This window comes from Sorex fumeus, unplaced genomic scaffold (assembly GCF_029834395.1).
Source record: "Sorex fumeus unplaced genomic scaffold, SorFum_2.1 ptg000047l, whole genome shotgun sequence".
In the NCBI taxonomy this organism is placed as follows: domain Eukaryota; kingdom Metazoa; phylum Chordata; class Mammalia; order Eulipotyphla; family Soricidae; genus Sorex; species Sorex fumeus.
Window position 1 is genome coordinate 38,344,684 of NW_026606104.1, and position 53,936 is coordinate 38,398,619.

Consider the following 53,936-nt stretch of genomic DNA (forward strand, 5'->3'; position numbering starts at 1 on the left):
TAATATTCCATAGTCTAGGTGAATCACACTTTGTTTAGTCACTCAGCTGACAAAAATAGTTTTTTCCCTATTTACCTGTATTCCAAAGAACACTGCTGTATAAATACTTGTATACCTGCTTTGTAAGGCGGAGTTATGACCTGAATATCATAGAAATTTTTTGTTTGCTTATTTGTTTTTGTACTGAGAGTATTCCGCCTGCACGGCAGAGCCTGGCAAGCTATTCATGGCATATTCAATATGCCAAAACCAGTAATCACAATGGGTCTATTCCCCTGACCCTTAAAGAGTCATCAATATGACAGCATTAAGAAGGATGAGAAAGGAGAGGTTGATAAAATCTCAAGGCTGAAGTAGGCTGCCAAAACAAAGAAAGACAAAAATGACTGTCTGTACTTTCAATGCACGTACGCTGGCATTGGATGCATCCATCGAGGACCTGATGGTGCAAGTGCGAAAGATCAAATATGACATCATTGGTCTGACTGAGACGAGAAGGCATTAACCACATCACGCCATTTTTGACACTGGAGAACTGTTCTTCGGAACATGCTACAAAAGAGGTGGCATGCTACATGCTACAAAACACGGTGGTGTCACTGTCCTTGTCAACACGAACTTGGCCATGAGCATTGATTCATTCAAATGCCTAACAACCCGAATAGGACGATTACATTTGAATAGATGTGGCTCACTGCCGGCAGTTTTTATCTTCGTTGTCTATGCACCAACATCCAATTATGATGAAGGAGAAATTGAGAAGTTCTACATGGAGTGCGAGAAGTTCTATAAAGAAGACCACACCTTCTACAAGATCATTGTGGGTGATTTTAATGCCAAGATAGGACCGAAAAGATCAGCCGAAGAACTCCACATCGGGACCCATAGCCTAGAACGGAACGTACAGGGTGAGAGACTGTCTGAGTTTATCCTGTCGGCCAAGACCATCCATGGTAACTCACAGTTCCAGAAGGCCGAATCTAAACGTTGGACTTGGGAGTCTCCTGGTGGACGGTTCCACAACAAAACTGACCACATCATATTCAATCGATGGTTTTGCCTGACCGATGTCACTGATGTCTCAAAATTCCAAACAGGATCGGACCACCATCTCCTTCGTGCAAAATTCTATTTCACAGAGCAGGGAGAAAGGGCTGCAAAGTTTAAGAAGAGAACTCCCAGAACGACCACCAACTGGGAGCTCTTTGGAACTATTGCGGCAACATGGGAAGATGCTGTCGTTGACAACACTGACGAGGAATATGATCGACTGGTTCAGCACCTCCATGATTGTGCGAGAGAGAGAGAGAGAGAGAGAGATAGCCACAAAAAGGCACTTGTTTTTGAAAATTCTTGAGCTCATTCGCCAATGTGGCTTAGTGCAAGCCTCAGGCAACAGCAAGCAAACGTTCAAGTTTGCAAAACAGTGCAGAGAAGCGATAAAGGAAGACTTCAAAGAGAGAAGAGCAGCAGTGCTGGCAGATGCGGCAGAAGCCGGGAAAAGCATTTGCAACGCCCGCCTGTCCTTCACCAACTACAAGACCAAGATGACTGCCCTCCCATGTCCTGATGGATCTATCACATCTTCCAGAAGGGCAACAGAGAAGATTATTCATGACTTCTACTCAGATCTCTTCAATAGCCACGTCCACCTGTCCACATACCAAATTCCGCAAGATGTATATGTCATTCCCAACGCTCTCCCTTCCAAAATCCGACACGCCATTTCATTGGTAAAGATGCGAACAGCACCTGGTCCAGACAAGGTCAGACCCGAACACCTGAAGAACCTGCCGTCAGTACCTATCAGTACACTGGCTCGGCTCTTCACACACTACCTGTCTGAATGCAAGTTTCCATCCCAGTGGAAAACCAGCAGGACTGTACTACTGTACAAGAAAAGAGACATCCACGACATTGGCAACTATCGCCCGATCTGCTTATTGTCTGTCATCTACAAGCTGTTCACTGGAGTCATCCTGAATAGGATTGGCAGAACACGAGATGAAGGACAACCATGCGAGCAAGCCGGGTTCTGCAAAGGATTCAGCACCATTGAGCATATCCACACGATAACCAAGCTCATTGAGGTTTCTTGGGAGTTCAAGATGCCGCTCTGTCTAACGTTCATTGATTTAAAGAAGGCCTTTGATTTTGTTGAGATGGAAGCAGTCATCAAAGCCCTAGCCAAACAGGGCGTTCAAACTCAATACATCAGGATCCTCCATGATTCTTCATGATCCTCCATGGATTCACTACCAGGATCTCACCATTCTACAGGGAAGTGATCATTGATGTCAAGAGAGGGGTTCGGCAGGGCAATACCATTTCACCGAAACTCTTCAGTGCCGCCCTTGAGAACATCATCCGAAGACTAAAATGGGAAGGAATGGGAGTGAAGATAGACAGTCGGCAACTACACCACCTCTGCTTTGCTGATGACATCGTTCTAATAACACCAAACATTAGCCAAGTGGCACAAATCATGGCCGACTTCAACCATGAGTGTGCAAAGGTCGAACTACAGCTGAATCTCATGAAGACAATGTTTATGAGAAACAGTCTCATTCCTGATGTTCCATTCGCTCTCAATGGAATGAATATCTCCGAATGCAACAGTTATGTGTACCTAGGTCGAGAACTCAACATGACAAATGACCTGGCACCTGAGTTGCGCAGGAGGAAGAGAGCAGCTTGGAATGCCTTCAAGAGCGTCAAAGAAATAGCTAAGAGGACGAAGAATCTCCTGCTCCGGGCACATCTCTTGGATTCCACTGTTCTTCCTGCATTAACATACGCCTCAGAGACCTGGGCCCTACGAAAACAGGATGAGAACACTATTCAGGTCTCCAAAAGAGGAATCAAAAGAGCTATGCTTGGAGTATCACACTTCACTCAAATGAGAGAAAGAATCTGGAGTTCTGACCTCCATCAATGATTGAGAATCAGGGATGCTATCTCGTTGCCAAAGTGTCGAAAATCAGATGGGCTGGACACGTAATGAGATATGGAGATGACCGCTGGACTAGAGCCATTACCGAGTGGATTCCACTGGGCGTCAAAAGATCATGTGGCCGCCCACCTACGAGATGGTCAGACTTCTTCGTCAAGACCCTGAACCATTGGTTTGAGGTTCTTCGTGTTCCTAGAACGAGCAGACGCCATTGGGCTACACTAGCACGCGACAGATACGAATGGAGATGTTACTGGTGCCCACTCGAGCATATTGATGAGTAATGGGATGTCAAGAGATCAAATGATTTGTTTTTGTGTGTTGGGCCATACCCAGAGGATCCTTGGGCTAACTCTTGGCTCTGAGCTCAGGAATTACTCCTGGTAAATCTGGGGGAACATATATATATGTATTTATATATATATGTGTGTACATATATATATATTTTTTGCAGGGGGTACTCTTATTTGTTTTGTTTTTTTGGCTTTTGGGCATACTCAGAAGTGCTCAGGGTTTAAACTGGACCTATGTTCAGGAGAGCATGTACAGTCCTGGGGATCAAACTGAGGGGTCAGCCACATGCCAGGCAAACCCCTAAACCCTTATACTATCTTTCTGGCCCAGAATGCAGGTCATTGGTTTTTAATATATCCCAAAGTCGTGTAACCATCACCACTGTCTACTTTCAGAGCATCTCATCATCCCCAAAGGATCCCCTACTCCCCATGCAAGAATCTATCAGAGCGGCCCGAACATTACAGTCCTGCAGTTCCAGGGTTCCAGTCAGCCTGGCCACCCCCCTCCCCCCAATACCACCACCACCACAGTTGAAACAAAGCAAACTGGTGATAGCAGGAAGATGCTTCCTGCCCCTTGAATGTCAAGGCAATTCCCTGGCGCGATACCCAATGTTGCTGCTAAATCTTCAGGACTTGGTGTGTTGTACTGATTCAATTCTACATGCAAGTAAATTTGAAACTGGTTAAAAAATAAAAAAAAAACAGACAGAACACTTATCAGTGGTCACTTCCCAGTCCCCTTTCTGCTGGTCCCTGGAAACCGCTAAACTATTTTCTGCCTCTGTCATTCTGGACATTTTGGACCAATAAATCACATGCTCTTGCCTCCTGTTTCCGGTGTCCCTTATACAGCATGGGTCCGAGCTCTGTCCTCATCAGGGCATGCACCAGGACTTCATTCCCTTTGGGTGCTGGACCACCCTGCATTGTGACTTTCTGCCCCGTTTTATTGGCATATTTGTCAGCTGATGGATGTTGAGGCTGTCTCTGCCCTCAGGCCATCATGAACAGGCTCTGGAGAATGTTCAGGAAGGAGGGTTTGGGACCAGAAAGAGAGAGAGAGTACAGCGGTAGGGCACTTGCCTTGCACGCAGCTGATCTGTATTCAATCCCCAGCATCCCATCCCCTATGGTCCCCCAAGCCTACCAGGAGTGATACCTGAGCGCAGAGCCAGGGATAAGCCCTGGGCACCATTGGGTGTGGCCCAAAAACAAACAAACAAAAAAAGGGGGGTGAGGATGGGGGAATGAGGATTGGTGTGGGCAGAGGCTTTTTCAGGGTTTAGTGGGCAGGGCATTTGCCTTGACTGACCTGGGTTCAATGCCTGGCACCTCATATGGTCTCCTGAGAAATGATGCTTGAACATAGAACCACGGTAAGCCCTGAGCACCACCTGCTGGGTATGACACAAAACTAAAAGCAAATCAAACAAAATCACATTTATTGAGGGCCTGAGAGAAATCACAATGAACTAAAGCACAAGCTTTCTGTGAAGGAGCCCTAAGGTCCCCATCCTGGGGACCATGTGGTTTTCCAAGGACCTTAGGAATAGCCCTGTCTAAAGAAATAACTGCACTGCACTGTAGGACTGTCCTCCTGTTGTTTATCGATTTGCTCGAGCGGGCACCAGTAATGTCTCCATTGTGAGAGTTGTTGTTACTGTTTTTGGCATATCGAATATGCCATGGGGAGCTTGTCAGGCTCAGCCGAGTGGGCGAGATACTCTCGGTAGCTTGCTGGGCTCTCCGACAGGGACAGAGGAATGGAACCCGAGTTGGTCGTGTGCAAGGCAAATGCCCTACCTGCTGTGCTATCACTCCAGACCGAAAAAAATAACTAGATATATTTATAGGGGGGTTCATCCCCAGTGATGCTCAGGTGTTACTCCTGGTTCTGCTCTCAGGAATTACACCTAACAGTGCTTAGGGGACCATACAGGATGCCATAGATGGAACCTGGGTCTACTGCTTGTAAGACAAGTGCCCTTCCCGCTCTACTGTGCTCAGGCCCTGGATAGTAGATTTTATTCTTTTTTTTAATTTTTAATAGAGAGACATCATGAGGCACAGTTGCAGACTTACACATTTTTGTGCTTGGGTTTCAATTATACAATGATCAAATACCCATCCCTCCACTAGTGCCCATTTCCCACCACCACAGATCCCAGTATCCCTCCCACCCCCCATCCCCCCCATCCCACCCTGTCTCTGTGGCAGGGCATTCCCCTCTGTTCTCTCTCTCCTTTTGGGTGTTGTGGTTTGCAAAAGAAACATTGAGTGACAATAATGTTTGGTCTATAGTCTACTATAGGATCCTCCCAACACCTTTATTTGGTGTTCCCCTCTTTATCTGAGCTCCCTTTTTCCCTAGCATGTGTGGTTGGCCTCCAAGTCATGGAGTAAAATTCCCGGTACTAATCTCGGCCATTCTTGGGTGTTAGTTTCCGATAGTAGATTTTAGACCGGACATTTGTTGAGGGCCAGGGAGATAGCTTGAAACACTAAAGCAAATACTGTGCACACAGTGAGATCTGGGTTTAATCCTTATTTTTACATGACCCCCAAGCATGGCTTTGAAGGGGGAGAGCCCCCTTCAAAGAATAAAATTAAAAGTTTCTTAAACCGGAGCCAGAGCGATAGCACAGTGGAGAGGGTGTTTGCCTTTCATGCAGCCAACCTGGGTTCTATCCTCGGGCATCCCATATGGCACCCTGAGCACTGCCAGGAGTCATTCCTGAGTGTAGAGACAGGAGTAACCCCTGAGCATCGCCCGGTGTGATGACCCAAAAAGCAGGAAAAAAAAAAAAAAGAAAGAAACACAGTTTAAAATAAAAAGCTTAAACCTAGGGATTGGATCAGTGGCAAGAAGCATCTGCCATGCACAAGGCTGAAGGTTCGATCCCTGGTGCCTCCCACACATACCAAGAGCAGATCAGGAGCCTCTGCTGTCCGGGACCCCAAGCAGGACCACAAGGACTGAACCACCACAGCTCTGTGTGTGTGTGTGTGTGTGTGTGTGTGTGTGTGTGTGTGTGTGTGTGATCTGAACGGCAGCAAAGGGAAGGAGAGGGGAGACATTTACTGAACAATGTATGAGATGATAAACAAGAAGAAAAGCAAACCTAGAAAAACAATCGAAGGGTGTCGAGCCACAGAGCAGCTTTGCAGGCAGTAGACATGGGTTTGAACCCGGCGCCCCGTATGGTCCCTAAGTCCTTCCAGAGTGATTCCTGAGCACAGAACCAGGAGTAAGACCTGAGCATCAGCGGATGCGACCCGAAAACCAAAAAAGAAAAACAATTGAGAAATTCATCACTAGGTCAGGACAGAGTTAAGACACCCCAGATGGGAACCTGGGTGCCTTTTCGTCTCTCTCTTTCCTTCCCATATTTTTTTCGGTGGGGAGGGGTCAGCAAGCCCCCTACGCACTGTACTATCGCTCGGGCCCCTCACTCCCATCTTCTGCTTCCCCCAACCCCTCCCTGCCCGAATCAGCAACGCTAGCCCGGGTGGGAACCGTCTGTTGCAGAGCACGGTTGCCCCCTGGTGGTAAACAAAAGTAAGTGCTCCGGAAAGTGTTGGCGCGGCGGCTCTGAGAAGCCGCGCAGCAACTTCCAGGCGCCTAAAGAGGGGAATGCCAGAAATGCCGAGGACACTTTGCTAAGTCTCTGAGGCTGGTGTTAGAATTCCTAGTTACCACCGGGCTGTCTCCACCTTTGTTTCCTGCCGCCTCCTACTTTGAGGCAGGCGCCAGGCGGGGAGAGGAGTGCCTGAGCGCCTGGCTCCTTGCAGATGCTCTAGAGCGTTAGATTGTGGTTGGTTGAGCAGCAGGTGCAGACGCACCCCAGGGTGTGTCCCATTCTAACCCAGAGACCAGGGAGAACCTCAGGATCCTGCTGGGCCAGAGTTGGCCCAACGTGTGACCTGCAGGAAGGATCTCTTATTTCCTTTAAATTTTTCTTTTAATTTTTTGGTGTTTGGGACGTACCCAGCACTGCTCAAGGCCTACTCCTGGCTCTGTGCTCAGGGACCACCCCTGGTAGTGCTTTGGGGGCCATGTATGGTGCTGGGGAGCAAACCTGGTTTGGCCTTGTGTGTGGCCTTAACTCCTATGCTGTCTCTCCAGCCCTTCCCTCCCTCCCCACTTCCTCTCTCCCTTCCTTCCTTCCTTCCTTCCTTCCTTCCTTCCTTCCTTCCTTCCTTCTGTCCTTCCTTCCTTCCTTCTGTTCATTTTCTTCCTCTCATTCTCTCTTTCCTTTCTTCTTTGCTTTTTTTTACTTTTTTTTTGGGGGGGGTCACACCTGACTGTTTTTCTTGGAGGGTTTATTCCTAACTTGGTATCAGGGTTGTCGGGATGGTTCTCGGGAGTACCATGCAAAGCAAGAGACCAAACCAGGGACTCCTGTGAGTTAAGTATATATTTTAGCTCTGTAAGTTATCTCTCTAGCCCCAGATTTACTTTTTTTTTTTTTTTTTTTTTTTTTTTTTTTGCTTTTTGGGTCACACCTGGCGATGCACAGGGTTTACTCCTGGCTCTGCACTCAGGAGTTACTCCTGGCGGTGCTCAGGGGACCATATGGGATGCTGGGGATTGAACCTGGGTTGGCCGCGTGCAAGGCAAACACCCTACCCACTGTGCTATCTCTCCAGCCCCAAGATTTACTTTTTTTTAATAGAAAAGTAATACATGCCAGTTATAATAGAATTGAGCAACTCAAAAGAGTATATATATATATATATATATATATATCTAAAAAACCCACTTTAGGGGCTGGAGCAATAGCACAGCGGGTAGGGCGTTTGCCTTGCACGCGGCCGACCCGGGTTTGATTCCCAGCATCCCATATGGTCCCCTGAGCACCGCCAGGGGTAATTCCTGAGTGCAGAGCCAGGAGTAACCCCTGTACATCGCCGGGTGTGACCAAAAAGCAAAAAAAAAAAAACCACTTTATTTAAGGGAGGAAGGTGGGCTGGGCCGGACCCCATAGCACTTGGGCCTGCTCTGGATTCTGTGCTCAGAGATAACTCCTGGTGGTGCTTGAGGGACCATATGTAGTTCTGGGGGTTGAACTGGGAACTGTGGGGGGAAGGGAAGTTGACTGTGTGCTTGGCAAGTACCTTAACCTCTGTACTATCTCTCCAGCCCTAAGTTTTTTTTTAAAGTAGGCAGAAGAAGTGCTTTTGCTGGGGAGGGAGATACCCGGTGGGGATCCTGACACTATGGTGACAACAGGGTGACTGTACAAACAGGGCTTCAGGGCAATGGAAACTATCATGCCTCAAAAGAAAACTGGCTTTTCTCTGACTGCCCCGTCTTCCCCTGATCTAGTCGCTATGATGGTTCTTGGAGAAGAGTCTCTGGCGAGTCAGAGGATGAATGAGGTTCAGCACAGAGACCACCCTGGAGCTGGCTTGCTGTGACATGACCCGTGGGACATTTTCCGGGTGAGCAAAGGATACTTGTTTCTGCACCATGAGGCCTTAACAGCATTATGCTGGCATCTGGGTGTGGCCTCAAACCCAATGCAGATAGATAATATGGGTTTAGAGATAGGGAAAGATAGACAGGTTAAGATCTATCTCTATAGCTAAGCCCAGGTTTCCTTTCACTGCTTTGGGGGGTTTATTTTTTGTTTGTTTTTGAGCCAGAAGCCCTGAGCACCACTAGATGTAGCCCCCAAACCAATAATGTATATATATATATATGCACATGTATATATATACACACACGTGTATATATATACATGTATGTATATGTGTATGTATGTATATACGTATGTATGTATTATATGTATATATAATATATAATATATTATATATATATGGGCTGGAGCGATAGCACAGCGGGTAGGGCGTTTGCCTTGCACGCAGCCAACATGGCCGACCCGAGTTCGATTCCTCCGCCCCTCTCGGAGAGCCCGGCAAGCTACTGAGAGTATCTCGCCCGCACGGCAGAGCCTGGCAAGCTCCCCGTGACATATTCGATATGCCAGACACAGTAACAACAAGTCTCATGATGGAGACGTTACTGGGCCCACTCGAGCAAATCGATGAACAATGGGAGGACAGTGACAGTGACAGTGACATATATATATGGTCACGGTCCTCCCGTTGTTCATCGATTTGCTCGAGCGGGCCCAGTAACGTCTCCATTGGAGACTTTGTTGTTACTGTGTCTGGCATATCAAATACTCTCGGTAGCTTGCCGGGCTCTCCGAGAGGGGCGGAGAAATCGAACTCGGGTCGGCCATATTGGCTGCGTGCAAGGCAAATGCCTTACCCGCTGTGCTATCGCTCCCACTCGACACACACACACACACACACACACACACACACACACACACACATATATATATATACCCATAATTCTTACTCCCAGTACTCAGGGGTCACTCCTGGCAGGGCTTGAAGGACCATATGCAGTGCCAGGGGTAGAACCCAGGTCAGCTGTATAGCATGCCCTATCCTGTACTTTCTCTCTAATTCCCTATTAAATGAATTGGCAGTGGAGCTGCAGAGATAGTACATGCATTGGACTGGGGATTAAATCCCGTATAGTCCCCTGAGCACCACCAGGTGTCACCCTTGAGCAGAGTCAGTCAGGACTAGCCCCTGAGCACTGCTGCGTGTGGCCCTCCCCCAGTTTAATTTGGGGGCTAGAGAGGTAGCTCCATGGGTCAGGCTGTTCTTTGCATGTTGGCAGCTCGGTTTGGTCCTCAGCACCAGCTGGTCCCCCAAGCACTGCCAGGAGCAACCTCCAAGCACAGAACTAGGAGTAGCCCCTGAGCACAGCTGGATGTGGCCCCAAGAGAAATTAAATTAATTTTTATCTTAAGGAAATCTTCCCCCTCTGTTGGAGTGATAGTAGAGTGGGGGTTGGGCGTTCGCCTTTCATGTGGCTGACCTAGCTTTGATCCCTGGCATTCCAGACGTCCCCTGAGCACCACCAGGAGTCAGGAGTGATTCCTCAGTGCAGAGTCAGGAGTTACCCCTGAGAATTACCAGGTGTGACCCAAAAACAAAAACAAAAGAAAGAAAGTAAAAGAAAAGCTGCCCCTGGGGCTGGAGTGATAGTACAGAGGGCAGGGCGTTAGCCTTGCTTGTGACTAACCCGGGTTTGATCCCCAGCACCCCATATGGCCCCCTGGGCCCCACAAGGAGAGACCCTGGGCTCACACATTCTGTCATAGTGCCCACTAGGGTTGCTCCTGGTTGTGCTCAGACATCTAACCTGCATCTCCTGAGTGCACAGCATGTGCTCTAGCCCACTAATCCCTGGATCTTGTATTTCTTTGGGCATCGCAGCCAGTGGTGCATGAGGTCTCAGGCTACTCAGCCTGGCTGACCACTCAGTGCTTGGGCCAACAGTGCTCAGAGCCCACCAGGACGAGCCCTCGTGGCGTCCAGGTATGCAGGGTGCAGGGGATGGAGCCCGGGGTCTGGTACATGCCTCTACCTCCTGCTCCCTCTAAACTTGGATTTTAATTCATTTGCTTTTCACGGTGCTGGAGAATGAATGCAGGGTCTCACTCATGCAGGACAGATGCTCTAAGGCATCTCTGATGCTTAACTTATTTTTGATCCACACCTGGTATGGTTGGGGGCAGCTCCTGCTCTGGGCGCGGGGAATCATTCAGTACCGGGGATTGAATCCAAGCCTCCTGCATACAGAACACATACCCAGGTGTTGAGTGTCCTTTTGGCCCCTTAATTTATATTTTACTGTTTTTGGCATATCGAATATACCATGGATAGCTTGCCAGGCTCTGCCATGCAGGTGGTATACTCTCGGTAGCTTGCCAGGCTCTCTGAGAGGGATGGAGGCTTTTAGGGTGGATTCAAATCGCCTTGCAGGTGTTCCCATATTTGAACTCCATCAAATATGATGCGGTAATCTTGGAATATGGGTATTAAGTGTCTTATGAAGTGGCTGCGTGATCCAGAAAGTGGCCTGGAGCATGGCAGTGGCTGGGTAGTGGAGGTAGTGGAGGTAGTGGAGGTCTGCCAATGAGGTATTTATCTGGTACCGGTAGGGTGGGGCTTCTGGGTGTGATCCCTGGGTCACCAGAGATTGGTGGAATCAGGCAGGGCAGGGTAAGGTGGAGCTTCTGGATTTAATCCCTGGGTCACTGGAGATTGGTGGGAGCAGGCAGAGGATCTGTTTCCCGGTCCTGTTGAGCCTGGAGTCCAGGGTCACAGAGTTCCGCTTACCTGGTTCTGTGGGGCTTCACTCATGCATGAGTCTCGGCCTGAGCATCTGGAAAGTGTCCTGGAGCGTGGCAGTGGTTGGGTAGTGGAGGTAATGCCAAAAACAGTAAATACAATGGGTCTCATTTCCCTGACCCTGAAAGAGCCACCAATACGGCAACGTTAAGAAGGATGAGGAAGGAGAGGCTGATAAAATCTCAAGGCCCAACTAGGCTGCCAAAACAAAGAAGAACAAAAATGACTGTTTGTACTTTCAATGCACGTATGTTGGCATCGGATGCATTCATCGAAGATCTGATGGTGCAAGTGTGAAAGACCAAGTAAGACATCATTGGTCTGACCGAGATGAGAAGACATCAACCACATCACACCACTTTCGCCACTTTCAACACTGGAGAACTTTTCCTCAGAACATGAGACAAAAGAGGCGTCTGTGGTGTTGGTGTCCTTCTCAACATGAACTTGGACATGAGCATTGATTCATTTGAATCAGATGACAACCCGAATCAGATGATTACACTTGAATAGATGTGGCTCACCGCCGGCAGTTTCTATCTTTTTTGTCTACACACCAACATCCAATTATGATGAAGAAGAAATTGAGACATTCTACATGGAGCTGGAGAAGTTCTATAAAGAAGATCACACCTTCTACAAGATCATTGTCGGTGATTTTAATGCCAAGATAGGACCAAGATCAGCCGAAGAACTCCACATTGGGACCCATGGCCTAGAATGGAACGAACAGGGTGACAGACTATCTGAGTTCATCCTGTTGACCAAGACCATCCATGGTAACTCACAGTTCCAGAAGGCCGAATTTAAACGTTGGACTTGGAAGTTTCCCGGTGGATGGTTCCACAACAAAATTGACCACATCATATTCGATTGAAAGTTTTGCCTGACCAATGTTGCTGTTGTCCCAAAATTCCAAACGGGATTGGACCACCATCTCCTTCGTGCAAAATTCTACTTCATGGAGTGAGGAGAAAGGGCTGCAAAGTTTAAGAAGAGAACTCCCAGAACAACCACCAACTGGGAGCTCTTTGACCCTATTGTGACAACATGGGAAGATGCCATCATTGACAGCATTGACGAAGAATACGATCGACTGGTTCAGCACCTCCATGATTGTGCGAGGAACGCCAAGAGAGATAGCCCACAAAAAAGACGCCTGTCTTTGAAAACTCTCGAGCTCATTCGCCAGCATGGCTTGGCGCAAGTCTCAGGCAACTGCAAGCGAATGTCCGAGCTCCCAAAGCAGTGCAGAGAAGCAATAAAGGAAGACCTCAAAGAGAGAAGAGCAGCAGTGCTGGCCCATGCGGCAGAAGCTGGGAAAAGCATTCGCAACGCCCACCTGTCCTTCGCCAACTACAAGACCAAGATGACTGCCCTCTGACGTCCTGATGGATCTATCACATCTTCCAGAAGGGCAATGGAGAATATTATTCATGACTTCTACTCGGATCTCTTCGATAGCCATGTCCACCTGCCCACATACCAAATTTCGCAGGATGGATATGTCGTTCCCAACGTTTTCCCTTCCAAAATCCGATACGCCATTTCATTGGTAAAGCAGCGAACAGCACCTAGTCCAGACAAGGTCAGACCCGAACACCTGAAGAACCTGCCATCAGTACTCATCAATACACTGGCTCGGCTCTTCACTCGCTACCTGTCTGAATGTAAAGTTCCATCCCAATGGAAAACCAGCAGGACTGTACTACTGTACAAGAAGGGAGACATCCATGACATTGGCAATTATCACCTAATCTGCCTGTTGTCTGTCGTCTACAAGCTGTTCACTCGAGTCATCCTGAATAGGATTGGCAGAACACTAGATGAAGGACAACCATGTGAGCAAGCCGGGTTCCGCAAAGGATTCAGCACTATCAACCATATCCACACGATAACCAAGCTCATTGAGGTTTCTCGGGAGTTCAAGATGCTGCTCTGTCTAATGTTCATTGATTTAAAGAAGGCCTTTGATTCTTTTGAGACTGAAGCGGTCATCAAAGCCCTAGCCAAACAGGGTGTTCAAACAATACATCAGGATCCTCCATGAGCTGTATTATGTATTCACTACCAGGATCTCATCATTCTACTAGGAAGTGATCATCCATGTCAAGAGAGGGGTTCAGCAGGGTGTTACCATTTCACTGAAACTTTTCAGTGCCACCCTCGAGAACATCATGCGACGACTGGAAAGGGAAGAAATGGGAGTGAAGATAGACAGTCAGCAACAACACCACCTCCACTTCACTGATGACATCATTCTAATAACACCAAACATTAGTCAAGCGGCACAAATGCTGGCTGACTTTGACTGTGAGTGTGGAAAGGTCAGAATACAGCTGAATCTCACGAAGACAATGTCTATGAGAAACAGTCTCATTCCTGATGTTTCATTCGCTCTCAGTGGAATGAATATCTCTGAATGCAACAGTCATGTGTACCTAGGTCGAGAACTCAACATGACAAATGACCTGGCACCTGAGTTGCGCAGGAGGAAGAGAGCAGCTTGGAATGTCTTCAAGAGCGTCAAAGAAATAGCTAAGAGGACGAAGAATCTCCGACTCCGGGCCCATCTCTTGGATTCCACTGTTCTTCCTGCATTAACATACGCCTCAGAGACCTGGGCCCTATGAAAACAGGATGAGAACACTGTTCGGGTCTCCCAAAGAGAAATCCAAAAAGCTGTGCTTGGAGTATCACGCTTCACTCAAATGAGAGAAAGAATCCGGACTTCCGACCTCCGTCGATGATCGAGAGTCAGAGACGCTATCTTGTTTGCCAAAGCGTTGAAAATCAGATGGGCTAGATACGTAATGAGATTTGGAGATGACCGCTGGACTAGAGTCATTACTGACTGGATTCCATGGGATGTCAAAAGATCATGTGGCCGCCCACCTATGAGATGTTAGACTTCTTTGTCAAGACTGAATGATCGGTTTGAGGTTCTTTGTGTTCCTGGAGCAAGCAGACACCATTGGGCTACACTAGTACACGACAGGGACGAATGGATATGTTACTGGCGCCCGCTTAAGCAAATCAATGAGTAACAGGATGTCAAGTGATCAAGTGATCAATTTATATCTTGGGGAAGCAGGAGTTTGGGGGGGGGGTCTCACCTAGTGGTGCTCAGGGGTACTCCCAAGTCTGTGCTAGAGATGGAACTGGAGCTGGTACGTAAGACCTTAACCCCTTTACTACTCTTCGATAATTTGTATTTTTATGGTGAGGAAGACTCAAGTGTCCTAAATGTCTCAGAGAAGGCTTGACTGAGAGGGTAAGGGGGAATCTATTAGACTGAGGGAACTCATTGAAGGCAGGAAGGAACAGGACCCAGAGTTGGGGGCAGATGGTGGGGCAGGGAGTGGCAGAGAATCCAGGGGAGGGTTCAGAGGTGGGCAGTTTACCCACTGTGAGGGCAGTTTGAGTGGTGCCAGCAGCCCAGGGCTGGCAGGCAGGCTGCTCAGGCTGTTTGTGAAAAGACTATGGAGGGCTGGAGCGATAGTTCAGTGGAGAAGGCACTTGCCTTGCATGTGGCTGGTCCAGGTTAGATCCCCAGCACCACATACGGCCCCCTGAGCCCACTGGGGTGATCCCAGAGTGCAGAGCAGAAGGAACCTCTGAATACTGTTGGGTGGGACGCCCCAGACAAGAAAAACAAAAACGAAAAGGATGTGTATGGGGGGAAGGGGGAGGTGGTAGTGGAGAGTCTTTGATTCCAGGTGGTGGGACAGAAAATTGAATTGGGAGAAAGATTGAAAATTGGGAGAGAAGATTGAAGGAGAAGGTGGGTCCAAAGAGCTGAGTGCTGCTCAGGGTGCTAAGAAAGAACCCTGGGCTGCTTTTTTTTTTTTTTTGAAGTAAAACAGATTTTATTTGGAGGGTTTTGAAGCGGAGGAGAAAGGAAATGGGAGAGTGGAGAGAGAACCCGGGCTTCTCCAAGGGCAGGAGAGTCGCTACACACACCCCAGCATTAGACGGGAAAGCATGAAAGTACTCATCTCAAGAAGGGAGATGCAGGGGACACATGTGCTCAGGCACCACATGTGCTGGGCCACTGGGGCGCAGACAGCACCTGGGCTCCTGCGACATGTGTGCCCCTGGGCTGCTTTATATGGTCGCTGGGCTGCTTCTATTACTGCATCAAGTGCTTACCATCTTAACTGCCAATCTGTAAAATGGGGATAATAACAGCGCCTGGCCCATAAAGTCACAGTGAAGAGTCAGTTAGATCAAGTGTGTTAATTGCTGGCGGCGTCCTAAAATGAGCGGTTTAGGATTCCGCGGCTGGGAGAGCGGCAGGGCTTTGTCGCAGACTAACCAGCAGGGGGCAGCATGTCCACGCCAGGAAGGGTAGGTGCTCAGGTGGTGGAAACGCAAGGCCTTGAGCACCACGGGGTGCGGCTCCAAACGCAAAATACTAATTATTATTACAGTTATGAACTTGAACCTATAAGATTAGTGTCATCTCTCATGTCCGTAATGCCAACTAGAGAACATGATGGACGTAGCCGTGAACTCATTAGCTGGGGCGCAGTGAAGTGACATCTGCGCAGAGGGGGGGACAGAGCCCAAGGAGGAGAGGAGGGGTCGGTGTAGGGAACCCAGCCGGGAGGAGAGAGGGGCCGCAGGGAGAGGACGGCGGGCAGGATCCATCCGGGTTCGATCCTCAGCATCCCCTGCGGTCCCCCAAGCTCCTCCAGGAGTTCTAGCTCCTGTCCCCCACCCACACCCCTCCTCCAACAGAGCCAGGAGTAACCTCTGAGCATCGCCGGGTGTGGCCCCAAAGCATAAACCAAAAAAAAAAAAAAAAAAAAAAGAGCGAGAGAAAAGGACACACATTGTTCAGTTCTGTCCTGTCCACTGGGAGGCAGTAGTGCTCCAGCAGTAACGATGTCTGCAGTAGACCCTTGCGTGCGTGAGTGATGCCCTCGCTGATCGATCAATCAGTATTCATCTCCAGGACTGGGGCAGGGAAATAAGGTAGAACGTACTGTAAATAAGACAATAGGAGAGGGCCCAGAGTGATAGGAGGATATTTGCCTTGCACACAGCTGACTGGGGTTCAATCCCCAGGATCCCATGTGGTCCTCCTGAGCATAACCAGGAGTGATTCCTGAGTGCAGAGCCAGGACTAACCCCTGAGCATCGCCAGGTGTGGCCTAAATCCTCACTAACCCCCACCATATCCCCCGGAAAAAAACCTCCAAACAAACAAATAAAAAGAATAAAAGAAAGCAAGGAAATGAGGTCTGGAGCTATAGTACTCGCTGGTTGTGGCATCCCCAAGAAACAAAACAAAGATTAACAAGTGCCAGCTAGACAAAAGGGGGACAATTTGAGAGCAAAGTAAATAATGAAGTAGTGGATTAAATGATATAGAAAATCATGGGCCCATTTGCTACACCTAGACATAGTTTTATTTTTTGGTTTTTGTTTTGTGCTTTTTGTCTCTTTCTTGTCCGTACCCAGACGATGCTCAGGGGTTACTCCTGGTTCTGCACTCAGGAATCACTCTTGGCGGTGCTCAGGAGATCATATGAGATGCTGGGAATTGAACCCAGGTAGGTCATGTTCAAATTTTGCCTCCGGCCCCGCATCTCCTTGCTTCTTTCTCCTGTTCTTTTTTATTTGGTTGGTTGATTGGTTGGGGGGGGGGGGGTCCATACCACCTGGTGATGCTCAAGAGTTACTCCTGGCTTTGCACCCAAGTCCACCAGGTTTGATCCCCGGTAAGGCAAGTGTTTTACTCATTGTACTATGGCTATGACTCCTGATAAGAAAGGTTCACAGACCTATTTTAAAGAAGTGTTTCACAGAATACTTTGCCGGGTAGGGGGGAGGTGCTCTTAAGTTACAGTCATCAGTGCTTAGGGGACCATTTGGTGCTGAACTTCAATGAACCCGGGGCTTCTGCAAGCAGAGTATGAGCTCCAAAGCACGTCACCTCCCGGCCCCACAAAATATGTCCTAGCACAAATGGAGAAGAGTAACTTTACAATGGCAGAACCTTAGTGAAACAATCAAAGTAAAACTTTTTTGACCAAAAACTTATCAAAATGGGGGTCGGAGAGATAGAACAGGAGGTAAGGTGTGAGTTCAAAAAGTGTGGGGGGAAAAAAAGTGGGTAAAAAAAAAGTGTGGGCATGAGACACATGTGCTCGTGGCCTCACCTGGCCAACCAGAGGCAACAAGAAAATGAAGGAACAGAGGATGAAGGAATGAACAGACCACAGGCTGGTGGGTAATCAGTGATGGTTTATTTTCCTCTCCTACTTAATCTCTTACAAGCTTGTAGCTATACAGAAATCAAGAAGGGTGGGGTACACAGAGGTGGGGTTGAACATTATCATGACAATAAACAGATGCAAAGCCCTTCCTTCAGGGGAAGTTCTAGGAGATTAACTCAGAGACAAAGTCACATCTGGGGGGTTCAGTACTCTAGAGAACTAGGAGATCCGCTCAAGGGCGGGTTCTCCATCTATGGGCATACGGCTTTCTCCTTCTCTTAGCTAGTAATCCATTTAAACAATCATATGGAATACTATTTCCAGTCATTTGTATGAACACAGTAAGAAATATATTAAGCTTAAAGTTTGGCGCTCCCTGGGGACGTCTCACTATTTAATCCAGACTACAGTCCTCAGGCCAAGTTAGTCTTTCTAACCCCAGCAGGATCCTTATCCAGTTACTGCTTTTTGGGTCATGACAGCTTGTTCCATGACGGTGCTCTTAACTTATTATACTTCTTAAGGTGCTCAGCTTGCCCCTTTTCGATGCCAGGGTGGCTTACAGTTTGCCCTGCGTCCATCCAGGTGCCTCACTGGGACCCTCCTTTTGGGGGTGTTAGGAAGTAAAGACAACTGAGGCTTATGTCAGGTAAATATGATGGATTCCCAGGAGTAAATATTCAGTCAATTAACTTCCATGTTACAAAAGCATTGCATAAACTGCCTTCCTGTTCTATGCAAAAGGCCATTGCTAAACCACGCAAAGTGTTTAATCTCCAGGGCGGCTAGGGAGAACCCTGACGGCTCGCCGCCCGCGTTCTGTGGTCTCAGGCCGCTCGCCCAGCCGGGACGGCCCATGTCATGGGGCAGATGAAGGAGGGAACAAGGGCCAAGCCAGTTGGTGATCTGTTGCCGTTCATTCCATTCTCCCCATGCGCCTGTTCCAGTCTCTCTGAGCCCCCCATGCTAGTCTCACACTGCCCCTCATTCCCGTCTCCTCCTGTCTCTCCCACTTATCTCTCTGCTCTCCGTCTTGCTGCCCTGCTCTCTCTCTCCTCTCCTCCAATTCTCTTGTCCCCCACCCCCACTGGGGGTAGATGCTACACCCAGTCAGGTAGCAAAATTAACATAAGAAAAGCCCTTCCTGACTGCCCCTCAGGCTAAAGGGTGGAAACAACACCTAGGGGTGGTCCTCTTAGTCCAATAACTTAATTAACATCTTAATTAACATCTTAGTTCTGCTTCTTAAGATTAGCTATTTTTGTATGGACACAGTAAGAGATAACATTGGGGCTTGTAGGGCTGCTCTCCTGGGAACATCTTGCCACAGACTCAGACTACAGGCCTGATTAATCTGCTCAGGCCAGATTAATCTTTCCTAACCCTAGTAGGGTTTGAATCTCGTTATTACTTTTTGGACCATGACAGAATTTGCCCACGACCATGCTCTTAACTTATGTTTAAGCGTTATGGCACTTTGACCAGGCCCATTTCAATGCCAGAGTAGCACATAGCTCACCGCTTGCCCTGGCTCCATCAAGTCCCTGTAGGGACCCTGCCTTTGGGGTGCTAAAAAGTAAGGGCAAATGAGGCTTAAGTCAAGAGAACAGATGTCCAGTAGGCAAATATCATTCAGAGTCAATTAACTCCCGTATTACAAAAGCATAGCACTAATTGTCTTCTTGTGTCCATACAAAAAGGACATTGCTCTTAATTAACTATGCAGAAGATTTAAGGAGAAGAGAAAAAATAATATTTACAAGTCAACAGAGCACAAAAAAAAAGAATTACAAATAAACACAAAGGAATGGGAGCACTGTGATGAGAGTAATCCAATAAACCTAAACACCTTGTATCAAGGCAGAAAGAACAAACCAATATTATACAGCAAAGGTCATAGAGGAAAAGAAAAACAATATAGGATTAGGAAGAATGCCGGATGGAAGTGGGTGTGCTTTGAGAGCACTGTGGAGGGTGGGAATAACTTAATAACTCATTTGCTCCTAAGCAAAGACAAACCAATGTTATTCAACAGTAAGGCTCTTGCCCTGTACACAGCTGACTCGGTATTTTTTTCTTCTTTTTGGTCACACCCAGCGATGCTCAGGGGTTACTTCCTGGCTCCGCACTCAGGAATTACTCCTGGCGGTGCTTGGGGAACCATATGGGATGCCGAGGATTGAACTCGGGCCAGCCACGTGCAAGGCAAACTCCCTATTGGCTGTACCATCATTCTGGCCCTTGACTCAGGTTTAATCCCTGGCATTGCACATATCCTCTGAGTCCCACCAGGAGTGATTCCTGAACAGAGACAGGAGTTAGCCCTGAGCACTGCCAGGTGTGGCTCAAAAATAAGCAAAAAACATAAAAAAACTAATCAAAGTGATCAACTGCCAAACTTCAGCAATGGGACAAATAAAATTGTGTGTCATCTGATAGGGCACTCCACAAAGGAAAGTTACATATTTCTTTGGTGTTCCTGCCAAAGAAGCATAACTGGAATCTAATTAAAAGGAACAATGAACAAAATATAGAGATACATTCTGTGCAATGACTTGCAATGATCTCCAAAAGTAACAAGGAAGCCCAAGAAACTATTTCAGACCTAAGGCAATTAAAGAGACATAAAATCAAAATGCAAGTCCTGGTCTAAACATGTGATTCCTCTTGCCACTAAGAATAGCACTGGACAATTGTTGAAACTTGAATGAGGTTTGCAGATGAGATGGTAGTGATGTATAATGTGAGCTTGCCAGTTCTGACAGTTCCATTGTTGCTGCAGACAGAGCCACCCCAAATGAGAACTCTCTGTAAATACCCAATCAATTATGCGCCAGCCCCCCTACCCCCACCCCGAGTGATACTTTAATAGGCATCCTACATTGAGCTCTGTTGGCACTTCTGTTGGCTTCCCAGGTAGGAGGCCCAGGTGGTACAGTTCTTGTCACTGCATGGTCTCCTGAGCTCTTCTGGGAATGACTCCCAAAGCACGGAGCTAAGAGTGGTCCCTGGCACCACCAGGTATGACCCAAAAACAAAAAAAGAAAACAAAAACCAACCAATTAAACAAAAAAAATTCTAAATTTTGCATTAACATACCTATGTATTAATTTAAGAAAACATACCCTGAAAAAAACCTAAAATACAGTGAGAGCCAGACAGACAGTACAGGAGGTAACGGTGTTTGCCTTGCATGTGGCCAGTTCCGGTTCAATGCCTGACCAATGTCTATGGTCAGCCAAGCACCGCCAGGAGTGATTCCTGAGCACAGCTGGTCATGACCAAAAAAACCCCAATACTGATAGGTAGATAGAGCGAGGTAGATTTGATATGAATAAGAATCACAATCAATCACAGAAGGAAAGAATGAATGTTTTAGTAGGTGATGTTGTCAAAGCTTGCTAATTATTCTTCATCAGCAATGTGCATCTATGTGAGTGACCCATATGAATGATGGAAGTAGAGAATACTCTTGTGATTTAGCGATAGCACAGCGGGTAGGGCGGTTGCCTTGCACGCCGGTGATCCGGCCAACCCAGGTTTGATTCCTCTGCCCCTCTCGGAGAGCCCAACAAGCTACCAAGAGTATCTCGTCAGCACAGCAAAGCCTGGCAAGTTACCTGTGACATATTCGATATGCCAAGCACAGTAACAACAAGTCTCACAATGGAGGCGTTACTGGGCCCGCTCGAGCAAATCGATGAACAACGAGAGGACAGTGCTATAGTGCTTAGAAATGGGAAAGTCCATCTTTATTTTTTTTTTCCTTTTTTGTTATCACACCTAGTGATGCTCAGGGGTTACTCCTAGCTCTGCACTCAGGAATTACTCCTGGCAGTGCTTGGCAGACCACAAGGGACGCAAGTAATTGAACCGGGGTCGGCTGCGTGGAAGGCAAAAGCCCTCCCCATTGTACTATCACTCTGGGCCTGGTAAAGTCCATCTTAAACTAGACTTGAAACACAGACAGGAGGCTATAAATTCTGGTGAGTTTATCCGTTTGGTTTTTGTTCTGTTTGGTGGTGTTTAAGGCACCTCCCGTCGCTGCTTGGGGGCTACCCCCAGGGGTGCTCTGGGAACCATGCAGTATTGGCGATGGAACCCAGGTCTCCCACATGCAAAATGCGTGCTTAGCCCACTCAAGTCCCTTCATGAACCCCAAAGTGCTGGTTTGATTATATCAAATAGTTCTGTTCAGGAACCAGAAAGATAATACAGAAGGTAAGGCCCTTGCAAGCAGCCAACTCCACTCTGAGCCCTTCTTCCTGAGCACAGAAGAAGGAGTAGCTCTTGAACGCTGCTGACTCTAGTCCAATACCCATCCCCACCCCACCCCACCAAAAAAAAAAAAAAACAGAGTTATTCAGCAAAGAACTCAACAAACAAAATTAACAATGGTCAGTTGGTTTACAGATGGTGTTTACAAAGAGTAAAATGGACTAGGATTAATTTAAAAGCTTTTTTTTAAAAAAAAAGATATATTAGTTTTATTTATTTATTTGGATTTTGGGCCACATATGACAGTGCTCGGGCTGGAGTGATAGCACAGCAGGAGGGCATTTGCCTTACAAGCGGCCAACATGGCCGACCCGAGTTCGAGTCCTCCGCCCCTCTTGGAGAGCCCGGCAAGCTACCGAGATATCTCGCCCGCACGGCAGAGCCTGGCAAGCTCCCCGTGACGTATTCGATATGCCAAACACAGTAACAAGTCTCATGATGGAGACGTTACTGGGCCTGCTCGAACAAATCGATGAACAATGGGAGGACCGTGACCGTGACCGTGATGACAGTGCTCAGGGGTTAGTCCTGGCTCTGCACTCAGGAATCACTCCTAGCAGTGCTCTGGGGGACCATATGGGATGATGGAGCTGAAACCTAACTCTGCTGTGTGCTAGGCAGACGCCCTACCCTCTGTGCTATCTCTCCAGCTCTAATTTAAAAGCTCTAATTTGTATAGTAAAAGAAAATATAAACAGAAGGGGGAAAAAGAATGGACTGAAAGGGAGAAAATATTTTCACATGATACTTCCGGTAAGGGGTTAATATCTGAAGTCTATGAGGTATACGTAAAAATTGCTACAACTTAACAATGAAATGCCAGGTAGAACAGTCCAGTGCAGGAAGCCCTGGGTTCAGTCCTTAGCACCAAATAACAAAGTGGGCAGAGATTTAAATAGACAAATCTCTATCATAGAGGTGACTGGTAGACATATGGGAAAAAAAAGATCATCATCATTGATCAGGGGAAAGCAGAATAAGGTCACAGGAGCTACCACTTCAGGCCTCTGAAACTGACTTACATCAAAAGCAGCAATATGGGAGGAAGAGGAGGAGGAGGAGGAGGACCATATGGGATGCTAGGAATTGAACCTGGGTCGACCGTGTGCAAGGCAAACGCCCTGCCTGCTGTGCTATTGCTCTAGCTCCCTTAAAATTCACAATCACGATCATGATCATCCTGTTGTTCGTCGATTGCCTCGAGCAGGCACTGGGAACGTCTCCTTCGTCCTAGCCCTGAGATTCTAAAAAGTGCCACATTCAAGGCTCTTTCAGGGTTAGGAGAATGAGACCCATCATTGTTACTGGTATTTGGCATATTGGGCATGCCACGGGGAGTTTGCCAGACTCTGCCGTGTGGGCAGGTTACACTCGGTAGCCTGCCAGGTTGTCCAATGCAAGAATGAGATAATAAGATAATAAACTGAAGACCTCCAGAACCAGTCACAACCATGCTGAGCCGAAGACCTTTAAAATGATTTTTAAAAAATGAAAATTGCCATTTGCAGCGAAATGGAGAAGCTTGAGGGAATTATTCAAAACAAAATAAGAAAAATGAGAAGTTTTGGATTATTTCACCTACATGCACAATATAAGGCTATAAAATTGCCAAACAGATAAGAATAAAAAGACAAACTAGTGAACATTTGGATCTCATATGGAAACTTAGGGAGTTGGGGAGGAGGACCTATAGAAGGAAGAGGATGTAAAAATTAAAAAGCTGACAAGATATGAACAGCCAGAGTGTACCTGGGACTCCTGAAAATAAAGGGACCCAACACATGAGGGGAAATGAGCAGAGTATGAGTAGGGAATTCACAGAATGGAAATTCCAGGGCCTAATGACACTGACTAGAGGCTTACACGAAACCATGACTGGAGACTCACAGGTCAAAATCAGCAGTGGCGCGTGGGCCCCATCCCTCAGGCTGGCACACACAGAGCTGAATCATGCAGATCACGAACGAAGATTCGGAGAAACACCCACCCTGGCAAGAGTTGGTGGGAATGTGGTGTAGCAGCAACTCCTGGGAACAATCTGACAATGAGTGAAGCTAACTGTGGATCCAGAGAGCTAGATATGGAGTTTGAGAGGATGGTCTAATGATACCAATTTTTCTATATATATCCTTGTCAAGGCCTGAGGACGGGCAGAAAAGATTTCTGCTCTCTTGACTTTGGGCTTGACTGGAGCGATAGCACAGAGGGTAGGGCATTTACCTTGCATGCGGCCCACCCTGGTTCAATTCCTCCATCCCTCTCGGAGAGCCTGGCAAGCTACCAAGAGTATCTCGCCCGCTCGGCAGAGCCTGGCAAGCTCCCCATGGCATATTCTATATGCCAAAAACAGTAACAACAAGTCTCACAATGGAGACGTTACTGGTGCCCACTTGAGCAAATTGATGAACAACAGAAGGACAGTGCTACAGTGACTTTGGGCTTAGCCACATGACTTGTTTTGACCAATAGTTATCAAAACATTAAGTTTGTCCCCTCAAACATCTGCGACTGTCACTATTGCTACCCTTTTGCCTTTGAACCTCTGGAAGGAAAAATGGCCTGAGAATTGCTTGAATACAAAAGAAAAATATGAAGTTTCTGTAGCACCAACAGAGCTCACTCTGCCTAATGTTAGAACTCCCTGGGATTTTTAAATTATGCAAATATGTTCTTATTAAGTGAATTGGATTTGACTTTCTGTCACAACAGAATCCAGACTAATTTGTGTCTCTTTAGTATTTTTTGGTGGGCAGGTCACACGCAGAGGTGCTCACGTCTTATTCCTGGCAGAGCTCAGGGAACCATATGGGGTGCTAGGCATTGAACCTGGGACGCTGCCTGCAAGGCAAGTGTTCTAATGGCTCTGGCTCTCTTAATTATCTTAACTTCAATTAAACCACTTATCATCTTTAAACATTCAGTGTCTCTCTGTCTTTGACCACATTCAACTTAACTAATATTTTTCCATGTTTATTTTTGTTTGGGGGCACACCCAATAGTGTTCAGGGGCTACACGTGGTTCTGCAATCAGGGATCACTCCTGGTGGTGCTCAGGGGACCATATAGGGTGCCAGGGATCAAACCAGGATTGGCTGTGTGCAAAGCAGATGACTCAACCCTTGTTCTGTCTCTGCACTTTTAAATTTTCTTGAGATGGATGCTTTTATTGTTAAATTTTAAGTCTCTCTCATTTTATTTCTTCTTTCTCTCTTTTTTTTTTCTACTGGGGGCGACCACATCTGGTGGTGCTCAGGGATTACTCCTGGCTCTGCACTTTGGAATCACTCCTGGCAATTCTCAGGGGGAACATTTGGGATGGGATGAGCCATGTGCAAGGCAAGCACACTACCCACTGTATTATCTCTTCCCCGCCCCTCCCCCTCTGTCTCCTTTTCTGATATGTACATTTTAAGGCTTCAGATACTTTCAAAGCACTGCTTTAGCTGTATCTTGCAAGTTTAGGTATGTCACATGGTTTTCGTCATCGCATAGGTGAGAATGTTTTCTGGGGCCAGGGAGATGGCTCAAAGGGCTAGAGCACATGCTTTGCATGCAGGAGCCCCCTGTTTGCTGCCTGGCACCAGGTGATCCCTGACACTGTTGGGAGGAACTCCCAAGACTGGGCTGGAGGCAGTCCTTAACACAGGGTATAACCCAAACCCAAAGATAAATAGATAAATGAAAGTTTTCTGATTTCCATTTTTATCTCTTCTTGGACCAGTGTCATATTTGCTTTCCAGACATTTAGGGATTTTTTAATTTTAATTTTTTTCTGGCTTTTGGTCCTACCTAGCAATGTTCAGGGGTTACTCCTGGCTCTGCACTCAGAAGTTGTTTCTGGCAGTTATAAGGAGACCACATGGGAAGACAGGGTTAGAACCCGGGTCAGCTGCATGCATGGCAAACGCCCTACCCACTATACCATTATATTATCATTCTGACCCCTAATTCTAATTTTTATTGTTGCCTTGGGCTGGAGCGATACCACAGCGGTAGGGCGTTTGCCTTACAAGCGGCCAACATGGCCGACCCGAGTTCGATTCCTCCGCCCCTCTCGGAGAGCCCGGCAAGCTACCGGAGAGTATTCGATATGCCAGACACAGTAACAACAAAGTCTCCAATGGAGACGTTACTGGGCCTGCTCGAGCAAATCGACGATCAACGGGAGGGCCTTTATTGTTGCCTTATAATTTTGTTGTTTTTGTGGATAGAGAATATAACCAGACAATTTCAATCTTTTTTTAATGTGCTGGTTCTTATATCTGTTATATATATATCAAAACAACTCATATATTACATATATATGTGTGTATATATACATATACACATATATATGTACATACACATGTATACATATATACATATGTATATACATATACATATGTATACATGTGTATATACATATACACATATATATGTATGTATATATGTGTGGGTTATTTTGATTAATGTTGCATGTTCACTTGAAAACATGAATTTTGAATTGTTTGGTCAAATTTGTTTAAAAGACATCACTAATTAATATCATAGCTCTTCTTAAATTATATGCCAGAGCCAGAGAATGTGTGTGTGTGTGTGTGTGTGTGTGTGTGTGTGTGTGTGTGTGTGCGCACACACTCCAAGCAGTCATTATGATTTCATAGCACGCACTCAGTTTGGAATCTGTTATAGAGGTTAGGGGGTGGGTTTCAGATGGCCTGAGTTCAGACCTCAGCTCTGCCCCTTTCTAGCTCTATCATTTGGGGCGAGTTGACCTAAGTCTTTGATCTTCAGGTTCCTTGTCTGAGAAATGCTGCTAATAATAGCTTCCCTTTTGTCTACAGTTGTGATGATTAAATGTGGATCAAGTGCTCAGCCCAGGGACTGTCGTCTGGAAGCACCCTCCAGCAGACACGTCGCCTCTTGCCCTGCTCTGAACTTTACTCTGCCTCACCCTTCCCACCTAAGCCTCCTCCTCCAGGGCTCAGGCCCGCCTCTGAGCGATTGTCGCTGCAGGCAGCTGAGCTGAGAGAATTTCGCCCACCCTAGATGAGGTTGGTATTGGCTATGGAACTTGCTTTGACTGGCAATTTGTTTGTAAGTGACACATGTGGATGCCTGACGTGTGCTTCTGTGGTTGAAGGAACTTTACCTAATCTTGCGTGTTTTGCCTACTTGCTGATTGGACCCTCTATTCTAGAAGAGTCCTCTTTCTTTCTTTCTTTCTTTCTTTCTTTCTTTCTTTCTTTTTTTGCTTTTTGGGTCACATCCCCCATTGCTCAGGGGTTACTCCTGGCTCTGCACTCAGGAATTACTCCTGTCTTGGGGGACCATATGGGATGCTGTGGATTGAACTCGGGTTGGCTGCGTGCATGGCAAACACCCTACAAGCTGTACTGTCTCTCGGGCCGGAGTCCCCTTCTTTAAGGTCCTACAGAGAGGCTACTCCTGGTTCTGTGGGTGCTCCTGACAGTGTCGGGGAATGCTGCAGTACTGGAGATTGATTTCTTTTTTTTTTTTTTTTATGTAGGAGTACTGCTATTTCTGCTATTTATTCAGCCACTGATTAGCTGATTGAATTGTGCATGAACTCCATCTTAATTTTTTTTTCATTTTTTATAATTTTATTTACTGAATCACCATGAGAGCAGTTACAAAACTTTCGGGTCTAAGTCTCCATCATACAATGAATCACCCGTACCTTCACCAGTGCCCATTGGAGATTGATTTCTGATTTTGTCTGCTTGTGTGCGAAGTATGTGCGCAACCCTTTGAGTGATCCTTTTATCATTGTTGTTTGTTTGGGGGCCACTCCTAGCTGTTCTCAGGTCTTACTCTTGCCTCTGCACTCAGGGGCTCTGGTGATCACATGGGGTGTTTGTTGGGGATCAAACCTGAGTTGGCCATGTGCAAGGCAAATGCCCTGCCTATCCTACTATCTCTCCTCTCTTGCCCTGCTTTGAGCCTCCACTTACTGAGCAAAAAATCCTGTCTTCCCAGTGTTCATCCATTTGCTCGAGCGGGCCCAGTAACATCTCCATTGTGAGACTTGTTGTTACTGTGTGCCCAGTAACGTCTCCATTGTGAGACTTGTTGTTACTGTGTTTGGTATATCAAATACATCTCGGGAAGCTTGCCAGGCTTTGCCATGCGGATGAGATACTCTCAGAAGCTTGCCAGGCCGGGCTTTCTGAGAGGGGTGGGGAAATCGAACTCGGGTCAGCCTCGTTGGCCACGTGCAAGGCAAACGCCCTACCCGCTGTGCTATCAAAAGTTTTCACAGCTACCCTTGCAGTCTGGGTCTGCCCTGCCTAATGATGCTGCTTCCTGTCAGATCAGCCGTCCTCCCACAGGGGTGTCAGCTGGAAGCCACCTCCCTGCTCAGGTGCAGCTGGGCCAGGAGGGGTCCCGCAGGCTTCTACTTTGGGATCAGCCCTCACTCACCTCATCAGCTCTGGGGGGGATTTCAGAGGCTTCTGGGCCTGAAGAACTAACTCCTGTTTTTCCCGCCTGCCAGAATCTTTCAACAAACCCAATCTCTTCCAGTAAGTTCCCGTCCTGCTTAGACCAGTCAGCGTGGGTTGCTGGTGTGACCTCTGCTCCGTCCTGCTCCGTGCCCCTCTTTCTTGGCTCTCACACGGAGTGCTCCCACTTCCTGCACCCAGCAAGTCCCAGCGGGAACCACAGTCATTTCACCCAATGCGAGTTCATCTATCCTATCTCCCCAACCCAAGCGCAAAGCTCTTTATCTAAAACTCTGGGGTCAGGGAAGGGAATCAGGGACACACCCTACTCCTGCACTGCCCAGAGTGGTCCCTTCAACATTTAGAAAAATAATTATATACACATATATTTTAAAATAACTGCAAAGTGGTAACTTTGCCCTTCCCCAGGCCCCAGCCCGAGGCAGACACTAATCTGTGTCTCTGTGGATTTGCTGTGGTGACCTGGGTAGCCCAAAAGTGAGTCAGACACATGTGGCTTTCTTTGTTTTTGTTTTCTTTGGGGCCTCCTGAGCAGTGCCCTGGGGCCCCGGGATCACTCCAGCAGTACTTGGGCAACAGAATCTGTAGTTCAGTGCTAAGCCCGAGGGTATGTGTGGTAGGGCTCAGGCCCTAGGTTCTGAGGGTTATCTGGACCATCCTAGTGCTCAGGGTTCTCTGATGCTCAGGAATGCTCGGGAGAATGTGTGGTGTTAAGGATTGAACCCAGATCAGGAGCATGCAAGGCATGCGCCCTAACCCCCAGACTATCTCTCTTGTGTTGTATGTAGCTGCTCATGCCTACCTCCTTTTGCCTAGTAAAATGTTGTTGGGGGGCCGGAGAGATAGTACAGTGGGTGGTGAGTAGGGTGTTTACCTTGCACATGGCCAATATCCCATATGGTCCCTCAGGCACTGCCGAGAGTAATTCCTGAGTGCAGAGTCAGAGGTAACCCCTGAGCATTGCTGGGAGTGACCCAAAAAGGCAAATAAATAAACAAATAAAATCTTGTCAGGATTGAGCCACGTTGTAACATGGCAGTGCTTTATTCTCTCACAGCTGATGAGATTCCAATGCTTCGTTTATCCGCTTGTGACCTTGTCACTGCAAAGACAGTCTTGGCAGATGCCATGCCCAGAGCTTTCTAGGGCCTCATGTCATTTGTTGGTGGCCATTGGACCCTTGGGGGGCTTCCTGGCATGCTTGAGATGATGACCTCTGATGGACAAGTCAGGGGTCACTGTGAGGGAGTAGTTTGGTTGTGGGTGGTATAACAATTTTTCCAACTGTTACTACGGGAAGTGGATTTTTCTGCGCTGGGGCCTCTTGAGAACTGTCTGAAGGATTGCATAAACTCAGAAGATTAAGAAGTTTATTATGCAGTTCAAATAGATGGGTCTGGGTCCCTCCCAATTGTTCAGGCCTCTTCTTTACCCAAGCATGACATCCCTTGTCTGGTCCTGCACTGCTTGATTCCGTGTTTGACTTCCTAAACCCCATGGTCCCTTGCCACTTGCTCGCCTCCAGTGTATGATGCTCTGGTCTGATGCATGCTGCTCTCTATTCAGCTTTCCTCGTCTCAAGTCGTGTCCTGGGGCCTTTCTTGTACTCTACCCCAGCTGTCCTGACTTCTCTTGTGTCTGACCACCACCATGGGCTTCTGAGTGAGACTTCTGAGCTCAGGACCTGTCCCTGGGCCTCCGAGCCCTGCATGAATCTAGCACCTATCCCGGGGAACACAGGCCCTACCTGATCCTGCCTGGGCAGGATTTTGAGAGAGAGAGAGAGAGAGAGAGAGAGAGAGAGAGAGAGAGAGAGAGAGAGAGATAAAAGGGTTGGGGAAAGAGTTTATCTGCTGCCACCTCCCACCCCTGGCCATCCCATTATCTGTTTTAATTGGCTCCCCTTTTATGGTGGAAATTTTTTTTTCTTTTTGGGTCATACCCAGCAATGCACAGGGGCTATTCTTGGCTCTGCACTCAGGAACCACTCCTGGCGGTGCTCAGGGGACCATATGGGATGTTGGGAATCAAACCCGGGTTGGCCACATGCAAGGCAAATGCCCTACCCGCTGTACTATCTCTCCAGCCCCTATGGCGGAGATTTAAAGTTGTTTTTTGTTTTGGGGGCTGGTAGTGCTCAGGACTTACTCCTGGGTCTGCACTCAGGGATCAGTCCTGGAGGGCTGAGAGGAACCATATGGGATGCTGGGCCAGTGGACCCTTGGGATGCTTCCTGTCATGCTTGAGGTGATGACCTCTGATGGACAAGTCAGAGGTCACTGTAAGGGAGCAATTTGGCTGTGGGTTGGCTAGCAGTTTCTGCAACTGTTACCGAGGAAAGTGGATTTTCCTGTGCTGGGGCCTTTTGAAAATTGTCTGGAAGATTTGCATACTAAATTCAAAAGGTTTGTTTGCAAAGCAAATGCCCTACTCACTCCAGCCCCAGAGCAAGATTTAAAATGACCGACTAAATTCATTTGGCCTCCACTTTTCCATTCCCACTGAAATACAATGGCCACTGAGCTGGGGAGCATCAGCCAGACACGGGGGTAGGCAGTAAAGGAGATTTTAGTACTGATCCCTTCAGCTCCCTCACTCCCAGGCCCTTATAGATCTAACTTAAGCAGGGCAAGACACCAAACAGAGATCATTGGAGCCTGGACCCAGAGCCAGAGCAGAAGGTTACGAAACCCCGCTGTAAGACTGCTACCTGGAACCCACAGTGGCTGAGACCCTAACCCAAGTTCCCTCATCCCCTCCTGGTTAGAGAAATAAACAAGGTCTCATCCCTGTCATGTGACTCTTCTCATGCCAACAGTCCAGAGTCTGTCCATTGTGTGGAGCTTTGCTGGTAACAAGTAGAAGACGTTTGGGCCATTTCCATTTTTTGAAGATTGTGAATAATGTTTCTGTAAGCATAGAGATTTCTGTTTGATCATTTGTTTTCTGAAATATGTACTAGGCAGTGGGATTGCTGAGCCATGTGCTAATTCTATGTTTAATTGTTAGAGAAACTGACTATTTTCCACAGTAGTCTATCATTTCACATATCTGCTATACACTTGATCACTTGACTTCCCATTAATCGTCGATTCGCTTGAGCAGGCACCAGTAACGTCTCCATTTGTCCCTGTCGTGTACTAGTGTAGCCCAATGGCATCTGTTCGCTCTAGGAACACGAAGAGCCTCAGACCGATTGTTCATGATCTTGATGGAAGAAGTCTGACAATCTGGTAGGTGGGCGGCCATGCGGTCTTTTGACATCCTGAGGAATCCAGTCAGTAACAGCTCTAGTCTAGCGGTCATCTCTAAGTCTCATTACGTGACCAGCCCATCTGATTTTTGACACCTTGGCAAACGAGACAGCGTCCCTGATTCTTGTTCGTCGATGGAGGTCAGAACTCTGGATTCTTTCTCTCTTTTGAGTGAAACGTGATATTCCAAGCATAGCTCTTTCAATTCTTCTTTGGGAGACCCGAATAGTGTTCTCATCCTGTTTGCGTAGGACCCAGGTCTCTGAGGCGTATGTTAATGCAGGAAGAACAGTGGAATCAAAGAGATGTGCCCAGAGCCGGAGGTTCCTCGTCCTCTTAGCTATTTCCTTGACACTCTTGAAGGCGTTCCAAGCCGCTCTCTTCCTCCTGCGCAGCTCGGGTGCCAGGTCATTTGTCATGTTGACTTCTCAACATGAGAAGGTACACATAACTGTTGCATTCGGAGATGGTCGTTCCATTGAAATGGGGCATCAGGAACGAGGCTGTTTCTCATAAACATTGTCTTCGTAAGATTCAACTGGAGTCCGACCTTTCCACACTCACAGTCGAAGTCAGCCAGCATTTGTGCCGCTTGGTTAATGTTTGGTGTTATTAAAACACTGTCATCAGCAAAGCGGAGGTGGTATAGTTGCCGACCATCTATCTTCACTCCCATTCCTTCCCATTCCAGTTGTTGCATGATGTTCTCGAGGGTAGCACTGAAGAGTTTCGTGAAATGGTATCACCCTGCCAAACCCCTCTCTTGACATTAAATGATTACTTCTTTGTAGAATGGTGAGATCCTGGTAGTGAATCCATACTACAGCTCACGGAGGATCTTGAGTTTGAATGCCCTGATTGGCTAGGGCTTCAGTGACCGTTTCCATCTCAACAGAATCAAAGGCCTTCTTTAAATCAATGAACATTAGACAGAGCGGTATCTTGAACTCCCGAGAAACCTCAATGAGCTTGGTTATCGTGTGGATATGGTCGATGGTGCTGAATCCTTTGTGGAACCCTGCTTGCTCTCATGGTTGTCCTTCATCTAGTGTTCTGCCAATCCTATTCAGGATGACTCGAGTGAACAGCTTGTAGACGACAGACAGCAGGCAGATCGGGCGATAGTTGCCAATGTCATGGATGTCTCCCTTCTTGTACAGTAGTACAGTCCTGCTGGTTTTCCATTGGGACGGAACCTTGCATTCAGACAGGGTTGACAACCTGCTACACAAAAGGTGAGTTTTCCTGACTTTTCACCTCTTATACTCCTTATTGTCTTTGTGCCACACCAGGCTGTGTGCAGGACTACTCCCAGTTCCGTGCTTGGGGATCCTCCTGGCAATGCCCGATGGTCCATGTGGTACTGTGTAAAATCTTAACACGCCGAAGGTTTTGTGTTAGCAGGCTCTCTGGATGGCTCTATCTCACCACCACGTTCGGTGCTCTTGAGCCACTGTGTGTGGCCTGGATCCAGACGGCTGTTGGCCAAGGGCAGACAAAGGAAGAAACGAGGGTCAGGCTGGTCGGTATCAATTGTAGTTTATTCCAATCCTCTTCACGCCTGTCTCTCCTCTGCCTCCTTCTCTCCTGGACCCCAATCTGGAACCTTTCTCCTTCTGGCTCTGACTCTGGATCTCTGGGGCCCGAGCTCTCTCACTTCTGACTCTCCTCTCTCTGAGCTTACATTCTTAGTTTATATAGCAATCCCCTACAGTGGTGACACAAAGGTGGGTTGAACATTAACAAATCAACAAAGAGAGGTAAAACCACTCTTCCAGGAGATTAACTCAAGGATAAAATCTCATCTAAAGAGATTGCTCCAGATTGCCACTCAATGCCTCTTTTGCAAACCACAACACCCAAAAGGAGAGAGAGAGAACAAAAGGGAATGCCCTGCCACAGAGGCAGGGTGGGATGGGGGGGATGGGGGGTGGGAGGGATACTGGGATCCGTGGTAGTGGGAAATGGGCACTGGTGGAGGGATGGGTATTTGATCATTGTATAATTGAAACCCAAGCACAAAAATTTGTAAGTCTACAACTGTACCTCACAGTGTTTCACTAATAAAAATTTAAAAAAAATTTTTAAAAAGAGATTGCTCCAGATTACTGGGAGATTTGCTCAAGGGTAGGATCCCAACGAGGGTGTGTTCTTTCCTCAGCTAGTAATCTACTTAAATATTTTTTTTTTTACTTAAATATTTGTAGTAAATCTACTTCTAATATTTCTAGCAATGTCATTCTGTGTGAGCACAGTAAGAGGTATAAACATCTCACTATACATTCCGCAGTCCTCAGGCCAGGTTAGTCTTCCTAACCCCAGCAGGGTCCTAGTCTCGTCGTTACTTACTTTTGGATCAAGACAACATTTGCCCATGATCATGCCCTCAACTTATAGTTGAGTATCGTGGCTCTTTGGCCTGACCCATTTGATGTCAGGGTAGCTCACAGCTTGCCCTGGGTCCATTCAGTCCCTTGTTGGGACCCTGCTTTTGGGGTGCTAGGAACTAAGGGCAACTGAATCAAGAACTCAGATGCCCAGGAGTAAATATTATTTAAAGTCAATCAACTCCCAAGTTCATGATCACAATCACGATCATCCTGTTGTTCGTTGATTGCCTCGAGCAGGCCCCAGTAATGTCTCCCTCGTCCTAGCCCTGAGATTTTAAAAAGTGCCATATTCAAGGCTCTTTCAGGGTTAGGAGAATGAGACCCATCATTGTTACTGGTATTTGGCATATTGGGCATGCCACGGGGAGTTTGCCAGACTCTGCCGTGCCTGCGTTACAAAGCATAATATTAACTGTCGCAATAGCACAGCGGTAAGGCATTTGCCTTGCACGCAGCCAACATGGCCGACCCGAGTTTGATTCCTCTGCCCATCTCGGAGAGCCCGGCAAGCTACCGAGAGTATCTCACCTGCACAGCAGAGCCTGGCAAGCTACCTGTGATGTATTCGATATGCCAAACACAGTAACAACAAAGTCTCCAATGGAGACGTTACTGGGCCCGCTCGAGCAAATCGATGATCAACGGGAGGGCCTTTACTTTACTTTTTACTTTACCTGTGTCCATATAGAAAAGACATTGCTTACAAGTTCAGTGTCCTTAGAAGGATCTGATCTTACAAGCTAACAGAATCTGATTAGGGAGAAAAGGTGATTAACTGGCTGGGGAGGAGAGCACAGAGAAGTGTTTACAGATAAACAGAGGAATGGGAGTGACTCAGGAGCACTGGGATGAGTGTGACCTAAGCTACCTGAGGAAGAACAAAACAGTGTTATCCTAAGTAGTGGGGAGCATCCTTGGGGCTCCCTTGCACTGCCCTTTTGACATTTCTCTCCAGCTCTGTAATTCTCCCTTTTCTGGGACAGGAAAGGGTAGTGGAGCACCCCCAGCAATGCTCAGGGCTGGAGTGGAGCACTTCCAACTGTGCTCAAGGTCAGTTCTGGTGGTGCTCATGATACAGTGCCTGATCAGGACCGTGGCTGATGGTCCCCATCTGGGTGTCAGGTTCATGTGTCCAGCACAGGGAAGAATTCAAATATGAGTTCAAGAATTCAGAAACAAAGAGTAGAGAAAATTGATTAAAGAAAACTAAATAGTCTTCAGAGTGCAGGCATACTCCTGAGAGGGTAGACCAGTTCTACACACATTTCTAGTATATATGATTATGGAAAAGGGGCAAATTAACTAGGGATGGGATATGAATTTTTAAATCATGAATTTTTAGGGAAGAAGGAGAACTCTAAGTAGAGAGTTCCTGGAATCAAGTGCCACCCTGATCCTGACCACACCTGGTCTCTTCTAGGCATTGTCATGGCTGTTGTAAGCTGTCTGGTACAGATGGGGCTGATTTTTCTTTTTTTTTTTTTTTTTTTTTTTTTTTTTGGCTTTCTGGGTCACACCTGGCAATGCACAGGGGTTACTCCTGGCTCTGTACTCAGGAGTTAGTCCTGGTGGTGCTCAGGGGACCATATGGGATGCTGGGAATCGAACCCGGGTCAGCTGCGTGCAAGGCAAACACCCTACCGGCTGTGCTATTTCTCCAGCCCCGATTTTTATTTTCTAAGGTAGGCTTAGGGTTTACTCCTAGTTTTACACCTAAGGGATCACACCTGGTAGGGCTTAGGAGACAATACGGGATGCCAGAGATTGAACCCAATTTGCCTTTGTGCAAAGCAAGCGCTCTTTTTAATTATTATTACTATTTTTATTATTATTATTATTATTATCATCATCATTATTATACCTGCCATGGCCCTGGGAATGATTTTTCTTACTCAAATGTATCATAATAACTAGGGGCTGGAGTGATAGCACAGTGGGTAGGGCGTTTGCCTTGTATGCAACTGACCTGGGTTTGATTCCCAGCATCCCATATGGTCCCCCAAGCACTGCCAGTAGTAATTCCTGAGTGCAGAGCCAGGAGTAACCCTTGTGCATTGCCGAGTGTGACCCAAAAAGCAACTAATAATAATAATAATAAATAAAATGTATCACAATAAGCTGAAATCTTCCACAGCGGTAGGGCGTTCGCCTTACAAGCGGCCAACATGGCCAACCCGAGTTCGATTCCTCCGCCCCTCTCGGAGAGCCCGGCAAGCTTTCGAGAGTATTCGATATGCCAAACACAGTAACAACAAAGTCTCCAATGGAGACGTTACTGGGCCCGCTTGAGCAAATTGACGATCAACGGGAGGGCCTTCCCATTAGTCACTTGGCCCTGAATCCTGTATTCTCTTGGCTTCAACCAACATACCAGAGTCTTGGTCTTCATTGTCCTGACCCTTAAGGATAGTCAACATCTACAATATTTAACTCTTTTGCCAAAATATCACGAGCTTTATACACAGAGTAAGTATCATTGCAAAGAAATAGTGAGTGAGAGAAATCTCCTTTTATCAGGTGATTAATTTTTTCTTCTCAATGTTTTTTAAATGAATCATCATGAGACACACAGTTACAAAGTTGTTCACGATTGAGTTTCAGTCATACAATTTTCCAACACCTATTCCTTCATCAGTGCTCTTTTCCTGCCACTAATTGTCCCCAGTTTTCCTCTGAACCCCCAGCCTCCCTCTATGGCAGGCAGGTACTTTCCTCCAACCTCTCCCCCCCACCACCACCCTTTTCCTCCTTTTAGGCACTGTGGCTTGCAGCACTGTTACTGAAGGAAGGATTATCACGCATGTCACTTTACTTTCTTTCAGCAGTTGGTTCTTGTCCAGAGTGATCATTTCCAACTATCATTGTCATAGTGGTCCCTTCTCTCTCCTAACTGCACCACACCCACCTTGTGGCAAACTTCCCACCATGGACCAGTCTTCCTGAACCTCATTTCTACTGTCTTTGGCTATTATTCTTATATTATTCATTTAATGTATATTGCAAATAGTGTGATCATTCTATGTCTGTCACTCTCCCTCTGACTCATTTTGCTCAGCATGATACTCTCCATGTCTATCCATGTATAAATAAATTTTATGACTCCATTTTTCCTAACAGCTGCATAATATTCCATTGTGTAGATATACCATAGTTTCTTTATTTGGTCATCTGTTCTTGGGCAGTTGGGCCATTTCCAGATTCTGGCTATTGTGAATAGTACTACAATAAATGTAGGAATGCAGAACAGATGTCTTTTCTGCATTGTGTTTCTGCATTGTTTTCCTAGGTATATTCCCAGGAGTGGTATTGCTAGGTCATATGAAAGTTCAATTTCTAGTATTTCGAGGGATATCCATATTGTTTTCCCAAAAGACTGGGTGAGTCAGCATTCCTATCAGCGATGAGTGGGTGTCCCTTTCTCCCTGCATCTGTATCAGCACTGGTTGTTCTTGTTCTTTTTGGTTTGTGCCAGGCTTTGTGGTCTAAGATGATATCTCATTGTTTTGATTTGCATCTCCCTGATGATTAGTGATGTAGAGCAGTTTTTTTCATGTGCCTTTTGGCCATGCCATTTGTATTTCTTCGAGGAAGTTTCTGTTCATCTTTCTCCTCATTATTTCATGGAATTGGATTTTGATTTTTTTTCTTGTAAAATTCTACCAGTGCCTTACATATCTTTGGTATTACCCCCCTATCAGATGAGTGTTGGGTAAATAATTTTTCCCATTCCATGGGCTCTCCTTGAATCCTGGTCATTGTTTCCTTTGAAGTGCAGAAGCTTCTTAGCTCAATGTAATCCCATTTGTTTATCTTTGCTTCTACTTTCTTGGTCATTGGTGTTTCATCCTTGAAGATGCCTTTAACTTTAATGTCATGGAGAGTTCTGCCTACATTTTCCTCTGCATACTTTATGGATTCAGGTCTTATATCAAGATCTTAATCCATTTTGATTTGACATTTGTGCATGGCATTACAAAGAAGTCTGTGTTCTTTTTTTTTTTTTTTTTGCATGTAGCTGACCAGTTTTCCCAGCATCACTTGTTGAAGAGGTTTTTCTTGTTCCACTTCATATTTTTTGCTCCTTTATCGAAGATGAACTAATCACATACCTGAGGGTATCTCAGGATATTCAACTATATTACATTGATCTAAGGGCCTATCTTTATTCCAATAACTCCTGAGCATTGCCAGGTATGGTCCAAATTTTTTTTTTTTAAAGAGGACATTGGCCTGTAATTCTCTTCTTTGGTGGTGTTTCTGTGTGCTTTTGGTATCATATATGCTTCATAGAAACTGGTTGGGAGTGCTGTTTCATCAACTTCTTGGAAGAACCTGAGAAGGATTGGTCATCATTAAAGGTTTGAAAGACTCACCTGGTCTTTGGTTTTGGGGAAGATTTTTGATTATCATTTCAATTTTCTTGATAGTGATATATCTGTTCAGGTTTCCAAATCATCTTGTATCAGCCTTGGAAGATTATAGGAGCCCAAGAATTTATACATTTTTCTTAGATTCTCTCATTTTGTGATATAAAGATTCTTGGGACTGAATTGATGGTACAATGGCTGGGCATTTGCCTTGCACAAGACTGACCCAGGTTTGAGCACCGTCATCCCATATGGTCCCTTGAGAACCACCAGGAGTGATTCCTGAGTGTAGAGCCAGGACCAAGCCCTGAGCATTGCCAGATGTGACCCAAACCCTCCCCCCTCAATAAAAAAAAAAGATTCTCTGATGATCCTTCGAATTTCTGTGGTGTCTTTTGTGGCACCTCCCCTCTCATTTCTGATTTGGTTTATCAGGGTTCTCTTTCTCTCCATCTTTCTTTGTGAGTCTTGCTAGTGGTTTGTTGATCTTTATTTTTTCAAAGAAACAGCTTTTAATTTTGTTGATCTTTTGGATTGCTTTTAAGATTCCAGTTCATTAACTCCTGCTCTAAGCTTTATTATTTCCTTCTTCCTTCCTGCTTTGGTTATTTTCCAATTTCTCAAGCTGTGTAGTCAAGTTATTTATATGGGCCCTTTCTTCCTTCCTGATGAATGCTTGCAGAGCTATAAACTGTACTCTAAGCACCACTTTTGCTGTGTCCTGCAAGTTCTGGTAGCTCATGTCCTCATTCTCTTTGTTCCCAGGAATCTCAGACGTTCTTCCCACTGGTTGTTCATTAGTGAACTGTTTCATTTCCAGGTGTTTGATTTAATTCTTCGTTTCTGATTAACTTCTATTTTCAGGGCATCATGGTATAAAAAGATAGTCGATACAATTTCCATCCTCTTGGTTTTATGGAGGTATATGTTTTGTGGCCCCACATGTGGTCTGTCTTGGGGAATGTTCATCGTGTATTGGAGAAGAATGTGTATTCAGTTTGGGGGGGATGAAAAGTCATATATTCTATCCTCCTCTCTTCCGTTTCTTTATTTAAAGCCAAAATTTCCTTGCTGAGTTTTAATCTGGTTTATCAAGAGGTGTTTGTCTGGTTTGTCAAGAGGTAACAGTGCAGTGTTGAAGTCTCCAACTACTATTGTGTTGCTATCAATAGCCTCCTTGAAATCTATTAGTAGTTGTTTTAAATCTTTTGCTGGTCTCTCATTGGATACATGTATGTTTAGGAGTGTGACTTCTTCCCGATGTATATATCCCTTATTATTAAGAAATGACCCTCTCTGTCTCTTATAACCTTTTTGAGCATAAAGTCTATATTGTCTGATATTAGTATGGCCATCCTGGTAGTTGTTTGCTAGAAGAATTGTCTTCCAACCTTTGACTTTGAGTCTGTGTTCTGACTATTCAGATGTGTTTCTTGCAGGTAGCAGAATATTGGATTCAATTTTTTAATCCATTTTGCCATGTTTGTGTCTTAATTGGTGCATTTAGACCATTGACACTGAGAGAGATTATTGTTACGGAGTGTTGTGACATCTTTTATAGAAGTTTGATGCATTTGAGGGGTTTGTCTTATCTTAAAGTAGCCCCTTCAGTTCTTCCTTGAAAGTTGTTTTCAAGTCTGTGAAGTTCCTGAGCTGCTGTCTATCTGTGAAGTTGTGTATTCTTCTTTCAAATCTGAAAGAGAGTCTGACTGCATAAAGTACTCTTGGTGAGGCATTCATTTCATTGAGCTTGTTTTACTATATCCCACCATTGTCTTTGGGCCCACGGGGTCTCATTTGATAGGTCCTCTGTAAACTTAAGGGATGGTCCTATTTATGTCATTTCCTTCTTTGATCTTGCTGCTTTCAGTATTGTATCTCTGTGGTTTTCATCATTCTGACCAGGATATGTCTTGGAGTCTTTTTATTTGGGTCTCTTTTAGCTGGTACCTTTTTGGCTTTCTGGCTTTGGATACATGCATTCTTCGGCTCTGGGAACTTTTCAGTCATGATGTCTCTCACTGTTACTTCTTTGTGGGTGTTGCTTTCCCGTCCTTCTGGGACTCTGATGATTCTTATGCTCTTGAATTCATCCCAAAGCTATCTTGTCTGCTATTTATGTAGAGGGTTTGTTGTTGTTTTGTTTGTTATCATCTTCTGCTGTTGCCTGGAAATTTTCTGCATCTCATCGCGTAGTTCACTGGTTTTGTCCTAAGCTGATGTTATTCTACTGCTGTGACCTTCCACTGAGTTTTTCATTTCACATTCCAATTTTTTAAATTCTGACATTTCTGCTTTTAGTTTTCTCATAGTCTCTTGCATTTTATTGGCTGTCTTTTCCATTGTTTCTTTGAGCTCATTAAACATCCTCAATATTTCCTCTATGAAATCTTTCAGAGAGATTATATAGGTAGATATTCCTGGCTGAGACTTCAGGGCTCCTACCTTCATCCACTACCTGTGGTGGGATTCTGCTCTGTTTTCTTCTTTGCTTTTTTTAAAATCTCGAGCCATTGCCATATGCATGTGATGAAATTCCCCAATATTCTGTCATCTGTCTGGTGAGGGAACAAAGAGAGGGCTTCTTAGCTGGGAGCTTCCTTTTATCCGCTTCATTCTCCCACCCCCAGCTATCCTATTACCTATTTTGACTGGATACCTTTTGGGGAAGGGTGAGATTTAAAATGACAAATCAGGAGCCAGAGTAATACTACAGTGGGCAGGACTCTTGCCTTGCTCAAAGCTGACCTGGGTGCTCGCTTCGAGATCACATATACTAAAATTGGAACGAGACAGAGAAGATTAGCATGGCCCCTGCACAAGGATGACATGCAAATTCGTGAAGTGTTCCATATTTTTAAATCTACAACTGTACCTCATGGTGTTTCACTAATAAAAATCTAAAAAAAAAAAAAGATGACCTGGGTTCCATCCCCAGCATCTCATATGGTGCCCAGAGCACTGCCAGAGGTAATTCCTGAAGTACAGAGCCAAGAGTAATCTCTGATCATTGCTGCATGTGGCAGCAAAACAAAACAAAACAAAATAAAATGACCAATCAAATGAACTAGCATGCCACCCTCTCTCCTCTGTATCTTTGCACCCTTCATTTGGTTTTCCTGGCAACCACTTCCATCCTCAGGTGTTTTCCCAAGTTACCTTCATTACCACAGACCATGAAGAAAAAAAGGAAATCCATTTGAATTTACATCTCTGAAACTTTCTCAGGATCTGAGTATACGAGACTAGTCTTATGACAGAAGGTGCTTTTATTTCTCTTATCACTCAGGAAATTCCAAGGATGTTGGGAGCTATGAGCCAGAAAGCATGAAGAGCAAATATATAATAGAAATCAATTCTGGTCATCTAAGTCACCAAATATAGATTTTTTTTAATGAACTGTATCATAGGCCCCCTGGTATTAAGAGCTCTAATAGAAAACCAATCATAAAATCAAAGGATAATTCTGCACTCCTAGAATCTCCTCTAGGTATTAATAATCATCTGTGAGAAGTGCAAGCTTCTTTGATCTTTTCTTGGGTTCCAGAAGCAGGAGGTCTCAGCAAACAGTTTTGAAGCTGGTGGGGTTCCCCGGGTCACTTATGTAAAGTGGGGAGGAGAGAGACAGTAGCCTGGAGAAGGGAATCTATTGTTTTTTCTATATCAACCTCTGCCACCTGAGAATGGTCCTGGAAATATAGGACTGATAAGAGCCTTCAGTGAACCTTACTCCTTGTAGGAAAGTCAAGTCATCCTAGACCTCACCCCAGGGTAAGGATCAGAAGGTCTCTCTGGTCTTTCGTCTCTGCCTCAGAGAGAGAGAGAGAGAGAATGCATTCAAGAGAGAACACGGGCTTCTCGAGAGTGGAGAGGGAGCCCAATACACATCCCAGGGTTTAAGTACGAAGGTATGAAAGTCCATCTCAATAAGGGAAATTCAGGTGACACATGTGCTTGGGTACCACATATGTTCAGCAATACATGGACACAAATGCCACATGTGCACTCTTCTTTTGTTCAAGCTGGCTTTTATAGCGTTTCTCCCAAAAAGCTCCCAGTTTTATAGCTGCCTCATGTGGGGCTTTCTGGTGATGTCAGTGGCTCCCCAGGTAACTTATGTGGCGAGGAGATTAAGTCAGTGGGCTCCACAGTTGGCTTATGTGAGGTGGAGGGGGGGAGGGGGAGAGATGTCACTTTCTTTTTGATTTTTTTTTTGAGGGGGTCAAACCCAGGAATGCTCAGGGGTTACTCCTGGCTCTGCACTCAGGAATTACTCAGGTGGTGCTTTGGGGACTATATGGGATGCCAGGGATCGAACCCAGGTCAACTGGGTGCAAAGCAAACACCCTCCCCGCTGTACTATCACTACAGCTCCTGAGATGTCACTTTCTCCTAATCCACCTCTACATTCTGAGACACAGAGTTCCGGGGTTCTTGCATTACCTCACAGAAAAGAACTTTAGGAGGAGAGAGAGAGAGAGAGAGAGAGAGAGAGAGAGAGAGAGAGAGAGAGAGAGAGAGAGAGAGAAAAGACTAATGCACTTAAGGGAGAATGCAGGCTTCTCCAAGGGAGAAGAGCCCCAACACAGATCTCAGCATTAGATAGGAAAGTACAAATCTCAAGAGGGAAGATACGGGCGACACATGTGCTTGGGCACCACATGTGCTTGGGTACCACATATGCTCAAAAACGTGGGTGCAAGCAGAACATAGGCTCAGGCAGCATTGTGCGCCCTCCCTTTGCTCAAGGTGTCTTTTATAGTTTTTTTCCAAGCTGCCCCCATGTGGGGCTTTCTAGCTAGATAAGAGTCTGTTGCTAGGTTTGTTGCTAAGCAGGTGGAGTTGGGAGTGGTCTTCTTTGAAACTCTTTTTCTTGACCTTTGATCCTGCTGGATCTTCTCTCTGAGGGTGGGCCCTTCTCTGACCAGGGTTTGCTAGGTTTAATGGATTAAAGGAAGGAATTGAGGGTTCTCCCTTCAGGCCCTTGCTGTAGGGTCCAGTCTCCTCAGGGTCTGCTGCTGAAGGTTTTATCAGGACTTACTTTCTGTATCTGCAAAGTGGGTCAGATTTGGAACTGGTGACTATTACTTACCAGAAACTTCATTGCCATGATGTAGGGGGGCCCTTCCCTAGGGAGGCCCTACCTACCTACACCAGAGAGAGAGAAGGCAGCCTCTAGAAGGGGCTATGCCTCTTCCAACCTGGTTTTGATCTCCAGCATTCCCCAGGGTTCCCTGTGCACTGCCAGGAGTAATTCCTGAGTGCAGAGCCAGGAGTAACTCCTGAGCATGCTGGGTGTGGTCCATAAAGGAAATCAAAAGAAAACAAAACAAGATCCCAGAAATGTTTATTGGAAAGCAGAAGAAAAAGAAAAAGGAATTCACCGTGTGGGGAAGATGAAGTAAACTTGGCTCATTTTGTGGGGGTTTTAATAGGAAAACTGGGTCTTTGTGTTACAGAGGATACAGGAAGTTAAAAAAAAAGGAGTTTTTTTGTTGTTGTTTGTTTTGATACGTGTGTTTGTGTGTAGATACTTTATTTTTTAATTTTTTAAAAAGATTTTTTGGTTATATTTATTTATTGAATCACTGTGGGAAAAGTTACAAAGCTTTCAGGTTCAAGTCTCAATCATACAATGGTCAAATACCTTCCCCTTCACCAATACTTATTTTTCACCACCAATAACCTCAATATACCCCCCTCTCACCCCTCCCAATGCCTGTGAGGCAGATGATTTCTACTTAACAATCTCTCTACTTTGATTACATTCATTATTTCAACAAGAGATGCACCATTATTGTTTAGAATTTCCCAACAATCAGAACTGCTGAAAAGGCATTGTGAAATAATTCGTTTTTTTTATAGCTGGTTATGAGAACCATATGATGTCGCGTGGCCGCTATCGTGGCCATGTGTAGACACTTTCAAATAAAAACTGGGCTCTTTGCATTTCTTATCAATTGTCAAGAATGTTACAGAAGGGCTGGAGTGATATCACAGCAGGTAGGACATTTGCCTTGCACCCGGCCTGACAGGGTTCAATTTCCAGCATCCTGTATGGTCCCCCGAGCACTGCCAGGAGTAATTCCTGAGGGCATGAGCCAGGAGTAACCCCTGAGCATCGCAGGATGTGACCCAAAAAGAAAGAAGAAAAAAAAAAAAGAATGCTACAGAAAATGCAAAGATCCAATAGAGTGGTTCTGGCCATTTGCCTTAGATATTTCCCATTACCTTAACCTCCTGGTGAGTCTAAGCTCTGGGGCAGAATTTTATGAAGTGGGACAATCACTAACTTCCTGTTTATTAGAAAGAGCCCAAGAATTTGCAGAAAGTCAAACATGTAGGATAGGCAGTCAAAACCGGGACTGCTCACAGCTTCTGGCTAGGGGAAACTTTAGGCCTCTTCTTTCGATTTAGGCAGGCAAGCTGATAGGGAAGGCCCCCTCCCAAGGAAATGGCAGTAAATTTCTTAGGAAGTAATAGCCTTGAAGTTGCAAAAGCAGACTTGCAGAAAACAGGAACTAAGGCCTGAATACCCTCACCTGGCACCAGCAACAGACCCAGAGAAGGCTGGACCCTTCTCCAACAGAAGCTCTAGCAGAAACAAAAGACAAGGAAAGGAATTTCAAAGAAGACCATCATCACTCCCAACCGTACTCCACCTTGGTAACTTCCTTAGCAACGCACTTATTCCTAGATAGAAGCCCCATGTGGGGGCACGTTGGAAAATCCCTATAAAAGCCACGTTGAACAAAGGAAGGGTATGCATATGCTATCCAAGCCCATGTGCTGCTTGCGCCCACATGGCCGAGCACTATGGCGCCCGAGCACACGTGTCGCCTGCATCTCCCCTCTTGAGATGGGTACTTTCATGCTTCCATGTCTAATGCTGGGATGTGTGTAGGGGCCCCCTCTGACCTTGGAGAAGCCCAGGTTCTCTCTTGAGCACGTTACTCTCCACTCTCTCCCACTTTCTCTCCCTCCTCTCCTTTGAAACCTCCGAATAAAATCTGTTTTACTTCACTGCATATCTACTCCTGAAATTATTTTCTGCAAGGTGAGACAAGAACCCAATAACCCTGGGTCCTGGGTGGCAGAGGCGGATGGGGAGAAGTGACTGTCTTTCTCCTCCCCGCTTCACTACATCACTTTTATATCAGGCCTTAGTTCCTATGTCCACGAGATGGGTTCTGGCAGCCTAAGAGCTAGTTGGTTCCAGCACTGTAGGGTGACAACATGGGAACTGAAAATCACTGTCAGCTTGTTTATTTAGACTTTAAAATGTTTTTTAGACTGTCAACTTGTTTTTTCAGACATTCGAAACTTTTTGTTTGTACTAACCTGATAAGGTCCCGGATACCGCACACCCTGAACATGTCAACTTGATTGTTTAACTTGTTTTTTTTTTGAAGTTTACAGGCCCTCACTCCACCCGGATATGGTGGTCAATATCCTGAACTTGTTTTCCTATCTGCATACCCCATAATGCTTGTGACGCAAATGCTAACTTTTAAACCTATGGGCCAGATATGCACCATACCATGTTGTGTTTTAAAGTAATTGGTTGAAGTAGTGTACTGTGTTTTAAAGTGATTGGCTCCTGGACAGAAGTAACGAACGAAAATGGCCTATAAAAAGACTAACCTGGACGAACGGGGTCTTGCCTCCTTGGCAGGTCCTGCATGTCTAGAAGAGGGGCTCGACCCTAGCTAGCTAGAACAATCAACCCTGTTGCCGATTGCATTCTCTGGTCTGTCCTTTGCACTGTGGTGAAGATCTTAAAACTGCGACATAACATTTGGAAGCCCTAGCGAGATCTCCACACCAGCTTGCAAACTGCGGAAGAGAACAGGGTAGTAAAGGCCTAAACCTTCGGGGAAAAGCATTCCCATTAGGGGGAACTAGGTTCCCGTCTGGCCGCAGCAGGGGTCTGGCCCACTCCTTTTTCGGAAGGCATCGTCCTTACGGGGAGACTTGGTAGTCTTGTGGAGAGTGCGCGGACCATCAGAAGTCATCCTGGCGCCAGGGGAAGAGTCACAAAATCTTGTCGACCAACATTCAGCCATGTGGATGCCCTTTGGGCTCATTCCAGAATCGCAGTGTGTGTGTGTGTGGGGGGGGGGGGGCGGGGCGGGGGAGTGTGGTGCGCACCAGTGTGAGAGGAGGACTGGTCCGAGCAAGTGTCGCAGTGGTCTCTTTTCACTGCCATTTTTGTTTCTTTTCTGTTGATTGTCACTATTACTTGTCTTAACACGGGTCAGACTCAATCTACTCCTAGAAATCTTATTCTGGGCCACTTCTCGGAGGTCCAAAGGAAGGCCCAGAACATGGGTCTGGTGGTGAAGAAGAGTAAGTTGGATACCTTCTCCTTGGTCGAGTGGCCCTCTTTTGGGGTTGGGTGACCACCCCAAGGATCCTTTTCTCAGAATTTGTTCACCCGGGTCAAGGCAGTCATCATGAGACCAGGAGTTCAGGGACACCCTGATCAACTCCCTTATATCTTGACTTGCGAATTCTTATTAGAAGACCCACCCCAGTGGTTGCAACCTTTCCTGCCGACAAGCGCACCCCACGACTATCCTGACCCTCTGGCTAATACCCTGGCACTGGCCCTTCGGGAAACTTGCCCTCCCACCCAGAAGGACCCCCGGTTTTATCTGATAATTCACTATATCCCTATCCTCCTGGATTTGGAAGTGGAACGGCCACCTCCTTATGTCCCGGTGAATGGTCCCAGGGCACCCTCGGCCCCGATGGACTCACCCACCTCAACTACCGGGGCGCTGCTGCCGAGGGGACAGGGATTAGCCAGAGGCTGCGACCCAGAGGGCTCCAAACCAGAGAAGAGATTAATGAGCCCTCCTCTTCCTTTTTCCTTGGCCCTGAAGACCTAGTCCCACTCTTGCCAGTCCGGGCAATTGATCAGCCTGGGGGCCAGCAGTATCAGTACTGGCCATTTTCCTCCGTGGAAAGATACAGGGGCCTTATTCTCATAGTCCAGGAGGCCACCTCTACAATTGGAGAACCCAAAACCCACCCTTCTCTGAAGACCTAAGTGTCTTATAGGTCTGATTGAGTCCATCATGCACACCCATTGCCCCACTTGGGATGATTGCCAACAACTCCTGAGAACTCTGTTCACCACTGAAGAAAGAGAGTGCATTCTCAACAAAGCTCGGAAGAATGTTCTTGGGGACAACAAGAGGCCTACGACCCTCCAGGACGCCATTGATGCAGTTTTCCCCTTAAGCAGACCAGACTGGGACTTCAGGACCCCCAAAGGTAGGGAGTGTCTCCGAGTATACCGCCAGACTCTGATGGTCGGTCTCCAGGCAGCCGCCCAACGGCCCACAAATTTTGCTAAGGTAAAAGCCATTGTCCAGGGGAAAACCGAGAGCTCGGCCATTTTTCTCAAGCGTCTATATGACGCTTACCGTCAATATACTCCCATAGACCCTGAGACTGAAATACACCGTTCTGCTGTAGTCCTTTCCTTTATAAACCAGGCAGCCCCTGATATCAGAAAGAAATTGTACAAACAGGAGAATCTCGGAAAACTCTCCATCTGAGAAATGCTACAGGTAGCAGAGAAGGTCTTTAACTCTAGGGAAACCAAAGAAGAAAGGGAGGAGAGGCTGAGGAGGGAGGATCGTGAGATTGAGGAAAAATACAGGAAGGGAGATTGAGAATTCCAGGCCAGGGAGAATAGGAGACAGCAGAAAGAAATAGCCCGGATCCTCCTCGCTGGAGTTACATGAGCGGGGAAGACCCCAATGTGTGATAGAAGGAAAGCATGGTCATGTCCCGATCCTAGGCACGGACCAGTGCTCTTACTGCAAGGAGTTCAGGCATTGGAAAAAGGAATGCCCGAAGCTAAGGAAGGAAAGGAGGAATCGGAGTGAAAGAAGAGAAGTGGGAAAGGAGGGACCCATGGGAAAAGGAGCAAAAGGTGGAAAAGGCACGTGTTCTTCTGGCGGGGGAGGAGGAGCATTGACGGGGACAGGACTCGGCTCCCCTCCCTGAGTCTTGGGTAACTGTCTACATGGAGGGGAAACCAGTGGGGTTCCTGGTAGATACAGGGGCCCAATTCTCAGTCCTCAATCAGGCTATGGGGAAATTAGACCACCAGAAGACTAGCATAGTCCAGGGGGCCACTGGTTCTAAGGTCTGCCCTTGGACGAGCACATGCCAGGTAAACCTGGATAAGCATCAAGTTACCCACTCATTCCTGGTAGTGCCTGAGAGCCCAGCGCCCCTGTTGGAGAGGGATCTGCTTACCAAAGTTAGGGCTCGTATTCATTTTGACCCTGAAGGGATTAAAGTCACCGATGGTGAGGGGGCACTCCTGCACATCCTAACACTCTCATTGCATGCCAAATACCAACTCTTTGGGGAGCCCATGGGAACAGGCATAGGAGAGGAAATGGAGTTTTGACTAAGGAAATTTCCCTTGGCTTGGACAGAGACCACAGGTATAGACCTGGCTAGGCATCTGCCACCAGTGGTGGTGGAACTCAAGGCCATGGCCCAGCCAATACGGGACAGGCAGTACCTCATGCCAGAAGCAGCCCGACGAGGTATTGCCCCACAGATATACCACTCTGCCTGGAATACCCACCTCCTCCCTGTAAAGAAACCAGGGGGCTTTGATCACAGACTAGTGCAGAATCTCAGAAAGGTCAACGAGAGGGTGGAGGACATACATCCAACAGTTCCCAATCCATATACCCTCTTAAGTCACCTCCCTCCTGCCCTCACTTGGTATACCATCTTGGACTTGAAAGATGCTTTCTTCAGCGTTCCACTTGCTGAGAGCAGTCATCCCTTCTTTGCATTTGAAAGGCAGGAGGATGGAAAAGGGGGACAATTGATGTGGACACGATCTCCCCAGGGGTTTAAGAATTCCCCTACCCTGTTTAATGAAGCCCTTAGCTGTGACTTGGAACAACTCCTACGAACCCACCCGGAAGTTTATTACAGTATGTGGATGACTTGCTCCTGGCAGCCCCATCCCGGGGAGAGTGCAGGCGAGCCACGGGATACCTGCTGCAAGAGCTGGGGAATTTAGGATACTGGCCCAGTGCTAAGAAGGCCCAAATCTGTTGACAGATGGTCATGTGCCTACGGTACAAACTGAGGGAGGGGTCAAGGTGGCTGACTGGGGAAATGAAAAAGACCATCCTACATATCCCAACCCCCACCTCCGCCCAGAAAGTGAGAGAATTTTTGGGATCAGCCAGCTACTGCAGACTCTGGATCCCCAACTATGCAGAGATAGCCCAACCCTGTATGAAGCCACTAGAGACTCGGAGACTGGGAGTGGAAGGAGGAGCACCAGTGAGCGTTTGAACACCTCCAGAAGGCTCTTCTCTAGGCCCCGGCCCTAGCTTTACTGGACCCTCTGAAACTATTCAATCTATCTATATGTAGACAAAAAGAAGGGGGTTGTGAAGGGGGTACTGACCCAGAGTCTCAGGCCCTGGAAATGACTGGTAGCTTACTTGTCAAAACGACTTGATGCAGTAGTGGCAGGATGGCCGCCCTGTCTCCGGATAATAGACGCCTGTAGTTCTCCTGGTCAGGGATGCAGATAAGTTGACATTTGGCCAGGACTTGAGAGTAGTGGCAACCCACCCCGTGGAGGACGTTCTAAAACAACCCCCGGGTAAGTGGATGACCAACGCTCGGCTCACACACTACCAGGGACGACTGCTGGACTCTCCAAGGGTCACCTTTGCGGATCCCACAACTCCGAATCCCACAATGCTGTTACCCGTACCCGACAAGCAGTCACCTATTCATGACTGCATGGAGATCCTCTCAGAAGTCTCCCAGTTCCAGGCAGACCTGCGAGACACCCCCTTGGAAAACTGCAGGTTAAAATGGTACACATACGGAAGCAGTTTCATGTTAGATGGGCAGAGAGCAGGTGCAGCAGTGGTAGACCAGGACAGAACCGTGATCTGGAGCAGCGCCCTACCACTAGGTACGTCTGCCCAGAAGGCTGAACTAGTGGCCCTGGCTGAGGCTCTGGAATGAGCTACAGGACAACGCATCAACATCTATACTGACAGCCGCTATGCTTTCACCACCCTACATATTCATGGTGCCATCTACCAGGAACGAGGATTCCAAATGGCAGGAGGAAAAGAACTCAAGAATCTGCTAGACGCCTTCTCCAGGTGGAATCCCGGGGACCATGAGCTTCTACAAGCATGGCTCTGGCATGCGGGTACCAGGACATTTTTTCTGAACCACGTGGCCGCTTATGTGACTGCGCAACATTTCCGTATATGCAAAGTGATCAAAAAGGTAAAGGTAAAGGCCCTCCCGTTGATCGTCGATTTGCTCGAGCGGGCCCAGTAACGTCTCCATTGGAGACTTTGTTGTTACTGTGTTTGGCATATCGAATACTCTCGGTAGCTTGCCGGGCTCTCCGAGAGGGGCAGAGGAATCGAACTCGGGTTGGCCATGTTGGCCGCTTGTAAGGCGAACACCCTACCGCTGTGCTATCAATGGAAAGTAAATCATCCAGCATTTCTCTCTGAAAATCAGGCGTGGAATGGTGGAAAATCTGAGCAAAAGATAATGCCCAACTGAAATGCATCTGGACTGTGTATTTAACTATGGTGCTATGCCACCCTGGGAGGAGAAGGGTGTCTGTCCTTCCACCTGACCCCTCTGTGGCGGCGACATGGTGTCCTGAATTTTTTAGAGCCAGGTATGTGACTGTATTGACAAGGCATGCGGAGCTTCATGGGATGGGGGGTGGAAATGACCCTGCTCCCTGCCATGACAATGCTCTGGGTTGCCACCCTTAAATGCCTCCTCCGGCTTCTGACCAGCCATGAACCCAGAGGCACACATACTAATCTCGGAACCCAGGGGCTTCTGGCAGTAATCCCTCTAAGTTTATTACTAAAATATTAGAATTCCAAATTCGCGTGGCTGCTATTGTGGACAAATAACATAATATGCTCTTCATAATCAACATTAGAAAACAAATTTTCTAATGATGTCTTTGTGGCAGGTCTGAATGTTGGGGAAAATTCCAAATAACAGTGGTAGGTCTTTTGTCGTAATATTGAATGTGATCAGTGTAGAGAGAGAGAGAGTAAAGTGGAAATCTGCCACACAGGTGGGAGGTGGGTGGGAGGGGGGGTATACTGGGGTTCTTGATGGTGGAAAATGTGCACTGGTGAATGGACAAGTGTTTGATCATTGTATGACCGACTGAGACTTGAACTGAAAGGTTTTGTTACTGTTCTCACAATGATTCAACAAATAAATAAATAATTATAAAAAAAAAAAACCTGCCAGAAGTACAAAGGCTACTAGTGGCCGTGGAGAAACCGAAGGGCGTGGCTCTCATACACGTCCCAGGACACCAGAAAGGGAACACCCCCGAAGCGCTGGGTAATTGCTGAGCCAACGCAGAGGCAAGAAAGGCAGCCATGGGAACAACCCACTCCGTACATGCAGCGGCCATAACCCTACCTCTCCCTGAGCTACCTGAACTGCCACCCCAACCGAACTACACCCCAGAGGACTTTAGTTGGATCAAGAAGCAGTTGCGAGAAGAAGACGAAGGAAGGTCGGATGAATGGCACCGGGACCCTGATGGAAAATTAATACTCCTGCAACAACTCGATAACTTCCTCATCCTGAACCTCCACCAGACATCTCACTTTGGGTGGAGGAAGCTCTTGGGGCTGTTTGCATCAGCCCAGCGAGCGATGGGGATGGATTGAAAATTACATTGTGAATACAACCCCCAGAGTTCTGGCCAGGTACAAAGGATGAATCGGACCCTGAAGGAGACTTTATCTGAATTGGCAATAGAGACTGGCGGGGACTGGGTGACGCTCCTTCCCCTGGCTATGTTTCTGGTTAGAAACTCCCCCTACATCCACAAATTGACCCCCTTCGAAATTATGTATGGCTCTCCGCCTCCTATTATTAGTCATTAGGTGAGCATTAAGTCCAGGAGAGGGGACCCTATCCCCTGATTATTTGACTATCCTGCAGGTCTTGACCAAGGTACAGCAGCAAATTTGGCCATTGGTTAGGACATATTATGAAAGGGAAGAGTCTGACCCAAAGCATGGCATAATCCCGGGGGACAAAGTTTGGGTTAAATGGCACAGTTCTAAGACTTTAGAACCCAGATGGAAAGGGCCTTAAGTTGTGCTAACTGCTACCCCCACTGCTCTCAAGTTCGATGGAATCAGGCCCTGGATACACCATTCCCACGTGCGTGTGACGAGCCGAACCCCGGGATGGAGAGAACAAGTGGGCAGCTTGGCGCCATCCTACGAATCCACTCAAACTACGGCTGGTGCGAGGTTCTGGTGGACACCAGCAGCCCGATCTCCTTCAACCCGACCGAGAATGACGGCCCACATGTCTCTGCTCCTGACCCTGAGCCTCTGCCTCCAAACCACCACTGTTGCAGAAGCAAACCCACACACCCCATACAAGCAGACCTGGATCGTCCAGAGCCGTGAGAACTACGAGGAGTAGAACTCCACCACTTGTGGAAGAGCCCTGATTGGCACATGCTTTCTGGACTTGTTTTTCTCCCTAGAGAAAGCATGGAGGGAGGGAGGGTTCAATGGAATGGGCAACAAATGGCAGGCCCGGATGACAGTGTGCCGCAACAGGTTCTTTACTTGCCCTGGATTCAGAGGGAAGGGTTGGAGAAAAACTTGTGGTGGGCCCGACTCATATTACTGTGCAGACTGGAAGTGTGTGGATACTGATGGCAGAGGATGGAAGTGGCAAGTTGAGAATGATCTTATCAATATGCAGTTTGTTCTACCCCTGATACAGTGGGGACCGATGGTCCAGGCCCACAAGAATCTGATCCAGATAAAGATCTCCTTCATGAAGAAGGTTAAGAAGGACCAGCAATGGGTCAAACAGACTTAACTGGGGATTAATGCTGTATCAGCGGCCTTGGCATGATCTCATACTTCAGCTCATCCTGAAAGTGGAACATATCCCAACCGAGGTTGGCCCAAACCAATCCATCGCACCCCCGGGAGCCCAGAGTCCCCGCACCACTCCGCCCTCTCCCTCTCCCTTCTCCCACACCTTCCCTGCTGGTGCCCTCTCTGAATCCACCACACCCGCAGAGTTCCTCTCTGGTCGTCCCCTAAGGGAATTGATGGAAGTCACTTTCCTGACTTTGAACGCCACAGCCCCAAACCTCACAGAGGCCTGCTGGCTCTGTTATACTCCCCAGCCCCCATTCTACGAAGCCATGGGCGTCAACTCCTCCTATACCTTGGCCACTTCAGCCCCAGAGACAGGGTGGCAGTCCCGGCCGGCTAGATTGACAATGACCTGGGTGAGCGGACAAGGGACTTGTGTAGAAACCATACCTGGGAATAAAACCCAGCTCTGTTTGTTTACCTGTCCATCTCTCAGGTGGAATGGGTCAACATGGATCACCCCGGTGAAGGGGGCCTGGTAGGCC

The 53,936-nt window shown here is 46.9% G+C and overlaps 1 non-coding gene across 1 annotated transcript; it reads left to right on the forward strand.

Moving 5' to 3' along the window:
- Window positions 1-41,207: 41,207 nt before the first annotated feature.
- Window positions 41,208-41,314, forward strand: LOC130032284 (U6 spliceosomal RNA). Its single transcript, XR_008793821.1, has one exon. It is a non-coding gene; the product is annotated as a U6 spliceosomal RNA (small nuclear RNA).
- Window positions 41,315-53,936: the final 12,622 nt, after the last annotated feature.